At 45.0% G+C, this 72,089-nt stretch overlaps 1 long non-coding RNA gene across 2 annotated transcripts; it reads left to right on the plus strand.

Moving 5' to 3' along the window:
- Positions 1 to 13,157: 13,157 nt before the first annotated feature.
- LOC143836888 (uncharacterized) lies at positions 13,158 to 23,012 on the plus strand. Of its 2 annotated transcripts, none has more exons than XR_013230814.1 (3): positions 13,158 to 13,223; positions 14,358 to 14,518; positions 22,470 to 23,012. It is a non-coding gene; the product is annotated as an uncharacterized LOC143836888 (long non-coding RNA). The 2 variants fall into 2 exon arrangements; XR_013230815.1 differs by lacking the exon at positions 22,470 to 23,012 and adding an exon at positions 17,084 to 17,122.
- The last annotated feature ends 49,077 nt before the right edge of the window (positions 23,013 to 72,089 follow it).

Below are 72,089 nucleotides of genomic sequence, written 5' to 3' on the forward strand. Positions count from 1 at the left end.
AAACCAATGGTGGATGTTGGCCTTTGGGGACCAAAGAGTCTGCTTTAGTGATCAGTATCCAGTGACAACACTGCACTATGTACCAAAAAAAAAAAGGGGGGGGAGAACATATGCAAGTCTTTAATGGTGGAAGTTCAGCAGCTATGCCAGAGCACAAAGACAGGTGGCTGCCAATAACTACCAACTTGAAGAAATATTAGATATAGGAGCCCTGCCACATGTTGTAAAGCAGGGGTAGTCAACCTGTGGTCCTTCAGATGTCCATGGACTACAATCCCCATGAGGGGATCCCACATGGGAATTGTGGTCCATGAACATCTGGAGGACCACAGGTTGATTACCCCTGTTGTAAAGTATAACAGCAAAAGGCAAGAGGAAAACTAATTCCATGGTGGTAGAAAGTGCTGTCAAGTTGCAACTGATTTATGCTGACCCATAGGGACATAGACCAGTCTTGTTAGACCTCAGTAGCTAAGCTGGGTCAGCCAAGGACAGTACTTGGATGTTACCTAAATATTTTCTTGCCAGTTCATTGATGCTATTTTTCTGTTACCCACCCCATTGCATCTGCCATTTTCCCTACCGTGTCACTAGAGATATTTTTGAAGGCCTTAAATCATTAACTGCTATAGCGCTGTAATGATATAGTGCTATAGCGATTCCCATTTTTATACCCACAAACAGCCCCCTAGTGGCAAGGCAAAGGATAAACACCAGGAAATACCAGACATGGGAGAAAAACCCTGTGTGAAAGCTCTGTTGCTAATGCACTTGCCTTTGCATTCACGGGGGCAGCGAAAAGCAAAACAGACAACCCACTCGATCCAGAAGCAGCTTCTGTGTCATGTGTCATTCTCATCATGTCCTCTCCAAGAAGCCATCCCGTCAAATGAATCTTGCGGCGGGCGACAACATGGGAGTCATTCTGCTTGTTTCACTTCATAGTAAGTGCATAGTTTTACTGCAAAGGCTTAAAAATAACGACTCTGATAAGCATGATATATTGTGGTGTTTGTTTTTCATGTGCCTCCATATTGCTTAGGGACCGTATACACTCCATGCTCTGTATGCTGGCTGTCCCTGCAGAAGACACTGAACTTACAGGAGCCCGTGCCTGGAATAGGAAATTATTTCACTTCCCACTTTAGACGTTCTATAGCTGCTTGCCTGCAAATGATCCTTCCAAAAGACTGCTCAAGGGGGATGCATAAAATGCTCCTGAAAGTAGGCAGGTGGAATTCATAATAAGTCATGGCAGACTTCATGAATGACTTTTACAGGTTTTTACTACTCGGGTGACAATTCCGTATTCAGAAGCTAGCTTATAATGGGCTGTTCAGAACGGTGTGTGGCTGTTTCCCTTTCCTCTGGCTGATTGAGTCAAAAGGAGGAGAACAGACTGTCATGAATGGCAAATGTGGCAGGCGGGCTTTTTGGGGGGCCTCCCTAAGACAGGCTTGAATTATCGTTTTCAGGAGAGGATTTCAGTAATACTGATCCATATGGAAGGGAAGGTTTGGCTGACTCACTTCAACTTAGTGTAGAATTGTTTCCTTCTCTCGGATAAGGATTTTGCTTTTTGCACCGGAAAAAAAGCAACCCCTCCCCTCAAAAAATGTAGGAAAGGTATGCCAAAAAGACGAGAACACATGTGAATTTTGAGAATTTTTAAAGAGGGAGCTTCTTATTGATTAAAACAAAGAATAATCTAATCTCAAAGGCTTTTCCACTGTTGAATCATAGAATCATAGAAATAATAACTGTCAGGAACTTCTTCCGGATGTTTAGATGGAATTTCTTTTGAATTAATTTCATCTCATTCGTTCGGGTCTGTCCCTCTGGGGCAAGAGAGAACAATTCTGCTCCATCCTCCATATGGCACCCTTTTAAAAACTTGAAGATGGCTATCACATCCCCTCTCAGTCATCTCCTCTCCAGGCTAAACAGACACAGCTCCTCCAACCTTTCTTCGTATCTCTTGGTCTCCAAAACCCTCACCATCTTTGTTGACCTCCTCTGGACACATTCCAGTTTGTCTTCATCCCTCTTTAACTGGGGTGCCCAAACCTGAACACAGGACTCCAAGTGCGGCTGAACCAGAGCAGAGTACAGTGGTACCATCACCTCCCGTGATCTGGACACAATACTCCATTTGATACAGCTCCTGAAACATACTTCAGGCATCAAGAAACCCCAGAAGTGACTTGGAGTCATTGCATCCATAGCCTTGACATCTCTGTCCACACCTATGGGTAGAGACACTTTTAATGGTGCTAAGCAGCCAGGCACTGTGATATTTCTGGGGTTCGACCATAATAGCCATCTTCTTCTTGGTGGCCTGTGGTGGCTCACAAGAATCCCTATCCTATCGTCTCTTTCTCCCCTTTTCCACCAAATCAGCTTTTTCCTCTTCCTCATTCATCAGCTTCCCCATAGTCCCCTGTGCCCTTCATTGACCTGCCCCCATTTTTCTTCTTGTACATCAATGTCTACAATTCTGACAATTTTCAAAACCCTCTTCAGAAGTCTTTGACTTAACATTGACTTAACCTCCTAGTTCTCATCTTCACCTAAATTACTACATTTCTTCACATTCATACCTTGTGACTCTCTTTTCTATTTTACCTGTGTTGTCCCACCTTCCATTAACGTAAACTGTCAAAATTATGGATTCATCTAGGGATGGTAGTAGGCAAAGTATAGTGTCTGGGTAGCGAAAAGACATGGACGGAGAGGCACCTGGTTGTACTGGATGAGTTCCAATCCCCTGGTCTGGATGGTGTATACCTGAGGGTGCTCAAAGAACTCTGGAGAGTTTGCGGAGCCCCTGTCCATCATCTTTAGGACCTCTTGGAGAAATGGAGGGGTGTCAGAAAAGTAGAGCAAATGTTATCCCTATCTTCTAAAAGGGGATGAGAAATGACACAAGAAACTACAGGACCTCAGTCGCAGGGAAGATAATGGAGCGGATTTTAAAGCAAGCATCTGAAGGACAATATGTTGATCTGGGGAAGTCAGCATGGATTGGTCTCCAACAGATCCTGCCAGACTAATCTGGTTTCCTTCTTTGACCGAGTGACAGGTTTATTAGATTGTGGAAACTCAGTTGATGTTGTTTACCTGGATTTCAGTAAGGCTTTTGACAAGGTTTCCCATGATGTTCTGATGGGTAAACTAGAGGACTGTACGATGGATTTTTCGTTGGTTAGGTGGGTAGAGAATGGGCTACAGAACTGCACCCAAAGAGTAGCTGTCAATGGTATTTCATCAGATTGGCAGGAGGTGAGCAGTGGGATGCCACAGGGCTCAGCACTGGGTCTGTTACATTTCAACATTTTTATCTATGATCTGGATGAGGGGGTGGACAGACTCCTCATTAAATTTGCAGATGACTTCAATTTGGGAGGAATAGCAAACACCCCAGAAGATGAGATAAGAGTTCAATGAGATTTGAACATGATGGAAAAGTGGGCAAATGATAACAAGATGCAATTCAATAATGAGAAGTGCAGAGTTCTACATCTGGGTCACAAAAATGAGAAGCATGCATAGTGGATGGGAGATATGCTTCTGGGTAGCAGAGATCTTGGGGTGCTATGAGCAGACAGCATGATGCGGCGGTAATGAAGGCAAATGCAGTCTTGGGCTGTATCAACAGAGGCATCACATCAAAATCACAAGATGTCATAGTCCCACTGTATACCACATTAGTCAGACCCCATCTGGCGTTTTGTGTGTAGTTCTGGAGGCCTCACTTCAAAAAGGACATGGACAAAATCGAGAGGGTTCAGTTATGAGAATGATCCGGGGCCTGGGGGTCAAGCCTTATGAGGAAAGCCTGAGGGACTTGGGAACATTCAGCCTGGAGAAGAGGAGGTTGAGAGGGGACATGATTGCTGTCTTTAAATATTTGAAAGATGGTGTCAGGAATTTGCCAGGAATTGAGAGGGCCGGATGCCATGATCTTTGTTTTCTTGATGTTGAGTTTCAAGCCCACTTTTGCACTCTCCTCCTTCACCCACACCAAGAGGCTCTTTAGTTCCTCTTTGCTTTCTGCCATTAGAGTGGTATCATCTGCATATCTGAGGTTTAAGATGTATGTTGACAAATACCGACTAGATATTGGGGGGGGGGGGAATTTCACAGTCCAAGTAGTTCAGTAGTGGAATTGGCTACCTGAGGAGGTGGTGAGATATCCTGGATGCCTGAGGCTGATCCTACATTGAGGAGGGGGCTTTATTAGATGGCCTATCTGGCCTCTTCCAACTCTATGGTTCTATGATTCTTTGAGTAGAAAAGAGTGAGGGGACAATAGCACCTTAAAGTAAGGTGACCAGATTCTCCCACTTTTGGAGGGACATCTGGGGGTACCTGGCAAATTGTACTTATGTTGACATTAAAAATATATATATATTACAATACTATTTTTGCATTCTATGCATTCTATGAAACTTTTTGTTGCTCCATATAGACCAAATTTTTAATCAAGAACCCCCCCGGTCAGTGGTGTCCCGCTTTACCAATGTTAAAATCTGGTCACCTTACCTTAAAGACTAACAACATTTGTGGTAGGGTAGGAGCTTATGTGAGTTACTGCTCTCTTCTTTCAGATACACCTAGAATATGAGTCCATCTGTCCTTACATCTTGTGGTGATTTATGCTGCTGAATGACAATCGCACATTGAGTGGGCTTGCTTCCAGACAAGTGCTCTCAGCATTTCACTGCATGATGCACTGTGCAATCACAAACAGTGAGATAACACCCTTCTAAGTGCAATGACTTCAATATGTTTAGAAGGGTTCTAACTCTGCTTAGCAAAGAAGGGAGCAAAGTGAAGGCCTTTTTCATCAGACCTCAGGAGCTAAGGCCATCTTTGATGGGACTTAGTTCTTTGATGGGAGGCCATTTCCAAAGTCCCTGCAGAGGAACTCAGGGAGGAAGAGAAGTCTTAGGTTTTAGACCCAGCTTTTCACTACCCGAAAGAGTCCCAAAGTGGTTAACATTTGCCTTCCATTCCTCTCCCTTTAACAGACACCCTGTGAGGGAGGTGAGTGCCCTGATATTACTGATGAAGAAGAAGTGTTGATTCTTATATGCTGCTTTTCTCTCCCTGAAGGAGTCCCCAAGGTGGTTTACAATCACCTTCCTCTCCCTTCAACAGACACCCTGTGAGGTAGGTGGGGCTGAGGAAGGTCCAAGAGAATTGCTCTGCAAGAACAGATCTAACAGGATTGTGACTGGCCCTAGATAGCCCAGCTGACTGCATGTGGAGGAGCAGGGAATCAAACCCGGCTCTCCAAGGCTAGAGGCCAGCGCTCTTAACCACTACAACAAGCTGGCTCTCACAACAAGCTGGCCGCCAGCTTTCCCCTTGCCTTGAGATCCGTTTGCTGAGGTCACCATGAGTCAGTTTTGTCCGTAACTCAGATCGCAGCATCCCCTCAGCAGCTTTCTTAAAACAACAACCTGATCTGTAGAAATGTGAAATTAATGTTCCCCCTACCCCCATGCAAAAACGACGGCTCGGTTTCTCTGCCTTTCTCGTCAGGACTAAAGCACAGTTGCACCCCAGCACTTGATCTGCCTCCAAAACTTTCGCTGGGAGTAGAATGGGAGGACAACAACAAAATCTGGAGGTAAGATTATTTATTTGCAAGGCGTGCTTGGCTGAGGAGGCAGGCGCCAGCTGTGTCTGCTTGGAGCGAGATCCTTGCCTAATGGTTCCAAACAGCAAGCCACCGGCCCTTTCGCCGAACGAGAAAAGAAAATGAAAAGAGCTATTCCTAATGAGTCCGAAGGCAGGGAATTGCAAGAGACGTTACCCCTCAAATGGGTTTGCTCCAGAATGCTGAAAGTGAACAGAAAGGTTACGCCAGAAATTACAAATAATCTGAAACCGCCAACCCAGGCATAGGGCAGCAGTAAATTCATGAGACAGGCAAGGAAAGGGGTCAGGAATGGGAAAGAGGCAGATGTACAAACAAGGGGTTTTATTGCCAAAGGGGGGGGGGGGAAGAAACTTTGATCAGATCTCCTCAGGAACAGGATATGGCGGTGAGGGAGTTCCAGTGTCAGAAATGTGTATTTTCTCTAAGCTTATTGATATGGGTAATGTTATACACAGGGGGAAAAAAATCTGATTTTGAGAACTAGCTCTGGTATGGCAACCAAGCTTGTCATATTCCTGGGATCAGACCTAATCTCCTCTGTCACAGCAAGAAGAAGAAGAAGAAGAAGAAGAAGAAGAAGAAGAAGAAGAGGAAGAAGAAGAAGAAGAAGAAGAAGAAGAAGAAGAAGAAGAAGAAGAAGAAGAAGAAGAAGAATTGGTTCTTATATGCTGCTTTTTTCTACCCGAAGGGGTCTCAGGTGGCTTACACTGGCCTTCCCTTTCCTCTCCCCAGAGCAGAAACCCACGGGAGTCTTGTGCCTTCCCAGATATATGTCAGAACTTTCTGCTCAAGGCCATGGATGACATGCATGGAGAAATCCCTTTGGCTCCCCTTTAGAGAGCCAGCTGGGTGTAGTGGTTAGGAGTGCGGACTGCTAAACTGGAAATATAGGATTGATTTCCCGCTCTCCCATATACAGCCAGCTGGGTGACCTTGGGCTAGTCACAGCCCTGATGGAGCTGTTCTGACCGAGCAATAATATCAGGGCTCTCTCAGCCTCCCCCACCTCACAGGACGTCTGTTGTGGGGAGAGGAAAGGGAAGGCGAATGTAAGCCACTTTGAGACTCCTTCGGGTGAAGAAAAGCGGCATATAAGAACCAATTCTTCTTCTTCTTAATGTCTTCAAACAGCCCAGTTGGGCAAATGCTGGGAGGACTGGGTTGGCCAACTCCCCAGTGGCAAACAAAAGAAAGCCCCGCAGCATGTAGCAGTGGAGAAAAGAAGCTGACATGTGAGATGACTTCGACTCAGAAAACCTTCTTTATTTTGCAGTTTCCAAAGCCAGAACGAGGTCCAGATAACAACTCAATTTCAAGTCCGCAACTGTTCCTCAATGGCTGAATGTTTTTATTACTGCAGAGAAGCGTTTGATAATGTTCAACGGAAATTTCTACATGCGACTTTGCAAGCAATGGGATGTGGGGAGATGTTTTTGAAATGAATCTAACCAAATATATTCAAAACAGGAAGCCAGAATCTTGGTTAATGGAATGCTTACATGTGATAACAGTCAGATAAGGAAGGGTGCTAGACAAGGTTGCCCACTCTCCCCTCTGTTATTCCGTGTTGTTTTAGAAACAATAGCAGCCAAAATTGGACATATAATGGAACTCTCTGGGCTGCATGTTAAAGAAGAGGAGTTCAAGATGAGAAGCTAAGCCGATGAAGCTGTTTTTATTTTGACTAGTCCTGGAACATCAGTTCCATGATTGTGAAATATCCTGAAAGATTTTGGTCAACATGCAGGTTAGAAAATAAATAGACAAAAAAACCCACAAAATAATGGTGACTGGGACGTCAGAAAAACTCTTGATTTAAAGACAGAAACTGACTGTGAAGTTAATCCAGGAAAAATCAAGTATTTGGGTGTTATTTGAGATAAAGATATTCAAAGCCTATTTGAAAATAATTATACTTTGTTATGGAAAAGGGGCACAGGAAGATCTACAAAGATGGTCTAAAAATGAACTTTTCACAGTCAGCAAGAATGACAACTGTTAAAATGAATATTTTACCCAGACTGAATTTTTTATTCCAAGTGATTCTGCTGGAAATTAAGGAGAAGACACTGCAAATGGCAAAGTATTATCAACAAGTTTATATGGAACAACATATAGAATAGCCTTTAAAGTCCTGTAGACCAGGGATAGTCAACATGTGGTCCTCCAGATGTCCATGGACTACAATTCCCATGAGCCTCTGCCAGCAAACACTGGCAGGGGCTCATGGGAATTGTAGTCCATGGACATCTGGAGGACCATAGGTTGACTACCCCTGCTGTAGAAGAAGAAGAAGAGTTGGTTCTTATATGCCGCTTTTCTCTACCCGAAGGAGGCTCAAAGCAGCTTACAGATGCCTTCCCTTTCCTCTCCCCACAACAGACACCCTGTGGGGTGGGTGAGGCTGAGGGAGCCCTGATATCACTGCTCAGTTAGAACAGTTTTATCAGTGCTGTGGGGAGCCCAAGGTCACCCAGCTGGCTGCATGTGGGGGAGTGCAGAATCGAACCCGGCATGCCAGATTAGAAGTCCACACTCCTAACCACTACACCAAACTGGCTCTCCACTTTGAGACTTTGAGACTGGCTCTCCACAAACTGGCTCTCCACTTTGAGACTTTGAGACGACAAGCAAAGAGGATGACAAAGTGTGCCAAACTTAAAATTGTATCTTCACGTTGCAGTGCTAACATGGTTAACAGACTGGAAAATAGATCCTATTTCAAGAGATTTGGTATTTGAGAAGTTTGGCTTAGAAGAAGGTCTACATAGCCTTTTATGGTCCACACAAGGCTAAGGGAAATCCTGACCTTAATTACTGGGCTAGGAATATAATGGACACTTGGAAAAAATATAACTCATCTTTGTTGAAATCTCCAGTAGAGGCTTATTTTTACAAAGCGCAACAGAAAAGAATGGGTCTTGTAAGGTACAAGGATTTATTAATGACCTCTGGATAAGTGAAAAGCTAGAGCCACCAGAGTGAAGAAAGGTTGGGGGAGCTTGGTCCATTTAGCCTGGAGAGGAGATGACTGAGAGGGGATCTGATAACCATCTTCAAGTATTTAAAAGCCTGCCATATGGAGGATGGAGCAGAGTTGTTCTCTCTTGCCCCAGAGGGACGGACAAGAACCAATGGGATGAGATTAATGCAAAAGAAATTCCGTCTAAACATCTGGAAGAAGCTCCTGACAGAGCAGTTCCTCAGTGGAACAGGCTTCCTTGGGAGGTGGTGGGTTCTCCATCTTTGGAAATTTTTAAACAGAGCCTGGATAGTCATCTGATGGAGAGGCTGATTCTGTGAAGGTTCAAGGGGGTGGCAGGTGACAGTGGATGAGCAATAGGGTTATGAATGTCCTGCATAGTGCAGGGGGTTGGACTAGATGACCCAGGATACCCCTTCCAACTCAATTATTCTATGATTTTATGAGAGTATGTCCTCTCCCATTTCCCATTCCCATATCCTATTGGTCGTGTTTTGAAGCATAGAAGAATGCCATTTCTTGGCTCTAGAAATTCCATAATTACTGCTTGCTGAAGCAGAAGTGGTGGGGGTGGGGGGAGTCATTTGGCAAAATGGCCCCTCTGGATTTCCTTGGTCCTATATCATTTTAAAAACTTCCAAGGCCTGTTTGCTAAGCTTTCTAGACAAACACATTGTTTACTCTTTGCCAGGTCAGATGTTTGTTTAACTCAGCAACTTCTGCTTATTTCCCTCAGTTCGGAAAAGACAGAGCTGTTTGCTGCAGCATCTTTCGATGTTTACACAGCTCCATAACCACGAGCAAAGGGCAACTGGGGAGACAGGGATGCTATTTTGAGACTGACAGTGGTGGCATGTCCCTTGTCCCTGGGATTCAGAAGACATGACCAGCTCTGCTTTCTGGACAGTTCGCACACTGGAGTATCCTCATACACAGTTAAATGGCGTACTTATTAAGCCATGTGAGGCAAAAAAAACAAAAAAACAAAACCACAATATTGCTCAAAGTATTAGCAACAAGCTTCTTTACTTAGTAACTGAATATATTTTCTTAAGCATTTTCTTCAAATGGAACAATTGTTCTTCACAAAATACTTTCTCCTTAATGATGACAATTGTTTAAGAAATGAACTTCACAGAATGCACACAAAAGTGCATGGTACTTGATAAGACAATTGCTTCCCTTGAAAAAAAGTGAGCATTTGAATAGGTGTTTTCAATTCTTTCATCAGAAGTGCATTATTTACTACACCACAGAGCAGAATATGATAGGAAAAGGTTTTTTCGTTTCTTTCCACAAGAGGCTGGCAAATCTACTGTCTGCCCCTCTTCACAACAGTCCTCTGAGGAACAAGTGACTTGGCCAAAATCACTCAGAAGGCTTCCACAGCAGAGTGAGGATTTGAACCTGGGTCTCTCAGATCCTCCTCTAACAGTCTAACTACTAGTCTTCAGCAGCACACGTAAATACAAGGTGTATACCATTAAACCAGCCAGGTGCTTAATTAATCTATATAAAGCCTCTTGTAGCGCAGAGGGGTAAGGCAGCAGACATGCTGTTTGAAGCTTTGTCCATGAGGCTGGGAGTTCGATCCCAGCAGCTGGCTCAAGGTCGGCTCAGCCTTCCATCCTTCTGAGGTCGGTCAAATGAGTACCCAGCTTGCTGGGGGGTAAACGGTAATGACTGGGGAAGGCACTGGCAAACCACCTCGTATTGAGTCTGCCATGAAAACGCTAGAGGGCGTCACCCCAAGGGTCAGACATGACCCGGTGCTTGCACAGGGGATACCTTTACCTTTACCTCTCAGATCCTTGTCTAACAGTCTAACTACTAGTCTTCAGCAGCACACGTTAATACAAGGTGTATATCATTAAACCAGCCAGGTGCTTAATTAATCTATATACAATAAAATGTACAGGGTACGTCTATCAATGGTACCTCTGATTGGCCCGGCCCCCCCCCCAAAGGCCACTCAGAGAAGCTGGTGCACCATCAGTCACCACCGTGGGGCCTCTGATTGGCCCTCTCTGTGAAGGGGACCTCCCCCACTGAAGACCAATCAAATGCTAGCCCTTTGGGAAGCCACTAGTTCTCACTGCCTCCACCATGGCCCACTGCCCGCCCATCTGCCCACCCTCATAACAGACCGAGCAGCAGTATGAGCCACTGGCAGACCTCCTGGGAGGCACTGCCCCCCAATCCCGGCACCACCTGGTAGCATGTGACATGTGGGGGGGACGGGATAGAGGACAGTGTGGCCCCACTCCTTCTTGCTCTCTCCATGCTCCTGCCACGACCGCTGGCTGAGATGGGACAGATGGTGGCTCCTAGGAGCAGGCAGCTGACCCCCTGCCAGTACTCAGCAAGCAAGTGTGGGGACAGTGGCATGCAGGATCCTGCGTTGAGCAGGGGGTTGGACTAGATGGCCTGTATGGCCCCTTCCAACTCTATGATTCTATGATTCTATGACTCTATGACTCTATGATTCTATGATTCTATGACTCTATGATTCTATGAATCTAGGATGTGGCATCAAGCCTCACTTTACAAGTGGTCTTGAGTGAGCTTCAACATGGTGCCCTCCACCCCTTCTCCCCACACTCCCATGGGGAGCACTAGTGGTGGGGAAGGCAGCTGCCAGCTCCTAGCTCTGCTGCCCTCTGCCCTGGGCTCCCGGCACAACCTTTGGCGGGGGTGGGGGCATGCCTGTTTCTATCCTGCTTTTAAAATGGGCTTTGCCCCCTAGTTCTAATACAAACCCTGTAAGTGTTAAAAGGCAGCTGACATTATGTAAATGTGTATCACAAAATCAACGACATATAAAGTACAGAAAGCAAAAAAATATTAAAGTTAATAACCACCTAACACCGTTTGACCAAATAGTTCTCTTTAGGAGCTTCCTGGTTGCACTGCTCTTTAAAATTGCTTTTATCACTGCAAAGCCCTCTTTGAAGAAGACCGGGTTAATAGTATAATAGATTCCCTTCATATTGGCAATGGCTATGTAAAAAGACATATCTCTGTAAGAATGACTTTAACAACCTACAGTTAAGCCTCATGGGACAGAAGCTCTCAATATCTGTTCTGGTACCATGTACACCTTCAGGCAACATCCTTCTAGCCCGGCAACAGAATAATTTTACTCACTGGACAACACACACATACACACACACACACTGATTCTACAGAAATCCTTCCATTTATCAACTATTTTTTCTGCATCTTGGCTTGATGTGAACTCAGCTGCCTTCAATTCCTTCCCCACTTCTCATTTTAGCTAATAATAGAACATTTTGTCTATCATTCCAGCCACTACAATGGCAAATTCGCTATATTAGAATGACTGCATTGCAGTGTTGGAGTGAGCGACATTATACATTGCAATAAAGGGAAAAGCCAACACATGGTCATAAACAGAACATGTGGAAGGCTTAGATCTCTCTGTTCATAGCATGGTTAGATTGACATTACTGTCTAGGGGCAAGTTACCATCCTGATATTGGGAAATACCTGGGGAGGGTGGGATTTGGGGAGGAGAGAGGTATCCGCAGAATACAAAGCCATTGAGGAGAAAATGTTGCCTCTCTAGCCATGATGAGGACTGGGCTTGAGGATCGTAATTCTGGGAACGTGATTGGCCAATATGTGATCACATCCTGCCTGTTGGATCCAGTCAGTTTCAAACTGAAACTGACCATTATCATACACTTGTTCTGCATTTGTAAATAAACTGGGGTTTTCATGGGGTTTCCCTGCTTCAGTTTTGCCTCTTGGACCATCATGCCAGGGTCACAATAAAGAGCTGAAATGAACTCCCAGAGTCCTGGGCCTATTTTGTACACAATAGATAATTGTGTGCACTTTAGAAGTAGATTATCCTGTTCTGCACAGGAAAATCCAGCTGCAAAAGAAGAAGAAGAAGAAGAAGAAGAAGAAGAAGAAGAAGAAGAAGAAGAAGAAGAAGAAGAAGAAGAAGAAGAATAGTTGGTTCTTATATGCCGCTTTTCTCTACCTGAATGAGCCTCAAAGCACCTTACAATCATCTTCCCTTTCCTCTCCCCACAACAGACACCCTGTGGGGTAGGTGAGGCCGAGAGAGCGCTGATATCACTGCCCGGTCAGAACAGTTTTATCAGTGCCGTGGCGAGCCCAAAGTCACCCAGCTGGCTGCATGTGGGGGAGTGCAGAATCAAACCCAGCATGCCAGATTAGAAGTTCACACTCCTAACCACTACACCAAACTGGCTTTCTGAAAGAGTCTCAAAGCACCTTACAATTGCTTTGCCTTTCTCTCCCCACAACAGACACCCTGTGAGGTCGCTGGGGGGTGAGGAAGCCCTGACAGAACTGCTCGGAAAGAACAGCTCTAACAGGACTGTGACTGATCTGCTGCCTTCCTGGCTCAACCATTCTCCAGGTGTGTTAGCCCCCACCAGCTTCACCTTGAACTTACCATTTCTGAGCAGGCGTCTCAGAGCTGCTGATGTATCTTTTTGCTTCCAGCAGCGCCTCAGGACTTCTGGCTTCTGGGAAGCTGATTCCGTTTCTAGCCTGTCCCCGTCACAGAAGGTAGGTTCAGGTTCATTTATTTACAGTCATTTAGACCTGCATCAGATTAGTATCACAGTGCAGAGAAAGTCATAAAAGCTAACTCTAGTTTGGCTTCAGATGCTCATATAAAGATCTCAGGAGCTGTTTTTCCTCCGTGTATTATTTTCCTCTGACAATTATTGTGTGTTTGGTTGTCACTGATGTCTGTACTAAGTGACCGGCAAACTCATCCACCAGTGATCTGGTTCATGTCCTTCCATAGTCAACAGGCACATGTGTCTTTTATGGAGCTGAAGAAATTTGTTAACTGTCAAAACGTGCATAACTCTTTCCTCCAAATACTGCACATGCTAATCAGTTCTGTAACCCTCAGCCATAATTGACAATAATTCAGCTAGCACTTCCTTTGACTTTAATGACTACAATAGCTTCTGTAATTATTTTGCGGGTATGCTCCGGTGAGTAAAATTTATTGTATGCAGGGAGCTCTGTCTATGTGGGGTTTTTTTGTTTTTTGTTTGTGTGTGGGGGAACTTTGCCTCCAGATGGGTAGGAAAAATGGATTTTGTTGTGAATTACTTTGCTGAAATTGGTCCCAGACTGTTTCTGCACTAGCGCTGTCATTCAGATTTGCATTTTTAAAGGGTCGACTATTTTGTCCGTTTCGGCACTAAAATTTGTTTCTTCAGGTACAGATCCGAATTGCCCCCTCACTAGTCCCACAGCAAAGGAATCCCCAGAAAACCGGATTTCATATTTTCAAACGGGGTCTAACGGGGTCTAATTTGGGGCTGCACAATGTGGAAATAAATGCAATAGGGTTTCCCCCCATGCCTGCCATTTTGAGTTATTTGGGAACTTTCCTTTCCTTGTCACCATACTCCTTCCCCCCTCCCTTCTTCTCCCCCTCCCTCCATCCTGAAAAATCTGCCTTTTTTTCAAATAAAGGGCTGATCGCGTTACAAGGCTGTTTCTAATTTTTTAAAAACAGTCTTGCAGTCTTACACAGCAGCATTATAATGTTATAACTTTATAACTTTATAACTCGAGTTTGGCAGAAGGGGGAGGCGATCAATGGTGCAGAATGGTGGGATTAAGGGGCACAATGAAAACAAAGGAGCAAGCAGACACACAGTTTTGTTTTTTTTTAAGGGGAAGAGAGCAAAGCATGATGGAAGGCTGTCTTCATCAGACTCAGTGCAGAAAGCATGTTGTGAATTTCAGCCCAGGGAAAAGGGAAGGAGACCCAAATGTGGAAACGCTACAGTCGACTCGCAGCATCCAAAGGAAACCCAAAGTGAGGCTAAAACAAGGTATGTCTCCTAATGCAGAAATGGCGCAAAAGGGAGAATGACTGCAGCCCATGTCTTACTGAACATTCAGCCAAGAAATGATAATTGGGTGTTGTCTAAGATCATCTTAGAAGTTCTTTATTTTGAATGTATTTATATACCACCCCTACAACACTTAGGGATTGTGGCTCATTATAAGAATCTGCTGTGGACCCAAGATCAGTCCCCAGCATCTCTAGTTAAAGGGGTCAGATACAAAAAACCTTCTACCTGGGTCCCTGGAGAGCTGTGCCAGTCATGGTAGGCAATCCTGACCTTGATAGCCAAGGGTTTGACTCAGGAGAAGTTACTTTCATGTGTTCATGTCTTCATTGTGGACAAGGCAGTTCATAATGCGGTAAACAAACAGCTGGGCAGGGAGAAGAAGAAAATGCCAGCCAAGAAATAACACTAACATATCACCATAGGATTAAGTTTATATTCTTCTGATACATATTCGTAATTGATATGAATTCATTTAAAGAGGATTTATTAATAAAATATTAACAGTATCACATATCACTGATGAAGATACCGAAAACGAAGAATACCTAGGAGTTTGTTTTGATTTGAAAAGTTTTAGAAATTGTTTTACAGTGGAAAATACAGTTATTTGCCATCGCCAGCCTGAAAATAATTTATTTTGCTTGCTTGCTTATCCCTTTTTCTTATAACCCTTTATCAGACAAGCCGTGTTGGAAAGAGGAATCAAGGTGTTGATTTCCCTTACAAATGAGTAATTTTACAGTTTTTTTTTTTTCAAATGTTAAGATTACTTTTAAACTGAGAGGTTTTGCAACTGTGTTTGTCTATAAACCATGTCTGTTTTTCTTTCTTTTATCTTTTTATCTGTTGAGTTTTCCTGAACTTCCCTGGCTTCTAGAAAGAAGAAGAAGAAGAGTTGGTTCTTGTATGCTGCTTTTCCCTACCCAAAGGAGGCTCAAAGCGGCTTATAGTCGCCTTCCCTTTCCTCTCCCCACAACAGACACCCTGGCTGCATGTGGGGGAGTGCAGAATCGAACCTGGCATGCCAGATTAGAAGTCTGTACTCCTAACCACTACACCAAACTGGCTCTGCATGTGGAGGAGTGGGGAAAGTGGGCACACTTTCCTATTACCTTCAGTTCCCCTTCCTAGAAGAACCAGTATACCACTTACTGAAGAGTCTGAAGTACTTTCACACATTCACTAGTATGACAAACAAAGTTTGAGTCCAGTGGCACCTTTATGACCAACTAAGTCTTGTTCAAAGTTAAACCTTCATGCTATCTACCTGAAACTAGTCTGATGAAATACACACCCCATATTTCCCCCTTTCTAACTGTCCATGGATCCTCCTTCGCTCTTTAGAAGAATTCTCCTTCAAATTTGGCCCAGATTGGGAGTTTACACCTCACTGCCCAAATTCCCACTGTCAAATATCTTCCCCAGTTGTTCAGCCACTGTGTGGATTAGCTGTCAGTAGAAAACTCAGTTCTCTAACTAGAGTTTCTCCTCAGGGCACTAAGCACAGGCTCACAGGTCCCATCAAATTAAACTGAAACTCTTTCATTTCACAGCTAGAATATATTAACTCCCTCTCAGCTGTTTTTGGAGGATCAGAGAACTTGGAGCAGATTGTGCCTCCTAGACCGTTTATGCACTAGAGGTTTCATGCTGGGCTCCAGGCTGGAGTTTTAGTCGTGGCAGGTTGCTCCACCTCTTCCTGCACTCACATGAGGGAGCATTTGACCTGGTGCACCTCATCAGCCCCCAATCTGTGCTCCTGATAAGGGGGTGGGGCAGTGAAGTTCCCAGTGCATAAACGGTCCTAGTGAGGACTGCTGCCTAGTGAGGATTTTTAACCCTTCACTTACTGTTGTTACTTCAGTGCCTGTTGTTCAAAGTACTGTCCATAACAGCTGTCATTTTCTCTACTCATTGTTGCATCCTGAAACCCTATACTTTTTGCAGAACATTACTACTGTTTCTAGGGCTTGTGCAAGTGTTTCTTTTTTTCCAAGCAGACTTTTCAGCTCCCTCACAATAACAGCAATGCTTTACACATTGGTCCTCCCCCTGAGAACTTAGAATATTTATGCATATTCCATAACACCACTGAAATCCTGTCAGTAACTGAATGCAGTAACTGCTGAGCCCATAGGCAGGCAACAGGTGGCAACCAATTTTTAGGCTATTTATATATAAGATGAGGTCCGGGCAAGCATGAAAACAAAGTGAGAATTTCATTTTGGCCTTGAAATAGCGTTATTAAACTTGGGAATCTTTCAAAGGGGCCTTTTGACAGAACCCGACCAAATACCTGAACTTGTGGTGCAAAAACATTTGTTCAGTTAAATGACATTTTGAAGTAGAAAGTCAAATTTGCATACTAATTAAATTTTTCCTTTAAAAACATCTAGACTTTTGGCCTTTTCGCTAACCCAAAGTTAGCAAAGATTTTTTTTGTAAAAGAAAATTGAAGACGGTTATGGTCTGTCAAATACAGGACATTTTGGTCTAGAAGTGAAGTCTCTATTAAAAAAGAAAATCCTTTCACATGCATAGGAAAACGATGAACAGCTTGTGTTTCAACATGGTTTCTGACCTCAGAAGAAATCCGTTTTGGAAAAAAGGACATTTGAGCAGGCTGCTGCTGGTCCCTCTCTTACTAAATGAAACCTCCATGTTCAGAGGCACTATGCCTTGGGATGAATCACTGTCATCATCTTCTTTCTTTAAGCCTCCCAAAGGTTTATGGTTGGCCACTACTACAAAATGGGTGAACCATCAATCAGTTTCTACAAGGTTTCACTTGTACTATCTATTGTTTAGCCAACCACAGAAACTGAAATGCCATCTGCCTAAAGTCCGAGGATTCCCAGGTCTATGAGAACTGAAGATAGAGTTGCGACCAACTCTGGCTAGGGAACAACCTGGGAAATAAGGTTTGGGGCAGGAAGAGACCTCAGCAAAGTTGTGATGTTTTTCTAGGACTTCTGTTTTCCCTAAATCCCATGCTAAACAGAGTCTGCCTTTCAAATCTGTCATTTTCTCCAGAGGAATTGATTTCTGTAGTTCCCGTATCAATTGCAATTCTGAGAGAGCTCCAGCTGATAGGAAATGCTAGCTGACTGATGACATGTTCCTTAACTCTCTTAATTGCATTACTCAAAGGATATGATCGGTAATAGATTTGGAAATTTGAGTAAATAAACATACATTTTCATTTATGTACCACAATGTTTAACACAATACAAAACAAATAGTGAACTCATACAGCAATAAAATAACAGTTTCTTTATAGCCTCGCCTCCTATTATTCATCTCCTGTGGAGATTAACTAGCGTTAACTAGAGTTTCCTTTTTCCACTGACCAAAGTATAATTGCTTTCTCCGCTGAGTTGGATCACATGCTATGGCCAAAGTAAATGAGCCAGAGTTTCGTGATTTTGCCTACCCATGATATATCAGACTTTATGCGCTGTAATATTTCCTTGTCTGTGACTTTTGCTGTCCATGGACCCACAGAAGGCTTCTCCAACACCAGAGTTCAAATGAATTGATTATTCTCTTGTCTGATTTTTTCATCGTCCATAAGTGGCTATCGGAAACATAGAATCATAGAATCATAGAATCATAGAGTTGGAAGGGGCCATACAGGCCATCTAGTCCAACCAGGATCAGCCCTAAGCATCCAAGAAAAGTGTGTATCCAGCCTTTGCTTGAAGACTGCCAGTGAGGGGGAGCTCACCACCTCCTTAGGCAGCCTATTCCACTGTTGAACTACTCTGACTGTGAAAAATTTCTTCCTGATATCTAGCCTATATCGTTGTACTTGAAGTTTAAACCCATTACTGCACGTCCTCTCCTCTGCAGCCAACAGAAACAGCATCCTGCCCTCTTCCAAATGACAACCTTTCAAATACTTAAAGAGGGCTATCATGTCCCCTCTCAACCTCCTTTTCTCCAGGCTGAACATTCCCAAGTCCCTCAACCTATCTTCATAGGGCTTGGTCCCTTGGCCCCAGATCATCTTCGTCGCTCTCCTCTGTACCCTTTCAATTTTATCTACGTCCTTCTTGAAGTGAGGCCTCCAGAACTGCACACAGTACTCCAGGTGTGGTCTGACACCTGAAAGGAAACATGATAGATCGAACTAATCTACATTTGGTAATCAGGCTTATGTCCTTGTTTTTTCATGTACAATTCAAGATTATCTTTGCTGAGTGACCCAGAGCAATTTGACGTTTTAGTTCCATACTGCAATTGCCACTCACATGAATTTGTGATCCAAGAAAAATGAATTTGTGAACACATTCTTCACAAACTCCACACTTGCCAGCCATACCCCCCAAATCTCTCAACATTTTCCTGAGCAATGTTTGGGTGCCTTATTCTCTGGTCATGACTAAGGGAGGAGGAGGAGGAGAAGAAGAAGAAGAAGAAGAAGAAGAAGAAGAAGAAGAAGAATAGTTGGTTCTTATATGCCACTTTTCTCTACCCAAAGGAGTCTCAAAGTGGCTTACATTTGCCTTCCCTTTCCTCTCCCCAGAACAGACACCCTGTGAGGGAGATGAGGCTGAGAGAGCCCTGATATTCCTGCTCAGTCAGAACAGTTTTATCAGTGCCGTGATGAGCCTAAGGTCACCCAGCTGGCTGCATGTGGGGGAGTGCAGAATCGAAACCAGCTTGCCAGATTAGAAGTCCACACTCCTAACCACTACACCAAACTGGCTCTCAAATGGTGGTGCCCATTCAGATTGTTTTTGTTTTTGAAAGCACAGGCATTGTCTTTGGGTGATATCATTTCACGATCAGTCATTTCTCTGCACGGGGACTTGAGCTGCTGGGAGGAAAGAAAGACTCAAACTGCAATGGGATTGCCAAAAACACATGAATGAATGTAAAAACTTCCGTTCTATAAAACCCACCAAACGTCATATATGTATGTGTACATCTCCAAAAACAGTCATTTTAAAGCCATTTGGACTCTGGTTAGCCGCCTTCCAATTTCAGGGCATTCTTCCTCCTTGACAGAACCCTGTTATTTCATGGTGGATTCAATTTCAGGTAGAATTTATAGCAGCCTTGTAGAAAATAATATACTTTTTTCCCCACAGTCATTTTCATCTCTTTTACTTACCTGACAGCATTAAACATTTTCATTTAACTATTTTCGGCACAGATCTTTTGGGGCCTGTCTTGCGCTGCAGGGAAATGCAACAGCTCTGTTTAATTTAAATCCTGAGGAGGAAAAAAAATATATCATGATTCCCCCCCCCCCCCACAGGAAGCGTTAACATGTACTTGGCTTCTGAGTGACCCTGCGTGTCCTAAGCAAGATAGTGGAAAACTATTTCCCACCCATATTGAAAGAAAGAAAGGCATTTTGCCTTTCTGATGAAGGAGACCCCCTCCCCCCCCCCAAAAAAAAATCATTCAGTTGCCAGTTAATACACTGGCACATTATTTCAACTTAACGGGTACATTTGCAATCTTCCCAGGGGACTCCAATGCTACGAACTTTACATCAAAGAATGTCAGTGGAGAAAAGGCATGCCTGGTCCTCCAACCTTAATTCCATCTGCAGCTGTTTACAGGTTATAATAATTGATGTTAATTTGCTGACTGACAGTACACTTTCTGCCCCAAAGTCATTCGTTTAGCATATTCATCTATTGATACCCAGACCGACAGTTTTGATTAGACGGGTCATCATATTAAAGGAGATCTTTCGCTTTTGCTTCATTTCATCACTCTGTCATACTGAATTATGCATGAGGCCAGGGGTAGTCAAACTATGGCCCTCCAGATGTCCATAGACTACAATTCCCATGAGCCCCTGCCAGCGTTTGCTGGGCATGGGCATGCGCCATGCGGTAGACCAGTGGTCCCCAACCTTTTTATCACCGGGGACCGGTCAACACTTGGAGGTAACATATAAGAGTCCACAATGTAAACCAGGACGAAAGAATTTAAGATTAGCTTTTGAATTTGCCTTGCCATTGATGAAACCGCTGTTGAACTGGTGCAAGTTTTAGCAAGTCTTCTCTGTGAATTCTGCAACTGAAAAAGAAAAGCATTGATTAACGGAATTATGTAGTTAACAATTGGTGTAGCTAAGAGTTCGCTACCTGGAGGCAGTCATCCCTACACTAGAGTAGTCTTGTTGTTGTTAATTGTGAAGTCGTGTCCGACCCATCGCAACCCCATGGGCAATGATCCTCCAGGCCTTGCTGTCTGCTTTGAGACTCCTTCAGTGAAAAGCAGGGTACAAAACCCAACTCTTCTCCTCCTCCTCCTCCTCCTCCTCCTCCTCCTCCATTTCTTCTTGTAATTCCAACTTTTCTTCCTCAGTCCCTACAGAAAGAAGGGGCCATAAGAAAGTATTCTTTTTTAAAAAAGGGGGGGGGAAGAAAATTAAATTAAAACTGCTTTGCCCTCATCCTCGGTTACAGCTCTGCCTTTAAAGGGATCTATATAAATTCACAGTGCTTCATAATAATTAATTAGTTTCCCAAACCCACAACGATAATGGGAAGATGACAGCTTTTGCTCTTCATGTGCCCTTAAAGGCAGTTTGGGTTCAGGCTGCCCCAAAGGCCCTTAAATTGAGAAACTGTTTTAAGTGCAGATTCCCTGACTAGTAAAAGCAACAAAAGCAGGTTGTAAAAAAAAAGGGCACTTCTTGTTAAAAATTATATTCGGTCAAGTGTCCTTCTCTTTAAAATACTGCATAGTCATAAAAAATGTGTCTGAGAATTATGTGAGTGGTCTTCACGCCCGAGCTGGCCACTGCTCTTCTTGGCAAGAAGATCTTTGCGGATGACAGCTCCCCAGGGGAGGGTGAAAAGGACGCTGGTCAAGGGAAGCATTTTTTTGACCATACACAGATGGGCCTTGTGCAAAACCGTGCTTTAGTCAAACTAGCAGAGCTAATAAAATCAGAGTCCAATAGCACTTTTCCAACCGAGATTTATTCAAGGCGTGAGCTTTCGAGTGCATGTACTCGAAAGCTCACACCTTGAATCAATCTTGGTTGTTCTTAAAGGTACTATTGGACTCGGATTTTGTCGTGCTACTTCAGAACAACATGGCTACCCACTTGAATCTAGCATAGATAATAGTCCAAGTGTAGATTCAAATGGGTATCCGTGTTGGTCTGAAGTAGCACAGTAAAATCAGAGTCCAGTAGCACCTTTAAGACCAACAAAGATTTATTCAGGGTGTGAGCTTTCAAGTGCAGTGCTTGCACTTGAAAGCTCACAACCTGAATAAATCTTTGTTGGTCTTAAAGATGCTACTGGACTCTGATTTTATAGTCCAAGTGTAAGACATTCTACCAAGTATGGTTACTTAAATGTTAGGCAAAGAACTGAAACTTTGTTGTTGTTAGTTGCGAAGTCATGTCTGACCCATCATAGCATTGTGATCGGCCACCTCATTCTCTGTCGTCCCCTTCTTCTTTTGCCCTCAATCGCTCCCAGCATTAGGCTCTTCTCCAGGGAGTCCTTCCTTCTCATGAGGTGGCCAAAGTATTTGAGTTTCATCTTCAGGATCTGGCCTTCAAAGGAGCAGTCAGGGCTGATCTCCTCTAGGACTGACCGGTTTGTTCGCCTTGCAGTCCAAGGGACTCACAAGAGTTCTCCAGCACCAGAGTTCAAAAGCCTCAATTCTTTGACGCTCGGCCTTCCTTATGGTCCAACTTTCTGCAAGTGGATTGGATTCCAGCATCAACAATGCGTTCTGTTTGTAGGAAGCTTTGCTGAGAAGTTCTCCTTCTTTATGATTAAGTGATCCAAGAGAGAAAGAGGAATCATCTTCACCTTTTTCTTTCTAATTAAAAATTGGTAATGAGATTTAATCTCATGCAAGGCAACAAGTCATCCCCCCCCTTCAGTCAATTAATACTCTGCTGTTATTTATTAACTTGCTATGTGTATTTATACAGGTCTTCCCATTATGCTGTCTCCTGAACTCTTTCTGGGGTCTCATTTCCTGAGAAGGTTAAGGAAGAAGGCAACGCAAAGAAGTTGATGGGAGGCTGATGAGTTTTGCTTATTAACTGGCTTAATTATATGATGCCATTTTAAAAAGCTCATGGATACCGTTTTCAAAGGGAATCAGTGTTGTATAAAAGGTAATGGCAAACCACCTCTGAATATTTCTTGCCCTGAAAACTTTATGGGGTCACCATGAATCGGAATCATAGAATAATGGAGTTGGAAGGAACCTCAAGGGTCGTCGAGTCCAAATACTTGACGAACGCAGGAAATTCACAACAAATCGACTGCACCTCCCTCCCCCCCACAAACACACTATTTTCATAGACATTGAAACCACAACCAGTACGAGAGCCAGTGAGGTGTCGAGGTTTTTACAGATTGCAATAAACAACTTTAAGACATGCACAGGTATCTATGGATTGCAGAACTTAAACTTCCTTTCTATCTAGATAAGCCTGTTCCACTGAGAAACCGCTTTGTCTGAAAAAATAAAATAATAAAATACAATATGGGGCTTCATTTGTGGTCCTTAGCTATGCACATTGTCAAAGTGAATCCTGCGGATGCCTAGCATCTCATGGAACTGTCCTTCGCTTGGTCAGTTTTCCTATAATAATAGCATAAGCCTCTTCAAAAGTAGATCTCTTGATGTTCAATGGGATGTCTTCCCAGATAAGTGATCATAGGATTGCAGACAATGGAAAAAGTGGGCCTGAGTAAATATGTTTAGTCTACGGAAGTGATGCTGCATTTGCACCTTCTTACTGAAAAGATAGTAATATTGCTTTGTAGTATAATTATAGAATAGATATGCAGGAACAGATGTTGTGTGCTACAACAGGTAAACTTCGATTAGCATAATCTATTAGCATGCACGATGATCTAATTTTCTTGTTTGAATAAGGTATTTTATTTCATTAGTGATTTCCATTTGGGCTAACGGGCTATTAAGGAATCAATAACATCTCTGGAGCCAAGCAAAGAAATGGGGTTTTCAAGATTCATGAGCTTCACATACATCTTGTAGGCTTATGATTATTGAAGTTTTTATATTATGTTTACATATAAACTCTGGTGCTGGAGAAGACTCTTGCGAGTCCCTTGGACTGCAAGGCGAACAAACCGGTCAGTCCTAGAGGAGATCATCCCTGACTGCTCCTTAGAAGGCCAGATCCTGAAGATGAAACTCAAATACTTTGGCCACCTCATGAGAAGGAAGGACTCCCTGGAGAAGAGCCTAATGCTGGGAGCAATCGAGGGCAAAAGAAGAAGGGAACGACAGAGAATGAGGTGGCTGGATGGAGTCACTGAAGCAGTCGGTGAGAACTTAAATGGACTCTGGGGAATGGTAGAGGACAGGAAGGCCTGGCGGATCATTGTCCATGGAGTTGCGATGGGTCGGACACGACTTCGCACCTAACAACAACATACTAAAAAGCAGTGTGATATAATGGTTGATTTATCAGATGAAGAGACCCAGGTTCAGAAAACAGTCCCTTCCCCCATAGACTGAATGAGGTATGGAAGGAAAAAGGGGGACAAGTGAGATGCATCTGTGTCACAATGTCACTTCCACATTTCACCCAGAAGTGACATCCCGACAATCTAGGAAGTCCCAGAAACTCTATGGTTTTACCCAGAAGTGGTGTCACAACTCCAATAAATGCTTCCCCTCCCTCTGTTCTACTTTGAAAAGCTCCTGGGGTTGAGGATTGGATGAAGCCTGTTTACCCCAAGAGCCAGCTTGGTATAGTGATTAAGACCGCAGACTTTTAATCTGGCTCGCCACAGCACTGATAAAGCTGTTCTGACCGAGCAGAAATATCATGGCTCTCTCAGCCTCACCTCCCTCACAAGGGTGTCTGTTGTGGGGAGAGGAAAGGGAAGGCGAATGTAAGCTGCTTTGAGACTCCTTCAGCTTATAGAAAAGTGGTATTTAAGAACCAACTCTTCTTCTTCTTCTACCCTGGTTGCCTCTAGGAACTCAGAGTTTTTCAGACCTGTGAGTCAACTTCTTTTGAACATTTCCTGAGGTTGTTGAGGAGAAAGGATTCAGCAGTAGTACATTGTACTCTTTAGGATTTAACATGGGCTGCTAGGATTTAACATGGGTTACGCACACAAAGGAGCTACACTTGGTGTGACTAGTTATATGAATAGTCATGTCAGTGGAATATAGGCCATCTCCACACAGGTAATTTGTGCTAGGTTCCGTGCTGTTTGAAAGGTGGGGCTTCCCCTACTTCTCCTCAGAATCATGTACCTCCGGGAGTTTCTCTTCCTTTCCATTTTTTCCCCAACCTACTTTGTTGCAAATTTATGGAAAAGATTATAATGTTGCTTTATATTAAAGGAAACGGTGTCCTAATGCACTCAACATTTTTTTTTTAAAGCAGAGGTCTCCAGGGCAGGTTTGGAGGAGGTTGGTGGGTGATAGGTGGGGAGAACACAAAAAAAATTGTGACACCACAGGAAAATAGATTTGAATTCACAAATTAGAATCATAGAGATGGAAGGGGCCATCCAGGCCATCTAGTCCAACCCCCTGCTCAATGCAGGATCAGCCTCAAGCATTCAGGATAAGGATCTGTCCAGCTGCTGCTTGAAGACCACCTTGAAGAGCTCACCACCTCATTAAGCAGCCGACTCCATTGCTGAACTTCTCTTGAATATAAAAAAAAATCCTTGATATCTAGCTGGTACCGTTCTATATGGAGTTTAAACCCATTACTGTGGGTCCTCTCTATCATGTCATAGAATCATAGAATCATAGAGTTGGAAGGGTCCATATAGGCCATCTAGTCCAACCCCCTGCTCAACGCAGGATCAGCCCTAAGCATCCTAAAGCATCCCTCTCAGCTTCTCCAGGCTGAAGTAACTGCAAGTGAAAACATGACTCTCCTCTGACACCACATTTCAAATGAATCTACATTCTTCCCTCTAGTTTTCCTAATTTTCCAACTGCTACACCCATACATGTAAATGGGGAATGAATTATTTTGATCTTGGTCACCTTATACTTAAGTATCTTTTCTAGTTCATTTATGGTGGCCCATCCCAGTCTCATTCTCCTTGTGTCCTCTTGGTATTGAAGTGAATGACTCAGCATGCCTGGACATCAAGGGATGCTATATCACTCTAAGCATATATAGGTGTTATCCCCACAAATGGGATGCCTCTCTGTGTCTTAACCTGGTTCTCTGACCCCTTCTCTCTCTCTTATTTTGTCCTCTCATGGCCTTTCTTGGAGATATATGTCTCTGCAGATCTCTCCTGTAAATTCAATGCCCTCATGATGCTGGATAAATTCACCATTTGTGATAAAGTATTCTTTAAATTAGGCTTCTTTCTCTTCTTTTAACTAGGTTTCTTTCTCTTCTTTTGACTAGGTTTCTTTCTCTTCTTTTGACTAACCTGACCTGGATCTATTTGAATAAATGTGAATTTAACTCTTTTTTTTGCCGTATACGTCTTGGGAGATTTATTTACTGCACTTAGTATCACTCTTCTATGACTGACTAAAACTTGGCTACATTCACCAAATATCCTGATACTTGGTTGTAGTTTCCCTTTTGGCTGATGACTGAGTGAAAGTATTCAAAATCTGTGACAAATATAAATTTCTTAATGGTCAGCTTTAAAATTGGATGATTCCCCAGTAGTCATGGCTACCTTTGTCTTCATGGTGTTCAGCTGTAATCCTGCTCTGACACTTTCTTCTTTAACCTTCATCAGTAAAAATTTCAAGTCTTAACGATTTTCTTCCAGCAATGTGGTATCACCTGCATGATTCAAATTGTTAATGTTTCTTCAACACATTTTCACTCCACCTTCTAATCCAGCTTTCCTTATGATATGTTCTACATACTGATTGAACAGATACGGAGATACACCCTTGTCTGATACCTTTGCCAGTTGGAAGCCATTTTGTTTCTCCGTATTCTGTAGCCTCTTGTCTTTAATATGGGTTGCATGTTAAAGCCATCAGATGTTGTGGCACACCCATTTCTTTTCAAACCAACTTTTACTTATCTTTTTGGGAAAACAATGTATCTCCAGTGAGAAGGACCTGTTTGGAAAGTATGGTCGGTATTTGGAAGCAGAACTGTAGCGATCCAACATTCTTTGAATATTATCCTTCTGCATTTTTCTTGGTTGCTCAAGGGCTTGGGAAAAAATGGCCTGTCTGAAACACACTGAGTACCTTTCCACCATATACTCCTTTCTTGAATTATGGACAGTGCGTGCACTCTAAAAGGTGGATCGGAGTGATTTTTCAGTGTTTGACAAAGTGCATACCTATGAGACACTGTATATTAAATCCATGTGCAAGACTATAGAGTGTATGCACAGGGTTTTTAAATATATACCCAGTTAACTTGCCATATGGATGTGTTGTTTTGGAAAAAAATATTTATAAAATGGTTTTTCCAAATGTTTAATCTACAGCAGATGCGTCTTGCATTCATCTGTTTGGGTTGGCATTCACTGCAGGAGATTTGATTAATCATACAGACCTCCTGTAGCAGAGGAAACAAAGGCTATTATAGGATTCATCTGTTTATGACTAAACAGTAAAAAAAAATGAAATCCCAACTTGGTGAAATAAGCAGACTCTCTCTGAAAGCTTTGTGAAAATGGAGAGGCCATGTGTCATTTTTCATCTCCTGGTTCTGGAAGCTTGCCCTTCATTCTTCTGTTGAAACTCAGGAGCAAACGGCTGCATTTATCATGCACAAAATGTTTAAAAAGTGATGGAGCTGCTTTTCAGTCTATCAGGTTTAATTGCATGGGTGTCACTTAACTCTCACTCAGAGCTGGCTCCATAGGGAGGTGAAGTGGGAAGGAGAGCCAGTGTGGTATGGTAGTCAGAGTGTCAGACGAAAATCAGGGAGATCCAGGTTCAAATCCCCATACATTTGCAAAAGGAAATATACACCATCTCCAACACATCTCCAACACATACTTATCAACTAAAAATATTCAAAACTGGCCAGCGTTGCATTGAATTACTTGAAGAACTGCCATGTTCTACTGACAAAAACCAAGCCTATTCTGGTCACCTACCATAGCCACTAAGGGCATCAATTTCTCCATGCTACAGGCACTCGCTTGATCATGTTGGGGTTTTATAACCCCGTGTCTCATTTTGCTTCTTTAGATTTCAGATTTTTCTGAAAACCTGGGGCACATTTCAGGGTTATTTGAAGATCCACCTTGATCCTTTATGGATCTAATCTTTAGATTTAAGAATCCACAAATTTTGATTATAGCCCTGCCTCTTTTTTTTTTTTAGATTTCAGATTTTTCTGCAAACCTGGGATGCTTTTCAGCTTTGTTAAAAGATCTGTCTGGGAATCAAGTTATCGCTGGACTCATTCCTACCAACTTCTTCATTTATGGCTCCATTGCCTGGTTCAGACTCAGAGTCTGGGGTGATCAGAGAGCCAACCCCACACTCATCCCCATCAATGGCAGCCTTCACACCACTGCCAGAAAGCAACTCCTAGCACCTGGCTAAGGCCTTGCCTCTCTTGAAGGGCTCAGAGGCAAACAATGAGACTGGGAAGGCTGGAGGGTTATGGTTGGTCAGGGGGAACAAAGGGGTGGAGCCTGGATGGTGGGAGGAGTATAAATGAGGGCCTCCAACAACCGGCCAAGGAGAAGGAGTAAGCAGATGATCTAGCAGGAGGTCTGCATGATTAGCAGAAGTCTTCCTGTTCCTCAGAAAGAAGTGGATGTCAAGGTCCCATTCACTTCACCTCCCACCCTCTTGTTTAAGGCTGATGGAGAGTCTAAGGGCCCTGCACATGGGTGGGAGACCCAGGATGGCAGCAGAAAGTGCTCATCGTAGCCCTTCATGGGTCCAGTCTCCAGATTTAAGTGATTTGGCCAAGTTGACTATTAAAATATAGGTAATATAATATATACAGGCCACTTTAACATTTCTGACTTTGGCTTTCTCAGTCCCAGTATGAGCAGATCAAGCCCGACTCTTTAAAGGAACCCCATATTCTGCAACACACTTGGTATAGTCAGTAATTTATTACAGTCCTCAACCAATACCAAAACAATACACAATAACAATTGTGGGACTCGGAACAAAGAAAAGGCCCAAAATATAAAGAGGCCAGTAGCTGGACAATCAACTGGAATCCCTCTCCAAAAAGTCAACTCATGGCAGTTGTCCTTATTTCTATTAGAACCTCAGTACACTCCCAGTTGAATTTATAGCTCAGTAAGTATTTGTGATGGATCATCCACTCCATGACTGTTCTTGCACTTTCCTCCAAGAGGACAGACCGTGAGACAATTCAGCAATATCCATCTTTGCATCCAGCCAATCTTGCAACCATTCCTACACGTTGGCAGAATACAAATATGCAAAGACAGGTGTGTTACGCATGGCAGGATCCCTGCCTTATGCCTTGGCACACTGTCTTCTATAACCAATGGCACCCCACAATAGTCTAGGCTTAAGCTAAAGCCATGACACTGCTAGGGTCAGCCAAGCCAGGCCAGACTCCATCTTAGAAATCTTGCTCTCTGCCTCAGGTTTGGAAATCCAGGTGCCTCCATGCCCTACTCTCGACCCCCCCCCCCCCATTGTATTTCTAAGTGAGTGGACTGGCTTCTTCCTGTTTGCCTAAGGGCTCCTAGGAAAATCCTTTGTCTTGCAACATTTTTCACACTTGGCCCCTCTGCCAGGGGATATTTCCTCCCCACACCCTGCCAGCTAGACCTGATGGCTCTCTTCCTCAGAGCCATTAATACCTTTATCCAAATCCATTTACGGCCATCACCCCCCCCCCCACTTGGCCAGGTATTGTCCTAATCTCTGGGGACCCTGGAAACTTCCAGCACATGCTTACCTGAGCCTTGTCACATAGCCCCCTTCCCAAAACCCCATAAAAACTGTGGCTTCACACAGCCACTCTGAGTGTCTTCCAACCCGGGACCTCCCACGCTGGTTCGTGCTCCTTCCTCTGACCCACCACTCCTAGGACAGGTAACTATCAAGCCTTCCACTCTTCCTCCTCCTTCTCTATATGACTGCTTGTATGTGTGTGTTAGCTATTTGTGTGTACTTTTGTTATTTTCCTTTCAATAAAAGCTTATATTAACATTTTACCATTTAAATCTGTGTTTGCCTTGAGTTCCTACAGGTGGAATAACCCTCGTATACAAAGGTAACGATCCGATAACGCTAAGTTACCCCCCTCTCGCAGCATTTGAGCTAATATTCCCCACAAGCTCAAAGATACGTGTTTTAGGACACGTGTCCAGCAATTTGGGTAACAGATTATGGTGGATCTCGCGGGCAATTGCCCCAGGCTTACTCGGGAGTAAAGTGGACGCACGGCACTCTCCAGTAACCCGGACGTAAGGGGAAAAGCCCGTTTGAACTCTTGGCATAAGTGTGTGAATGTGCTCTTGGAAGTGTGCTTTCTAAAAGGGTTGGCCTCTCTCTCTCTTTTCTACCCTTTTGCTACTGTTTTGCTCCTGCTGGAGATTAGTTTCCTTTAAGGCTAGGAACACCGAAGCAAGGTTTTCTTAGGCTTAGACGGGCGGGTGGACGACACGCACCCAACAACTAGGGATTAGCCAAGCATAGGAAGGCGTTAGGCAAAATTCCTCTTAGCTGTAGGAAGGACCAGGAAAATCCCCCTACTGCTAAAATCTGTGCAAAGCAGAGTCGCTCTCTGTAGCACCAAATTGCCCTGCGGCCGCAGGAGTTGGAGTTTCGAGTGTCGGGAGTGGCACGAGAACTCAAGCGGGCTTTGCGAAGCTCAGATGATCCAGGTTTTGGTAATTTTTCCCGTGTTCAGGAAAGCCAGGGCGATCCTAACCAAATAAATTAGCCGGTACCCTCAGGTTTTCTTGGTAGTTTTGTCCCTGAATCGAGAGAGCCCCGGCCATCTCGGTATAAAATAAGAAAACTAGCCAAACCCCGTAAGGACGTGCCTTGACGGGAGCCCTTCCCCCTTTACCCCTTGCCGCTTTGAAGGATATAGAAGCCGCAAGAAAATCCCCCAGTGATCTCTTCCCTAAAAATACCTTCAGGTTTTCGGTGGTTTTCCCGAGGATCAAGTGCGCTCCGGCAACCTTGATTGGAAAAATCAGCCATCCTCTTGGTTTTTCGGTAGTTTTTGCCCTGAACTGAGAAGAGCCCCGGCCATTCTCAGCCAAAAACAAACTAGCCACACCCGTGAGAGGTTAAACTCCACGGGATCCTTTTCCCTCTCTCCCCTGCTGTTCAAGAGACGAGCAGCGGCTGTCCCTAAACTCATCCCCTCTGTGCTTGCTTGCCCAGCGACAAGAAGCCAGAAAACCAAGCCCCGTCCCCTTTAAGATCTTGGAAATTAATAGGAAGAAATGGCATCCAGATTCAATTTGACTAGCCTGATTACCCGTAAGGAACCGGCAGACAGATTGACACTCTGGGTGACCAAGAAGGGCGGCCGGAACCCCTGGCGCCCGGGAGCTTTTAAAAGCTCTAACCCCCTGGAAACCCTTACCGAGGCTTTCCAAGAATGGTGTAACACCAGGAAGCTCGGGGGTGGCAGTAAGGACTCTTATGCCACTTGGGGTATGTTTGTTGCCCTTCAGGACAGTGTAGCCCAGATTGCTGAGCTGCAACATGCCTTAGAGGAGAAGGATGCCCTGCTGAAGGAGCAGGTAGCTCAGATCGAACAGCGTGAGGCTCATATCATCCACCTCTCCGATGAGATGGAGGACATGAGAACTGAGCGCTTGAGTGCACGGGTGGAGAAGGCTCATCAGCTTCAGGCCATCCAGGAACTAGAAAGTCAGCTCCAAGCCACAAGGCAAAGAGCTGAGGTAGCAGAGGCTCGCATTCTCGAGCTAGAAGCAGAGCTAGTTAAGATCAAGGGAGCTGCACAGTTCCTAGTGGAGAACAATGTGGCCAAGCATGCTCAAGTAAGCCATGAGGCATGCCATAGAAAAATGCAGCAACTTGAAAAGCAGTTAGAGCTCCAAAGGGCTCTAGTTGCCACAATTCATACAGAGACTCTTCCCCTTCTACCTTCTGAGCCTCTGCCAGAAGAAATAACCCCCAAAATGTTCATAGAACCCCAAGGGGAAAATTCAGCTCCCTTCCACCCAGTTCTAGTTACAACCCCTGCAGATAGAACTGAGAGGCAGGAAATCCAGAAACAGCTCCCCATTGCAGGCCATCTTAGAGAATCGGGTACTCTTGAATTTCCCACTAACCAGGACTCCAAAAATTTAAACATTCAGGCAAACAGTGGTCTCTACTCTCAGTACAGGATCAAGAGGGAGAACCGCTTTAATCAGAATCACCCCAATTCTAATAGGAATAGAGACAATCGCTCCCTGCAGCCACCTAATGGCTGGAGCAAACAAAAGCCAGGAGAAAGGAGTAAGCCACAAAATGGTTTCCCTCCAAATAATTTCCCCCAAAATACTCTCAAACCTAAATACTTCCAGAATAGAAATTCTGCCCATCAGCAGCGCAATAAAAGAATCAGTAACAGGACTTTTCTATGGCGGGAACTTAGAAATACTGGAGCAGACATGTCCCAGTATCATGACCAACCAACATCTGTACTCATGTTTGGTTTTGTAAAGGCCATTAGAAAGAAAAGGAACAGAGACATACTTAGATGTGAGCTACAGAAAACTAGCCCCATAGAAATTTCTTCTCAATCCCCTAAGGACTGGCAGAAGGAAATAGAGAAATTTAAAACTCTTACCCAGAAACAAGATTTAGAAATTAAGGATCTTAATGAGAAAAACAAGGAATTCCAGGGTGAACTTTTTAAAGTGAAAACACATTTGCAAAATGTACTGGATTTCCAAAGCCACACAGATAATAAATTGAAAAGAAAATACAGTAGACCCAGTAACCCAGCTTCACCTCTTGTCTTTAAAGAAGAGGAAATGTCCTCAGTTCCCCCATCACAGAGTCAGGAAGTAAATCTTGCCTCTGAACCTGTACAGAGTTCCAAAATCCAAGTTGACAACAATTGTTTTAACAGGGAAGAATTTGTTGCAAGGCTCTTAGCTTCCCTAAAGTTAACAGATTTCCAATTATTTTCTCAACTTCCACAAATAGTTCCAGTGCCACTGAGTTAATTTAACATGTGTGCTTCCATTTTTACTTTTAAACCTCCAAATTTTAAATTTGGCTGCAATTAGTAGAGCCTCCAGCTATAGTTGCAGTCACACTGAAACAGCCACTATTTTGCAATCTTAAAACAGACTCTCTTTGTCTAACTGCCTTCCTAGGCACTCAGCCCCATGACTCATGCCTTGCTCTCCCCCATCTAGGCAATTAATCCACATAACAAAGGACTGAAAGTATTCTTTCTTCCCAAGGGAAGAGGTTTTGTTTCTTTAAAGACTGACCCCTACCTCAGAGAGAATCTAAGGGGGGGGGGGGAGTACAGTAAAATAGTTCTGTTCTAAAATATGTTTTGTTTTAGTTTTTATTTTAAGACAATTTTGGCTGCTTTTAATATTTGAAATATTTTCTCTTTGAGAAAAAGCATTCCCTCCATAGCTTTTCCCTCTGACATTTTTACTTCCTATTTCAAATTTTAATTGGCAGTTAACACTTTTTTTTCTTTTTTCATAAGACCATTTTGTTTAAAAATCTGTTTTTGCAATTTTGCTTTTGTTTTGAATATGTTTAGAAAACTTCATACAGACCTTTCATTTGGGTACTCAGGCTTCCACTCAGCCTGACTCCTATGAAAAGGCACTCTGTGTATGTACAGAGGAACAGTCTTTCCTCCTTAAAAACACAATTCTTTTGACACACTATTGTGTAATGGGACTCTTCATGTTCTCCTCATTCATTCTTTCCCACTCATATTCTTAGCAGTACTCCAATGTAACTTTTAAAAGAAGCAATTGACATCTAATCAGCCTGGCCTACCAGCAGGCAGATCTCAATCTGAAAAACAAGTTTCTAGAAACCTTTGCTTTTAGATTTGTGCTTATGTGCTCTAACTTTTTAGATTGTTTATGTCAATCCACAATATTTTGCAAATTCTTTTGCCATGTTTTTGAGTCCTCTTTTAATTAGGAGTCCTCTCTTGTGCTCTTTATAGCAAGATCTTTATAGATCACAATCCAAGTTTTGTTTTTGAAGCTTTCTTTTTGTGTTTTGATTTATCTTATGTTCCTTATAGAGAAAAATCTGTAGTATGTTTTCTGCTTATGCTTTTAATCTATTGCATATCAGAGCTTCTATTTCTTTTTGTGCTTATTAACTTGGGAAGCAATTGACCAGATTCTATCTAGCAATTCTTCTTTTCTTCCCCCTCATATATATATTTGTATTTGAGCTGCTAATCTATTCATTCATAGACCATTTGCAACATGTTTGCAGGAACCTTTAACTTTGGCTCTTTGATTCTTTTTCTGAATGCTTCTTTTTACACAACAGTGCAGAAGGCCAGTAGATCTAGCCTCCAAAAGCTATCTGTTTACAGGACTTGAATGACTTTCTCTCCTCTTGTGTATTTCTACAAAGCATCTTGCTTCAGTCACCCATAGTAATCTATCAGTTTTCTCTCAAATTCCCAAACTCACCAGGAGTTTGGCAATCTCCTTCCCTTGTTTTATGATTGCACTCTAATCTCCCTCTCCCTCCCTGGAGATGGCATCTTGTTGTTGTTATGTGCGAAGTCGTGTCCGACCCATCGCGACCCCATGGACAATGATCCTCCAGGCCTTCCTGTCCTCTACCATTCCCCGGAGTCCATTTAAGTTTGCACCTACTGCTTCAGTGACTCCATCCATCCACCTCATTCTCTGTCGTCCCCTTCTTCTTTTGCCCTCGATCGCTCCCAGCATTAGGCTCTTCTCCAGGGAGTCCTTCCTTCTCATGAGGTGGCCAAAATATTTGAGTTTCATCTTCAGGATCTGGCCTTCTAAAGAGCAGTCAGGGCTGATCTCCTCTAGGACTGACTGGTTTGTTCGCCTTACAGTCCAAGGGACTCGCAAGAGTCTTCTCCAGCACCAGAGTTCAAAAGCCTCAATTCTTTGACGCTCGGCCTTCCTTATGGTCCAACTTTCGCAGCCATACATTGCAACTGGGAAGACCATAGCCTTGACTAAACGCACTTTTGTTGGCAGGGTGATGTCTCTGCTTTTTAGGATGCTGTCTAGATTTGCCATAGCTTTCCTCCCCAGGAGCAAGCGTCTTTTAATTTCTTTGCTGCAGTCCCCATCTGCAGTGATCTTGGAGCCCAGGAAAATAAAATCTGTCACTAAGATGGCATCTAGCTCCTCTTAAATTCTATTTTCAGTCTCTGTAAGGTCATGGTGGGCAACCACCACAGTGGATCTTTTTGACAGTCACTTATGGGGGCACACCTCTGCTCCAATCTTTCATTTGAGTTCATTGTCTTCAAAACTCTAAATTTATGAGTATTTTCCTAATCTGTATATCCATCAGGCTGGGTGCCTACTTGAGCCCAGCCTCAACAGACTTTGCAGCATCACTCTTTGCAGCTGCACACACTTCTCCAGTGAACTTTTGTCAATCTTTGTCCCTCTCTCAATTGGGTGTCTCCCCCTTGAGCTCTTCAGCTCCATTGTGCTGTTGATGCCCTGGGCCGCTCAAATATTCTTGCAACCCACGTCTGCCAAGTCTGCCCTAAGGAGGCTCCAGGCTTGTGCATCACAACCAATTCCTGATGGTCCTGCCTGCATGCTGTTCCTGCTCGCCAACCTCCAGACCTGACCTGGTCAAAGATGACAGCAATCCTCTGCCTGCGTTTGCTATGGATGTGTCCTGTGGTCGTGACCTGCTGTTCTGCGCTTTCTGCCCCAGCCTACTTGCTGGTGAACTACTGATGCTTGCTGTTTACCCCAGCTCCTGGTCTATGAAGCCTCACTGCCCAGCCTGCCTGCTTCTTCTTCTGTATGCTACCTCTGACCCTGCATACCCTCTGACGCCCTGGATTAGTGCCTTCACCGCCTCTTCCCCTGCCATTTCAGTCACAAGGGGGGGGGAAGAAAGATCAACTGGTATGCTGAACACATCTCCAGCTATTGGCTTGTTTCCACAACCACTTTTTTTTACCCCCATGGAGGAACCCCCTTTACCATTCTATGTGTTTGCAAACATCACCCAGCAATGTCTTATATATATATGCATATATATATCAACATCTTCAACTGCTGAACCAGTTGCTCATCTTCATCAATCCTCATGTTCAACTATTCAAGGAATCTCCAGCTTCACTCCCACCTTTACCAATGGGACAAGGGGGGGAGGAAGTTTTTCAAACTGTATTGTCTGTATTCCAAATTGTATTGTGCCCTATATTTCAACTCACTGTCTATTGCATTGTGCCTGTATCATCAGTTTTAAATAGTTTGCTAGTTTATGTATATAAGTTCTGCTAAATTGCTTAGCTTTACTTTGTTCTTATTGCATTGCTTATTAGAAGCCATTGCTTAGTTAATTGTCTAACTTTTTAGTTTCTACCACTTTCTGCTTGCTTCATAGTAATTGCTTGAGATTCATTGCCAGCATTTTTAGGATTGCCTAGTGTTTGCATTCTAAAATATTGCTCAGGTACTGCCTACAGTTTCCTGCCTGCATAGAATTTGGTTTTCACTGCATTTGCTTTTTGTCTATTTGCTAGATTGTCTTGATTCATATGGTGGAGACCTCACGCTAAGCTAGTTCATAGTTCATGTATGTTACATTTAGTTTTGAGTGGTTGTGGTAAAGAGGAACAGCAACTTCACAGCTTTCCTTAAGTCACCCAAACCCCTCCTAAATGTGTTTTGTTTTTAATTTGGCTTAAGTTTGTGTAGTTTTTGTAGTGGCAGAAGATGGCCCCACTTTTCTCTCTGAATTTCTAGTCTGAATTTCAATCTTTGCCGCCACTAACGCATTATACATTGGTCTGTAGTGAATAAATTGGACATATAATTCACTACAGAAGGGGGGGAATGTTACGCATGGCAGGATCCCTGCCTTATGCCTTGGCACACTGTCTTCTATAACCAATGGCACCCCACAATAGTCTAGGCTTAAGCTAAAGCCATGACACTGCTAGGGTCAGCCAAGCCAGGCCAGACTCCATCTTAGAAATCTTGCTCTCTGCCTCAGGTTTGGAAATCCAGGTGCCTCCATGCCCTACTCTCGACCCCCCCCCCATTGTATTTCTAAGTGAGTGGACTGGCTTCTTCCTGTTTGCCTAAGGGCTCCTAGGAAAATCCTTTGTCTTGCAACATTTTTCACACTTGGCCCCTCTGCCAGGGGATATTTCCTCCCCACACCCTGCCAGCTAGACCTGATGGCTCTCTTCCTCAGAGCCATTAATACCTTTATCCAAATCCATTTACGGCCATCACCCCCCCCCCACTTGGCCAGGTATTGTCCTAATCTCTGGGGACCCTGGAAACTTCCAGCACATGCTTACCTGAGCCTTGTCACATAGCCCCCTTCCCAAAACCCCATAAAAACTGTGGCTTCACACAGCCACTCTGAGTGTCTTCCAACCCGGGACCTCCCACGCTGGTTCGTGCTCCTTCCTCTGACCCACCACTCCTAGGACAGGTAACTATCAAGCCTTCCACTCTTCCTCCTCCTTCTCTATATGACTGCTTGTATGTGTGTGTTAGCTATTTGTGTGTACTTTTGTTATTTTCCTTTCAATAAAAGCTTATATTAACATTTTACCATTTAAATCTGTGTTTGCCTTGAGTTCCTACAGGTGGAATAACCCTCGTATACAAAGGTAACGATCCGATAACGCTAAGTTACCCCCCTCTCGCAGCATTTGAGCTAATATTCCCCACAAGCTCAAAGATACGTGTTTTAGGACACGTGTCCAGCAATTTGGGTAACAGGTGCAAGCACCAGTATGCTTGAAATAATAAAATAGTTTTATTTAGAAGAGAAAGAACTTTGTATTGAAATGGAGAGACCAAATTATCTACCTGTTCTGTTGTCTTTGTTCAGTCTTTTCTGTTGGCCAGAGATGAAGGGTGCTCCAAGGAACAGGACATCTCCAGTGAACCAATCAGAACATCGGAAGAGACAACTTGAAAAATATCAGGAAGTTCCTAATCTAACTACGCTAAGTGCACATCTCTTCTGATGCCCCCTGCAGGATATTCTTCATATCCTTTTGAATCATGCACATCAGAGGCCTATTATGCACGGCCGCTGAAACAGCGGCATGGAGAATGCAGAGGAGGTAGAAGCGAAGCAAACTGCTTACGCATGGGACAGAACGCAACGGCAGCAAAACCCAGAGTATCCAATTATGCACACGGCTACTCCGGAGCCACTTCTGGTTGCGCCCTGGTCCCGGGAAGCTCCACTTTCTTCCGTATCTCGCTAATGCGGCTTTTTGGGCGGCATACGTTGACTCTGTCCCCGGTTGCCGCCTGCAGCGTGCATAATTGGTGATTTTAGCTGCCACCATTCCACTCCGAATGCGGAACTTCCACTCTGTGCATAATGGGCCACAGTCTTGCATATTCCAATACTACAACTCTGAATTTCCAGTGTTTTTCTTTAATTTACATTGTGGCTTTCAGGTTGGAATAGCTTTTGATTCTGCTTTGATGAGCCATAAGTCACACACACTGTTACATCTGTCTCTTGACATTCACTGTGAAAGAGTCTGGCAGGAACCTAAAAATGGGATTCAAATAGTTCTCATTCAACAAGTGCCTTGAAATCTGCTTCTGCTAGGGTTGCCAGATTTCCTGTTATGGTGGAAGAGCTCTTGCTGCCAATCCCTGCTTCCCACCTTCACTCCATTGGCTGACAAGAGAAAAATTAATTCAATCAGTATGAAGTCACTTCCGGGTCCCATAGCATTTCCAGCAATTCCTAGAGTGGCATGATATCACTTCCACGTTTTCCTCAGAAGTCACATCATGCCATTATTGCAACAGTGACCCTCTCCATGTCCCTATAACCCCTAACTATTGGCTGGCAACCATAACTTCCACTGTATCAAAGATAGCCATCTGACAGAAATGCTGATTCTGTGAACTTGTGAGATTGTGAGTGGGTGGGCAGAAGGGATTGTGTTGGTGCTTGGCTCTTGTGGTCCTTTCTTGCATACACAGGTAAATGCTGATAGCCACTTTGGGATCAGGAGGCGAATTCTGGCGGGGTGGGGCATCATCTGGGCATGGAATTGGGGTCACTGTAGTTGATCAGGCAGTTGTGCATTTTCTGCATTCTGCAGGGGGCTGGACTGGATGACCCCAGATGTCCCTTCCAACCGCTAATGACTGCCCTTCTTCTTCTTCTTCTTCTTCTTCTTCTTCTTCTCCTCCTCCTCCTCCTCCTCCTCCTCCTCCTCCTCCATGCAAAGCCTGCCTGATTCATATGGCCTTACATACAGAGTGCCCTTTAGCATTCCCATAACTAGAGACTGACCCATAACACATATCCTGTTTAGAGATATCTGCAGGGCTGCCGGTGTGGAATGTTTCTATTTCACATGTGAATTCCTTGCTGTTGGATAGTGGTGCCAACTTTATTATTGGTTCCAGAAATACAAAGGCAGGCTGAGCTGAGAGCATGCAATGTGTGTGTGTAGGGGGGGGGGATGATTGGTAAGCAAGATGCCAGACGTCTGCCAATGTACTCTCAAGGGGTTAAATAGTTGCATTTCCCTTACTGCTCACTTATAATGAAATTCTAAGCTGAGTTACACACTCCGAAGACTGCCACCATCTATAGCAGGGGTAGTCAAACTGCGGCCCTCCAGATGTCCATGCTGGCAGGGGCTCATGGGAATTGTAGTCCATGGACATCTGGAGGGCCACAGTTTGACTACCCCTGATCTATAGACTTCAAAGGGTGAGACTGCGCTCTGAGGTACACGTGTGTAGGTGGGTAGGATTCCCCCCTGACTCTCCCCACTGCTATTTTACAATGCCTTGTGGTTGTGTCAGTAGACCTGCTGAGGACCAAGCTTGAGGTATGAGGCAGAACCATTAGCCTGCAATGTAACTGACCAATGTGTGGCAGGATCCCACCTGCTGGATCCAGTCAGTTTAAAGTGAAACTGACTAATAGCACACACTGGCGGGAAGATCTGTTGTATGACTTGTGTATATAAGAAGAAGAGTTGGTTCTTATATGCCGCTTTTCTGTACCCAGAGTCTCAAAGTGGCTTCCAATCGTTTTCCCTTTCCTCTCCCCACAACAGACACCCTGTGAGGGAGGTGAGGCAGAGAGAGACCTGATATTACTGAAGAAGACGAGTTGGTTCCTATATGCTGCTTTTCTCTACCCGAAGGAGTCTCAAAGCGGCTTACATTTGCCTTCCCTTTCCTCTCCCCACAACAGACACCCTGTGAGGGAGGGGAGGCTGAGAAAGCCCTGATATTACTGAAGAAGAGTTGGTTCTTATATGCTGCTTTTCTATACCCGAGGGAGGCTCAAAGCGTTTTATATTTGCCATCCCTTTCATCTCTCCACAACAGACACCCTGTGAGGTAGGCTGAGAGAGCCCTGATATTACTACTTGGTCAGAACAGCTTTATCAGTGGCGTGGGGAGCCCAAGGTCACCAAGCTGGCTGCATGTGGGGAATGCAGAATTGAATCCATCGCACAAGAAGTCCGCACTCCTAACCACTACACCACACTGGCTCTCGGGTTTGGGTTGGTTGTGGGTTTCTCTGTTCAGTTTTGGCTTAGAATGGGGTCACAATAAAGAGCTGAAATGAACTCCCAGTATCCTGGTCTATGAATCCATGGATCTAATATTTGTGCCACTAACATCTTTAGGTGGTGATGGTTGTTTGGTTTTTCCCCGAGCCCTGCACTCACTGGTACCGTTTTCTTCCTTTCTAAGTCCATTTTGTTTTCCTGAGGATAATAATGTTGTATAGTTCTGATGCTCAAGTATTGGAGGAGGCTTGGAGAGACCCAGTTCCAAATCTCTGCTCATTATGAGAAGAAGAGTTGTTTTTATACCTATCTTTTCACTACCCGAAGGAGTCTCAGACTGCTCTGACAGGACTGTGACCAGCCCATGGTCATACTGCTGGCTGCATGAGGAGGAGCAAGGAATCCAACCGGGCTTGTCAGATTACAGGCTGCCATTCTTAATCACAACACCAAGCCAGCTGTCAGTGGAAAACTCCCAGACAGTAATTCTCTCTCTCCAAGTCAATCAAACCTACTTCAAAGGGTTGGCGTTTGGAGCAGAAACTGATAACTGTGCACACTGCCCTGAGTTATTTGGAGAAGGGACGGTTTTTTTTAAAATGCACTGAATAAATAGCAGCCATTTAGACTGGGCTTCATGATGACATCCCTGAGGTCAAACTGAGTTACAGCGTGTCTGAAATACCAACCATAGTGGAATTCATAAACATCAGGAGGAGGGCACTGGGCACTTTGGCCCGCACTGAAAAACCCCTTTCATGCTGCAAGAAAAAAGTTTGCAAATGAACTTGCTGTGCCTCCTCATACAAAGGCTGCTGCAAAAACCTGAAACAGGTCAGAAGTGAATAAGGGTACGAAAAACACTGGGAAACTGGCAGCCCACAGATGTAATGGTGGTCACTAAAACAAGGGGTTTTAAAAAGAGGTCAGCCAGATTCATGGAGGAAAGAATCGGCAATGGCTTCTAGCCCTAGTGCCTAAGGGGAGCAGTCATATTCAGAGGCAGTAAAACTCTGAATATGTATTTAATATGTACCGTACCTCCGTGCCCAGAGAGGACTCAAAGCTTACTCTGTTCTCCTCTCCTCCCTTTTATTCTCACAACAATCTTGGGGGGTAGCTTAGAAGAAGAAGAAGAAGAAGAAGAAGAAGAAGAAGAAGAAGAAGAAGAAGAAGAAGAAGAAGAAGAAGAAGAAGAAGAAGAAGAAGAAGAAGAAGAAGAAGAAGAGTTGGTTCTTATATGCCGCTTTTCCCTACCCTAAGGAGGCTCAAAGCAGCTTACAATTGCCTTCCCTTTCCACTCCCCACAACAGACACCCTGTGGGGTGGGTGAGGCTGAGAGAGCCCTGATATCACTGCCTGGTCAGAACAGTTTTATCAGTGCTGTGGCGAGCCCAAGGTCACCCAGCTGGCTGCATGTGGGGGAGTGCAGAATCAAACCCGGCATGCCAGATTAGAAGTCCGCACTCCTAACCACTACACCAAACTGGCTTAAACAGATGTGTATGACTGGCCTAAAGTCATCCAGCAAACTTAGGTGGGAGAGTGGGGATTCAAACCTGGATCTCCCAGATGCCAATCCAAAACTCAAATCACTACACTATGCTGGTTCTCTGTACCAGTGCTAGGAAGCATAGGAAGGCCTTGGCCTCTCCACCTCATTTGTCGACCCTCCAGAACAACTTGGTGAAACAGGATGCTGGGCAAGACATTCTGTCTAACTAAAGCCCAAAGATTAGCCATGTTGATCTGGTATAGCAAAGTAAAACAGAAATCCAGCGGCAGCTTTAAGACTAAGTTTATTCCAGTGTAACCATTCGTGACTCAGACGGCTCTCCTTCGGAAACAATCAAGATACCTTATGCTTGGATAAATTTGGTTATTCTGAGAGGCACCACTTGATTTCTCTTTTATTTTGCTCTTAAATCAAGCTGCTCTCCTTGAACGCGGAAGCAAGCTATTCCTACTCCAGCAGAATAAGTCAGACAAACCTGAGAACAAAGAGCGCGTTCGCTAGGGCGATTCGGGCTAGCGGAGGCTGCTTCTGTGGGCTTCTCCCACACTCTCCCGCTCCCCTGAAGAGCCCTCTAGAACTGCAAAGAAGAATTAGGGTGTCAAATGTGCTTGCCTGATGCTGGTAATTTGCTGTATATGGATATTGACAAGGAGATGTCAGTTGGGGGAACTCATGTATTTCAAAGCACATCTATCTCAGATTCACATCAGAGCGCATTGTCACAGCCTTCCATCCGTGGGAGTGGAACTTCTAATGAGGACCAAGGAAGAGGAATCAACTGAGTGAAATTGCCATCAGCTGTCACTTCATCTGAGGATAACCTATACAGTAGCCAAGTCCCACCTGGCTACCCACAAGAGATGGTGAGGAAGATCCAGATTGGGAAACTCCTGAAAATTCAGGGATGGAGCCTGGGGAGGGCAGGGTCCTCAATGGGGTACCATGCCATAGACTGGAGTTTACCTTCCATTGCCTGCCTCCGTGTTGTGACTCTGAACTTCATTACTGGTTGCCCATCCAAGTGCTTACCGGGCCTATTCTGCACACAATAGATAATGCACTTTCAATGCACTTTAGAAGTAGATTTTCCTGTTCTGCACAGGAAAATCCAGCTGCCAAAGCACGTTGAAAGTGCATTATCCTGTGTGTGCAGAATGGGCCTAGGGCAATCTATTACTAAAATCTGTCTCTATTCCCAAGGACTGGAAGGCAAGTAATATAACTTCTACCTTTAAAAAGGGTTGCAGAGGAGATCTGTGATATCAGAGGCAGTCAGTCTAACATCGATACTGGGTAAGTTGGCGAAAATAAAGATAGAACTTGTAAGCACATAGATGAACAAAATGATATGGTGGAAGAATGAGCATGGATTCAGTAAGGGAAGAACTAACCGCTAGTATCGTAATCATCATATCTACTGAATGTGATATCTTTCTTCTAGGAACTTTAGACCAAACTCTTACACTTTCGAAAGACTCCCAAGGTCCTTTCTTAAGCTCAGTCCTCCCTGCACAAAGAGCGCTTATGGGTTTCCTCCAGATACATAAAGCTTGTTGTTTATTGTTAATATTCCCCCCTCCCCAAAAAAAGATTAATTAGTCACTGCAACAAAATTACCTTTTGCAATTAAGGCCATAATTTGCTCGGAATGATGGAAGTGCTAGCAGAAAATTCATCATTAAGCCGCTTAGAGCTTCAAACTAAGATCCAACTGATTAAAACAACAATCAAAAGTTAATGCCGAATGACTCACATTTGTCCTTTGGCACCGGGGATGACGAGGATGGGTCATTCGCTCCATTGCTAATGGTGCTGGTTGCCTGGTAGGCAGCCACTGAAAGCAGACTTTTCGATTCAGAGACTGAAAGGGCAACAGGCAAAAAACCGGGATTAGTCAACCTGTCACACCTCCAAAGGCCGTTAAATATGGTACCTTAAAAGTTGCTTCTTTTTTGTGGAAATGCCAACGGAACCGGCGCTCGCAAATATAATTGTTTAGTTATCCATCAAATTACTCCTGACTCCATGTGTGTAAATTTCAGAGCGCAGCCCTGCTGACAGATCCGGACCTTTTGCAGCTGAGCAAGCCAATGATTTGCACCCCGCCGGGAATTATGGGGTTGGAAGGAGTTCATTGGAGTGACCCTGACAGGTCAATTCTCTGCCAGTGCCAACGACTCATCTTCATCATCTTCCTCCCAACTTCAGATCTACTAACAATCCATTCCGGTAATGAAGGCATTTTTCACCCTGTCAGTAGTCGCGAGGAGAGGGGGAAAAAAAATGATTGACAGAGTTATCTGGATTGTAGTAATTAAATCAGGGCAGACAAATCCCAACCCTCATTATATCTCAGACATGTCTGCACCAGGAAAAACAGAGCTGAAAAAATGATGGGCTGCTTTGTGCAGTTTAAAAGCACTATAAACACATGCGCGCGCGCACACACACATCCAACACTTATTAAATGTTGATTATCCTGTATGAATGCCGACAATCCCTGTGGAATTTTGTGAATTCCCTAGAGAACTATCCTTAGCGGACATGGGCCGGTATAAGCCCATAGACTTCAACAGTCCTGGAAGGGGGTAACTCTGCTCAGGATTGCCAATATTGTAATATTTCCCTTGTACACACTTTTTAGACATAACACAAATGAATGCTGATGTTCCCATTTAGAGGACTGTCAGCTTTCACTGGTGCGGCTCAGACAGAAGCATAGTAGCCAAGGATCAATCCACATGTTCAAGATGTTGTAGTCCCACTGGCCAGACAGCACCTGGAGTCCTGTGTGCAGTTCTGGAGGCCTCACTTCAAAAAGGGGATGGACAAAATTGAGAGGATGATCCGGGGCTTGAGAGCTCAGAGGAAAGCGAGGAGAATGATCTGGGCCCTGGGGACCAAGCCCTGTGAGGAAAGGCTGAAGGACTTGGGAATGTTCAGCCTGGAGAACATGAGGTTGAGAGGGGACATGATAGCCCTCTTTAAGTAGCTGGAAGGTGTCACTTGGAGGAGGGCAGGGAGCAGTTCCTGCTGGCAGCAGAGGAAAGGACACGCAGTCATGGGTTTAACTGTGTGTAGAATTGTACAGCCTAGATATCGGGGGGGGGGGTGAAATTCACAGTCAGAGTAATTCAGCAGTGGAATCAACCACTTAAAGAGGTGGTAAATCTCCCCCTTACTGGCAGTCTTCAAAGAGGTGCTGGATAGATACTGATCATGGAAGCTTTAGGTCAGCGGTTTCCCACCCCTGGTCCGGGGACCGGGACCGGTCCATGGATCAATCGGTACCAGGCTGCAGCTCCTCCTCGTCCTCCTCCCCGGCTGCTGCCTTAGGGGCTGCCCTGCCACTCTGCCACCGGCTCACCTTTGGTGCTCTCCAGTGGCCACCATGGCTGGGGCTCCCCCTCAGCATGTCACTGCACAGCTGCTGGGGCGCCGTTGGGAAAGCAAGTGGAGCAGGGGCTCAGATGGCAGCAGCAATGTCCCTTGGCAAAAGACTACTCCCCCCCCCGGGCTTCAGTAAAATTGTCAAGCATTGACCGGTTCCCAGTGATAAAAAGGTTGGGGACCACTGCTTTAGGTTGATCCTGCATTGGAATAGATGGCTTGTATGGCCCCTTCCAACCCTATGATTGTATGATCCCATCTAGTCAAGCATTCTATCTCCCTCGGCATCCACCCAGCAAGTCTTCAGATAGAGGCCCTGAAAGGCATGCAAGCAGAGGAAGAAGAAGAAGCAGCTTACAGTCGTCTTCCCTTTCCTGTTTGGTGTAGTGGTTAGGAGTGCGGACTTCTAATCTGGTGAGCCAGGTTCGATTCTGTGTTCACCCACATGCAACCAACTTGGGTTCACCACGGCCCTGATAAAACTGTTCTGACCGAGCAGTGATATCAGGGCTCTCTCAGCCTTACCTCCCTCACAGGGTGTCTGTTGTGGGGAGAGGAAGGGAAGGCAACTGTAAGCCGCTTTGAGCCTCCTTCGGGTAGAGAAAAGTGGAATATAAGAACCAACTCTTCTTCTTCTCTTCTCCTCTCCCCACAACAGACACCCTGTGGGGTGGGTGAGGCTGAGAGAGCCCTGATATTACTGCTTGGTCAGAACAGTTTTTATCAGTGCTGTGGCGAGCCCAAGGTCACCCAGCTGGCTGCATGTGGGGGAGGAGTGGGGAATAAAACCCAGCTCGCCAGATTAGAAGTCCGCACTCCTAACCACCACACCAAACTGGCACCGGAGCCAAGGCCCCCCCTAGTCGTTGTCCCCTCCCAGCAGACGTCATTTAGAGATACACTGCTTCTGAACACCCAGGTTCTATTTAGCCGTTTATGAGCCTGTCTTAGATGCATATATTTTAAATTTGTCTCAAGAGGGTCAAGCTACAAAAAACACAAGAATAAAATATTTATTATATAGCATGCACATATAAAATTAAAAACATTAGGGGGTTGAATGTCAGACTGTATAATCTGCAAACATGCCTGGTAGATTAATATGTCCTCTGAACCACTTAAAACCAGACACATTTTGGCTTCTATAGCTTTCCTCAGTGGATACAAATACATTAAATATACATAACACACATTCAGAGAGTATTGTATATTTTTCACAACCAAGTGTGGTTTTCTGAACTGTAAGGAGAAGGAAAGAAACCAAATTATTACAGTTGAAATTGACCATATTGTGCTAAAGTTTTATTGAATATGTAACTTTTTATAGGAATTAGGATTTTATTGGAATTTAGAATTATTTTAGCTCCTAGGCTGTGTGGTTAGGCCAAGAATTCTTTTTTACATATAAGGCTATGAGCTCTTCCTCATGACGTCTGTACTCACCCACAATTTCAGTCTAAAAATATATCATCTAATTATTCTTAGGATGCTAACATCAAAATCTGGTCACCTTAGGATGCAAGAAGAAACCTGATATGGAATTTCCAGTAGCTCTGGATGTGTGTAACATCAACCAGAAGATAGCTCAGTTGGCAAGCCTTGGTTAGGCACTTATTTGTTTAAAGGTAAAGGTATCCCCTGTGCAAGCACTAGGTCATGTCTGACCCTTGGGGTGACGCCCTCTAGCGTTTTCATGGCAGACTCAATACGGGGTGGTTTGCCAGTGCCTTCCCCAGACATTACGGTTTACCCCCCAATAAACAAAGCTCAAGGATGGTTTACATTTTTCACCCCTCCCTTGAATTCTTCAACTGTGCAAGGTAGGTCAGGCTGAGAAAGACTGGCCCAAGGACATCTAGCCAAGTTTCATGGCAGAGTGAGAATTTGAACCTGCACCTCCCAGATCCTAAGAGAGCCAGCTTGGTATAGTGGTTGGGAGCGTGGACTTCTAATTTGGTGATCCAGGTTTGATTCCGTGCTCCCCCACATGCAACCAGCTGGGTGACCTTGGGCTCACCACAGCACTGGTAAAGCTGTTCTGACCAAGCAGTGATATCAGGGCTCTCTCAGCCTCACCTCCCTCACAGGGTGTCTGTTTTGGGGAGAGGAAAGGGAAGGTGAATGTAAGCTATTTTGAGACTCCTTCGGGTAGAGAAAAATGGCATAGAAGAACCATAGAAGAACTCTTCTTCTTCTTCTTCTTCTTCTTCTTCTTCTTCTTCTTCTTCTTCTTCTTCTTCTTCTTCTTCTTCTTCTTCTTTTTCTTCTTCTTCTTCTTCTTCTTCTTCTAATCTGAGTAACCCAGCCTTTCTCAACTGCTTCACCCTTGAGAAACCCCTGAAATATTTTTTAGGCTTTGAGAACCCCCAGAAGTGGTGCGATCCTCTAAAATATGGTTGGGAAGCATAGCTGTGTACACACCCGCTTGGGGGCCCTCCCCTTCCCACTCCCTCTAGGCCCATCATTGGCCATTTTGGGAGGGGGTGGCTAGGTCAACATGACCATATATGGTCATATCACCCAATAAATGTTTAACAAATTTCTAAAATATATTAAAAATTAACTCCCACCCATTCCGGAAGCCGTTCCAAGGCTGTTAAGAAACCCCTGGTTGACAAAGCCTTCTATAACCACTACCCAGGGCTGGCTTTCTTCCTTAGTTATGCAGAGGCACATCACTGTTTTTCTGGGGGAGCAGGTCTCAGTGGCAGAATATCTACTTTTCCTGCAGAAGGTCCCAGGTTCAATGTCAGATGGCTCTCCAGCCTCTGTTTTAAAATTTCCAAAGATGGAGAACCCACCACCTCCCGAGGAAGCCTGTTCCACTGAGGAACCACTCTAACTGTCAGGAACGTCTTCTGGATATTTAGACGGAATTTCTTTTGAATTAATTTCATCCCATTGGTTCTGGCTCGTCCCTCTGGGGCAAGAGAGAACAACTCTGCTCCATCCTCTGTAAGGCAGCCCTGAAGGCTATGAGATCCCCTCTCAGCCATCTCCTCTCCAGGCTAAACTTACCTAGCTCCCCCAACCTTTCCTCATACATCTTGGCCTCCAAACCCCTCACCATCTTTGTTGCCCTCCTCTGGACATGCTCCAGTTTGTCTACATCCCTCTTCAACTGGGGTTCCCAAAACTGAACACAATACTCCAAGTGAGGCCAAACCAGAGCAGAGAAAGTGGATGCTTTGGAGGGTAGACTATGGCAGGGATTCCCAGCTAGGGTTCTGGGGAACCTGGGGTTGTACAAAAGCTCCCCAGAGGTGATACAGCCTTTCCCAGAAGTTCAGACGGCCGCTGACTTTGATAGACATCACTGGAGTCCACTTCCCCTGTTGCTTTACGGCCAAGTCTCTTGCTTCACAAGGGAAATGGTAAATGATCGATCAATTGATTGGCTGGCTCCCACATCTTACTTCCATGCCCACTTCTTCGAAGGGGCATGTCAGTCACCGCTTCCAGGGTTCTGTGAAACCCATAATACATTGCAGGGGTTCCTCCATGGTCAAAAGTTTGGAAAAGGCTGCCCTATGGCATTGTACTCTGCTGAGGTCCCTGTCCTCCCTGGTCTCCACCTCCAAATCTCCAGGAGCCAACTGGAAGCTCCCTATTTGGGTGGCTGCTTTACTTAATAAATGCATTGTCGTGGTGTTTTGTTTGGCTGCAGTTTTGTTTTCCTTATTCGGCTCCCGAGAAGAGAAGCTGTCGCTCAGACCCAGTGGGTGGCAGTGACTGAGAGGGAGTTGATTCATTGCTGCAGTGGGGTTGGCCGCGACGGATTGTTAAATGCTTCGTTATGAATCAGCCGCGCACAGGATGTAGGCCGTCATCTCGGCAAGCCGGAGGACTCGTCGGGTCTCCCGCTGCCGCTTACAAATCTCAGAAGCATTTTTCCCCCATCCTTGATGATGCGTCTGTTTGTCACTACAAAGAAAGTCTGCTTCTTTGCTCAGTTGCCCTATCAAAGAATTCAGCAACTAGCAGAGATGTGTTTTCCAGGATAATGGAATCCCCCAACAGTTCTGCTTTGCATTGCACGTGGGTGACTCACATTGATCCCAGGTAGACGTGACAGCCAATCTGCAGACGAGGGCTGATTCTGCACTTACTTTGGTTATTCCATAGTCAATCCTGTTGAATTCAGATCGATTTGAACTCGGGTCTTCCTCTTCCCCCCCCCCCGAAACAGAAAAGTGTTCTGCACATGGTTAGGGTAGTTCAGAACAGGGGGGGGGAGCCAAGCACAGCCTCTTTCTTTCTTTTCTTGAAGGGGGGGGGAGGAACCAAGCAGAGTGGGAGCCTCTTTCTTTTCTTGTAGGGGGGGGGAGACGATCAAAGAAGGCAGAGGAGGGAGAAAAAAATCCAAGACCGACAGAAGTTAAGAGAAATTAGGGGCTTCTCCTTTAAGACAAGCTTGTCACATGGGCAGCTGTGGCCAGTCAGGGAATCTCTACCACAGAGCAGAGCCCAGATTCAAAACAGTCTGTTTTCTCAATCCGATTCTTAACATATTGAGGGTTAAAAGCACTCTAAGATATCCCATGATAAAGGTAGGGTCACTCTGGATCAATCATGCTTGTTGCAGAAGGAAAATTTAAATCACCCAAAATCAAAGTGGAAATCGCATTCTGTGTAGACGGCAGGGACTGAATCAACCTGGGATTGGAATAAAAGCTCCATGCAGGCTACACCTAGGCTTCCCAACCATCAGGTGAGGCCTGGAGTTCTCCTAGAATTACACCTGATTTGCAGAGATCAGTTCTAAGGTTGTCAGGCCAGGCAACGTGCAGGAGGTTTGGGGGCAGGGACATTGGTGGGTTGTGAAGTCACATGTGTCATTATTTCACTTCCAGTGAAAACCTGGAAGTGACATAGGGCAACTCTGGGATTGTCAGAAACTTTATAGCAAAACCATAGAGTTCCTGGCAATACCTAGAGATGCTCTCCATTAGCAATGGGCACAAACCACCTATTTGCAGTTTGGTTTGTGGTTCGTGATTGAACCGCGAGCCCATATGAACTGAGAGGTTTGTGCATCGATCTGGTTCATATCAGTTCATGAGCCATTTAACATTTAAACCCTGCTTTCTGCTCCCCATGGCTGTTCACAGAGATCAGTAAGCAGTGGCATCAATGGCTCCCATTTTTGTTATCCTTTCCAGTGCTGTAATGTCTGTTTTGAAGTGTGGCAACCAGAACTGTACACATGATTTCAAATGAGTCTGCATGAAGCTGCCTTATACTCAATCAGACCACTGGTGCATCAAAGTCAGTATTATCTCTACTGGGAGTGCCTCTCCAAGGTCCCAGCAGAGGTCTTTCACATCATCAGCTGCTTGGATCTTTCAACTGGAGATGTCAGGGATTGAACCTGGGACCTTCTGCATGTGAAGCAGGTGCTCTGCCACTGAGCCATGAAATGTATGTTTAAGGTACGATCATGTTTCCTAGCACAGAGCATCTATTCTAAGGTTACTAACTTAAAGAGTCAGTCTACTTCCCCAGGAATCTAATTTTAATCACTTGGAATGATTTGCCAGTTGAGTGGAAGGGGTTGCAACTGGAAAACAAAAAGGAAGGGGAAAGAGCCCAGATTTGATGGGAAGAAGCAGACTGTCTGGGAAACAAAATATGAAGAGTTGGTTTTTATACCCTGCTTTTCACTACCCAAAGCAGTCTCAAAGTAGCTTACAATCACCTTCCCTTCCTCACCCCACAACAGACACCCTGTGGGGTGGGTGAGGCTGAGAGAGCCCTGATATTACTGAAGAAGAAGAAGAGTTGGTTCTTATATGCCGTAGGTGAGGTGGGGAGAGCTCTGAGAGAACAGTTCTGAGACTATAGCTCTAGAAGGACTGTGACTAGCTCAAAGTCAACAAGGAAGGAAGGAAGGAAGGAAGGAAGGAAGGAAGGAAGGAAGGAAGGAAGGAAGGAAGGAAGGAAGGAAGGAAGGAAGGAAAGAAGCCAGCCGACCAACCAACCAATGAACCAACAAATGAAATTTAAAAACTGTCTCTTATGTTAAGGTCATAGCTTTTTGACCCCACTGATAGCCTGACACTAAGTTAGGATTCTTGGACCCTGCCTTTTATCCCTCCCAAGTGCAGTAGCTCAAAGCAAACTCTAATTAACATGCATTGCTTTACTTGCTGATTCTGGACCATTTTGTAGGACCACAGTTGTGAATGTTCAATTTTTTTTTTGAGGGGGGGAGGGGAAGCAGGTGGGGATAAACAAATGCCTTCATCCTGATTGCTGAAGGGACTGGCTTATAAAACTTGCAAATTGAATGAAGAGAATTACTCTGGCTAGACACACACGTCATTAAGAATTATGGGCACAGGAGCTTCACCAACACTGAATGCTCCAACAAGAGATTTTTCAAGCTTAAAGGAGACAAATTGAAAAGCTTTCGAAATCAACTAAATGGCTTTACTTGGCAATCCCGTGTGCAAAGGGAGCTTAATATGGACACAGTAAAAGGTATATAATTGAAACTGACTTTCTAAAAGCATTTCGGTTTTGTGGCTTGCTCGTGTTTCCAAGAAAACACTTAATAATATAAAGAAGAAAAAAATGAAGAGCACTCCGCTGGCATTTCATTTTGACCAAGAGCTCACCTTCTTAGAAAGGGTGAACCTCAAAGATGACTGTCTAAATTTTGCCTGAGCAATCCAGCAAAATCACCGCCATGTCGGAAAGGAGGTGTGCACAAGGTGAACTGTAACCAGTCGGGTGTCTCTTTTGGGCTGCCTGGGAGGGATTGAGAGCCAGTTTGGTACAGTGGCTAAGAGTGGAGGCCTCTAATCTGGAGATTCCCCACATCTCTTCTTCTACATGCAGTCAGATGGGTGACCTTGGGCCAGTCCCAGTTCTCTCAGGGCTCTCTGAGCTACCTCACAGGGTGTCTGTTGTGGGGAGAGGCAGAGTAGGATATTGTAAGCTGCTTTGAGGCTCCTTTGGTCAGTGAAAAGAGGGGCACAAATAAGCAGCTCTTTTTCTTCTCTACTAGTCACCAAGGCTCTAACCACACACTACAAAGTTCTTAGATGGTGTCCCATCCCTATGTATGTTTCCTATCAGATGTACCTTGCAAGCAGGCATACCATTTGCCCACCCTCCCGCCCTAGCAAAGGGGGAGGGTGGGAGGGTGGATGTTCTCCAGTGGCACCCGGGGAAAAGGGGACGGACTAGCGTACCTGATGCCTTTTATAGCCTGCACCTCACCTTCCTCCCCAGTGATATGTGGCAATGAGCCACACTGCCCCTGCACACCACCCGGTACACACAGCCAGGTGTGTCCTCGTTGTGCCCCAGCTCCCCAGCCCCATCAACCAGTGGCCTTGGTAAATCAGAGCCTCAGTTGTGGGGAGAGTAAGGGAAGGCGATTGTAAGCCGCTTTGAGACTCCTTCTGGTAGAGAAAAGTGACATATAAGAACCAACTCTTCTTCTTCATCAGTAATATCAGGGCTCTCTCAGCCTCACCCCCCACAGGGTGTCTGTTGTGGGGAGAGGAAAGGGAAGGCGAACGTAAGCTGCTTTGAGACTCCTTCGGGTAGAGAAAAGTGACATATAAGAACCAACTTTTCTTCTTCAGTATTATCAGGGCTCTCTCAGCCTCACCTCCCTCACAGGGTGTCTGTTGTGGGGAGAGGAAAGGGAAGGCGAATTTAAGCCGCTTTGAGACTCCTTCGGGTAGAGAAAAGCAGCATGTAAGAACCAACTCTTCTTCTTCATTATCAGGTGTGTGGAACAGAAAATATTTCTCCCCAACGTTTCATTAAAATTTTAAAGACATTTTCTGTATATTACTATAATCCTTACTTCAAACATTTTAAATTTCAAATTTCATAACTGATGTATTTTACAACTGTATTATTAATTTAATCATTACTACATATTCCATGCTACATATTTCATCTTTTCCACATACCAGCCACAGCTTTTAACATATTCAAGTTTAAAAGAAAATCTATTACAAATCTCACAATGAAAAATAGAGAATTTTGATAGGTACCTTCGTATTTTGGATTTTTTTCTAACTTACTTTGGCATGGAAATGCCTAAATAATTTTTTTAAATTTCAGTTACAATATTCAATGTAGTGGTTAAGAGCACTAATCTGGGGAATCAGGTTTGATTCCTTACTCCTCCTCCAAATGCAGTCTGCTGGGTGACCTTGGGCCAGTCACAGTTCTGTCAGAGCTCTCTCAGTCCCACCTGTCCCACAGAGTGTCTCTTGTAGGAAAAGGAAGAGAAGGAGATTGTAACCTGCTTTGAGACACATGAAGCCTGCTGGGTGGCCTTGGATCAGCACAACTCTCTCAGACCTCTCTCAGCCTCATCTCCCTCACAGAGTGTTTGTTGTGAAGAGAGGATGGGAAGAAGAAGAAGAAGAGTTGGTTCTTATATGCCGCTTTTGTCTACCCAAAGGAGGCTCAGAGTGGCTTACAGTTGCCTTCCCTTTCCTCTCCACACAACAGACACCCTGTGAGGTGGGTGAGGCTGAGAGAGCCCTGATATCACTGCTTGGTCAGAACAGTTTTATCAGTGCCATGGCGAGCCCAGGGTCACCCAACTGGCTGCATATGGGGGAGTGCAGAATCGAACCCGGCTCACCAGATTAGAAGTCCTCACCCCTAACCACTACTCCAACCTGGAAGGACAGTGTAAGCTGCTTTGAGACCCAAGAGGCTTGCTGGGTGACTTTGGGTTATCACAGTTCTCTCTCAGTCTCACTTACCTCACAGGGTGTCCGTTGCAGGGAGAGGAAGGGAAGGTGATTGGAAGCCACTTTGACACTCCATTTGATAGTGAAAAGAGAGGTTCAAAAAAAACACTTCTTCTGCGTCCTGATCCCTTTTCACAGTCCTGTATTGAACCATGGGTAGATTGACTCTTTAACTTACAGGGGAAATTCCTAGCTGCATTGGTAGTCCTGCTGAGCCATTCAGCTTGAATCCAGCCAGCAACAATGATGGTTATGGGCATGCCCATTACCCAACTTTCCTTCTGTCGGCCAGGTCTGATGCCAGCGGAACCGATCTTGCTGCTGGCATGAATAGGGCCACTCAACTGAGCTTGCTTGTGGACTGCCTCAGCATCCCACTTTCTGCCTCCCACCCCAGCCTTCACTTTCCGGTATTACAGGAGACTAAAAAAGCCATTGTCAGAAGGATGTGACCTCTACTTTCGACTCAGTCCTCTATTCCTCCTTCCTGTCAAGCATCTTCCGTCATCATCAGTCATGAAACACGCCTGCCAGCTTTGCTAAACTCCTTTTAGGGGATAAAATATACTCTGTCAAAACCGCTCAGGACAAAATGCCTTTTTGTCAAACGCCGTGATCGGCTCAATACAGAATATTAATCCTGCCAAGCATCTTAAACAATTCTGCTGACAAAACCCTATCTCTCCCTACGCCATAAACCATTTGCGTCACGGGGACGGGGCTGAGAAACCTGAGATGGAATTAAATTATAGTTCTGGACCGCAGAACATGGGTTCTCGAACACCTGCTTGTCCGGCTCACTTCCTGCTTGCCGGCTACAAGCAGAGGGCAAATAGTTTGATGGGCAGTTCAAATGGCTAATGAGCTGCTCCAGCCAGTTCACCGGATTGCTTCTTGTCCACATCTGCACAGTCATTTACACTGCACATTAAGCAGTAGCCCCATTGGCCTCCCCTCACCGTGTCCTGCCACCAATTCTTGAATGGAAACAGAAGAAACAAAAACAATCATAGAATCATAGAGCTGGGAGGGACCTCCAGGGTCATCCAGTCCAACCCCCTGCACTATGCAGGAACTCACAAGTACCTGCCCACCCACGGTGACCCCAATTTCATGCCCAAGTGATCCCACATCCACTAAAAATCTCCAGAATCCAGGCTGGCCTGGAGGAAATTCACCTGCCATTCCATGGTGGCAATCAACAATTCCCTGGGCATGCAAAGAAGGGCCACATGAGACAAGAACTGGCACATCCCTTCCTGCCCACCCACTCACAATCTGCCTAAGTTTATAAAATTAGCATTTCTGTCAGATGACTATCTAGCCTCTGCTTAAAAACTTCCCGAGAAGGAAAACCCACCACCTCCCAAAGAAGCCTGTTAACTTAAATACTGTGTAATTTTTCTTGAAGTCTTACTGTTTGATGTTTGCCTATGTCTGTCTGATCGATGTTTACAGCTGCCTATCAGTCTGGATCAGTAGCAGTTTGCATGCACGTGTGTTCTTGCAGAGCCCCACAGGAGCCACAGATTTTCCACCCTTCCTGACATCATTTAATTATCGGACCCAGCCTTTCCCAACTATTTACCATTGAGAAACTCCTGAAACATTCTTCAGGCTTCAAGAACCCCCCCAGAAGCGGTGCAATCATGAATCTTATAGTTGAGAAGCATAGCTGTTGATTACCAGAGGCCTTTCCCCTCCCTATCCCTTCCAGACCCATCATTGGACATTTTGGAGGGATGGGTGGGTCAACGTGGCTGTATATGGTTGTATCACCCGATAAAGGTTTAACAAATTTTAAAAGTATCATAAAATTATTTCGCTCCAGAGATCCTATGGACCCCCCGGAGTGCACGGACCTCTGGTTGGGAATCTCTGGTGTACAGGTTAATTCCATTCAATATAGTCCATAGAGATGTTTGGGTTTTGTGTCCAGGTGTGTCAAGGCTATTATGCACATGATGCATATGCACTGTTGTGGGGGTGTCTGTTGTGGGGAGAAGAAAGGGAAAGTCATTGTAAGCTGCTTTGAGACTCTTTCGAGTAGAGAAAAGCGGCATATAAGAACCAACTCTTCTTCTTCAGTAATATCAGGGCTCTCTCAGCCTCACCTCCCTCACAGGGTGTCTGTTGTGGGGAGAGGAAAGGGAAGGTGAATGTAAGTCGCTTTGAGACTTCATTGAGTAGAAAAAAGCAGCATATATGGTAAAGGTAAAGGTATCCCCTGTGCAAGCACCGAGTCATGTCTGACCCTTGGGGTGATGCCCTCTGCCGTTTTCTTGGCAGACTCAATACGGGGTGGTTTGCCAGTGCCTTCCCCAGTCATTACCGTTTACCCCCCAGCAAGCTGGGTACTCATTTTACCGACCTCAGAAGGATGGAAGGCTGAGTCAACCTGGAGCCGGCTGCTGGGATTGAACTCCCAACCTCATGGGCAGAGCTTCAGACAGCATGTTGGCTGCCTTACCACCCTGCACCACAAGAGACTCTTTCTATATCAGTAGCCCCCCAACTAATTTAGGTGGAGTGGGGGTCATATCTTTAGAGGTCAGATCTCCTCTCAGTTTTCAGTAGTGCTTCGGAGGTGTTTACTTGCAGAAAGAAAATGGTGCAGTGGTCTCTCAGAGGTTGCGTTTCTGGGCACCCCATACAGTATCTGATTTAACAATGCTCTTCCAAGCCTAAACCTCTGAACCAAGGAATCAAAACAAGCTTGTCATAGTGGAAATATTTCACATGCTCAACATGATTGCAAAGTGTAATCTCAGGACTTTCTCGTCAGAGCGTTTTTATTAGTTCCTCCCCTCCTAGCCAGCTGAAATAACAAGGCCAGAACCACCCTGTTAGTCCTTTCCTGTTCCTCACTCCCTAGCTAAAACAACCAAGCAAGGTACAGCATGGAAAAGAAGGGGTGGCCGTGATTCTAAGAAATGGTTATATTAGGCACCTCCTGGCTGGCAATGACATCCTCTCTGCTTTGCTGGACGGGGATGGCTTCACTTGACTACAGTCCACCCAAGTTTCTCTGTGGACATAGGAAACAGTGATCAGAAATATGGCAGAGAGAGAAGCCGATTCCGCACGGGCAGAAAAGGCTGAGAGGGCGCTCATATGGAAGCAGAGCTAATCCCCACTTCCACATGACACAGCCACTGAGCAGCCCTCCTCTCAGGCCTGCCATGAATCAGGCCCTCATTTGCCCCAGGCTAAGGGAACACAGGAGAATCTGTGTTCCCCTAGCCCACTGCGGGGGCCAGTGGGGCTTTTCCAGCAGCAGGCCCATGTAGAGAGAGAAGTGGCATCCTAAAGTGCCACTGTGTGTCCTGGGCGGGGGGGGGGGACACATTTCAGTGGGGCACCAGGTGTCCCACTAAAATGTCTCCCCACGGGGACACAGAAAGCTGCGGAGCATAAAGCTCCAAAGCACCACGCCAGCGGTGGCCTGGTGCAGCCTCCGCCATGCATAATCAGCCCGAGAGAGAGATTTCTATAACCCAGACTTTCTCAACCAGGATTTTGTGAAACCCTGGGGGTCTCTTGATGGCCTTTGAAGGGTTTCCTTGAATGGGTGGGAGTTAACTAATGTTTAATACATGTTTTCAATTTGCTAAAATATTTATCAGGTGATATGACCACTTATGGTCTTATCCACCCACCCCTCCCACAATGGCCAATGATGGGCCTGGAGGGGGGTGGGAAGAGGAGGGACGCTGGGTGGGTGTGTACACAACTATGCTTCCCAGCCATATGATGAATAAATCATAGAATAATAGAATCATAGAGTTGGAAGGGGCCATACAGGCCATCTAGTCCAACCCCCTGTTCAACGCAGGATTAGCCCTAAGCATCCAACCTTTGCTTGAAGACTTCCAGTGAGGGGGAGCTCACCACCTCCTTAGGCAGCCTATTCCACTGCTGAACTACTCTGACTGTGAAAAACTTTTTTCCTGATATCTAGCCTATATCGTTGTACTTGTAGTTTAAACCCATTACTGCGTGTCCTCTCCTCTGCAGCCAACAGAAACAGCATCCTGCCCTCCTCCAAGTGACAACCTTTCAAATACTTAAAGAGGGCTATCATGTCCCCTCTCAACCTCCTTTTCTCCAGGCTGAACATTCCCAAGTCCCTCAACCTATCTTCATGGGGCTTGGTCCCTTGGCCCCAGATCATCTTCGTCGTTCTCCTCTCTACCCTTTCAATTTTATCTACGTCCTTCTTGAAGTGAGGCCTCCAGAACTGCATACAGTACTCCAGGTGTGGTCTGACCAGTGCCGGATACAATGGGACTATGACATCTTGTGATTTTGATGTGATGCCCCTGTTGATACAGCCCAAAATGGCATATGCCTTTTCTTGGCCTATGATAGGTGTTCCCAAAGTGGGCAGTACGCCCCCCACTGGGTGTGTGTGGAAGGATCCAGGGGAGCAGTGATGAACTTTGGGGGCAGTGGGGGGAAGGGACTCTTCCTGCTGCAACTACGTTTTCCTAGCAAGAGATGTTCCACAGGTGGGTTGCTATTACCTGCCTCTGGGTAGTAGTAACCACGGACCTCCTCGGTGGTCTCCCATCCCAGTGTTGGCCAGGATCAACCCTGCTTAGCTTCCTGAACAAACTGACAGCTCCAGAAGGTAGTCTGGATGGGATCCTGTTCCTGCTGTTCCTTCCCCTCCTCAGACTCTGTCCTTCCCAAGCTCCACCCCAGATCTCCAGGGATTACTTAACCTAGGGTTGGCCACCTTTCCCCAAATGTCTCCGTCTTTGGGAGCTGTGAAACAGCCTTCTCCTGCTTGCTCCTAGTCATGCGATTTTCCACTGCTTGCCCCACCCCCTCCCAAGGAGGACACAGAATGGCTTTTCAAAATTCCTTTTACAAAGAACTTATATATTTTTCCAGACTAAAATGTGGCTGCTGCACAACCACCAAAGAAGTGTAGGTAAGATAGTGTGTTTTGAACTTGCACTAGACCTAACACCAGCAAAGAGGTGTGTGTTCAAAAGGGGGTGGGGGTACTAGGGATGCCACCTGGGAGACAGAGGGGCCACAGCCTGAAAAAAATTAGGAATCACAAGTCTATAGCAACTATTTGCATTAGGATTTTCTGATTCACAAGATCCAGCTGAGAAAAATTGCGGTAGCATAACGATGATGAAATTGAAAAGTGTGTATGCCTAATTGTGTGTGTGATGCCTATACCAATATATACCCGCTTCCTGACCGCTTATGTGAAGCCTATACATATTTGTGCTTCTGTGTGTGCACACATATGCACGTCTGTGTCAAATAATAGGAGAAATGAATGGAATTTTGCCTCTCTGTATATACATAGACCAGGGGTAGTCAAACTGCGGCCCTCCAGATGTCCATGGACCACAATTTCCAGAAGCCCCTGCCAGCGAATGCTGGCAGGGGCTTCTGGGAATTGTAGTCCATGGACATCTGGAGGGCCGCAGTTTGACTACCCCTGACATAGACTGTACATATCTTTGGATGCTGCAAAAGGGCTGATGGATTAATGCATGGATATTTGCTCCCGGGCATCCCTGTGGCATAGTTCCCATATAATACCAAAACGTGGCTTAGTAATTGGTGAATAAGGCCTTTTTCATTCTGTTCTTTAAGCCTGATTTGGAGAGGAAGCATAAACCACAGTTTAATACCCAAACTACAGTTCGATCTGCAACAAAAGTCATTGACGCTAAGCCAACATATAAATCATTGTTATGCAACTAATTTAATGGTGTTACAGTACATTGGAAACAGAACAAGTATTTCTGTCACAGAGCTTAATTTTTTCTTTCTTTTTTTTTTTTGCATGAATTAATAGAACCAGAAAGCCTGCCTCTGTCAACCAATTACATTTATCAGGTGTTACTGCACCTCTTTGATGCGACAAATTGTGAAGTTTTGGGTGTATGACTGGTTCCTTCCTATGGAAGGAGCTGATGGTCCAGGTGGCCCTTCGAGTACCATTGCCCCAATCCATTTAGGGCCTTAAGGGTAAGAACTTGCACATTCATCAGGATATTTGATTATGAATGGTTACAGGTCCAATATGTTTGCACCCCTGTCCACCTGTGTGCACATTGCCCTGTATCCCAAATATATAGGGTTATTCTAGCCTCTACTGTGTTTAGTTTGGGGTACCACCGTTTAAGAAGGATATTGATAAGTTAGAACATGCCCAGAGGAGAGCAACAAAGAGGGGTAAGGGGTCTGGGGACCAGGTTTTATGAGGAAAGGTTGAAGGAGTTGGGTATGTTTAGCCTGCAGAGGAGACAACAAAGAGATAATACGATAGCCATCTTCAAGTTTTTGTAGGGCTGTCCTATAAAGGCTGTAGTGGAATTGCTTTCTGTGGCCCCAGAAGGTTGGACCAGATGAGAACTGACAAGCTAAACATTAGGAAGGACTTCCGGACAATGGAACAGTCTTCCTTGGGAGGCAGTGGGCTCTGCTTTGGAGGTTTTTAAGCAGAGGCTAGTTGGCCAACAGATAATAATACTGATTCTATGACTCACTGAATTTAGGCATATTGCGAGAGGGAAGGGAGGAAGTGACAACTCAACTCTTGTGGTCCTTTCTTACATACCCAGGGTGAAGCCAATCTCCATTTTAGGGTAAGGAAGGAATTTTCCTCTGGGCCTGATTGGCCTAAGGATCCTGGAGGGAAAACATTGAGAAAGGCTAGGCTAGACCTGTGACATCCCTTCCAGCTCTATGATTTTGTGTATCACAACTTATCTCCAAACCTCTAGTTTTAAATTCTAACATTCAGACACACTTTAAAAAAATAAGCAGAAGAATAAACATTTTTCGCTTGGAGGACGTATGCAAGTGTTTGTTTTAGACACTCAGGCATAACCCCCAATATATGACTCTATATCACTTCATCCCAAAGGTACCCACTCCAGGTAATCTTCTGTTCCTTCTTCCATTAGCCCTTCTAAGTAACTGCTGTCCTTCACCCTTTTCCACATGTTTTATTGACTCTTGTAATCTGGTTCAGGGATTCATCTCTCATCTACCAGATCTGTAAATGAAATATTAGACTTGACCTCCGTTATTGTCTCTAAAAAGTCAACCGCAGAGTGTTCGTGCCCATATGTTCTTGTTCCTCAAACATCAGTACATGATTTTTGCAGCATCCTCCCACTCAGGGACTATGTGACTTTCCACTGGGATTTCTATAACTGCCCAGGACATCAAAGCCAATGGCAGTCAAGATCATGGGATTCTGGTACTCAGTAAGGAAGCCATGGTAACTGTTTCCCTGGGTGATTGAAGGTATGTTTGAAGGTAACAAGCCTAATTTATTACATATTTATGAAGGATGCCCCATGATATGTATTAATTTACTTTGCAGTAGCCACGCTTCCATTGGTATTTTGGTAAACTGACCAAAAAGAATTACCTATTTTTTTAAAAAAAATTAATACTATATTATTTTACAAGAGATTGGATTGGACATTGTAGAAGAGTTCAGACTCCAACATATTGAGAAAGATTTATTATCTAGAGAGGCAATTATGGAGAGCCTGGAAGGAAGGCAATCAAGTGCAGGTATCTTACCTGGCAACAATGTGAACTTGGTTTTCTTCCACTCTAATTTTTAAAAGGGCATCCCCAACATATCCTCCAAAGGAATCACTGGGTCAGAGGAGGAACAGGTATTTATCAGAGACCACAACAGAGATTGTCCTTGGTAAACAAAGGGCGCTGAAGTGACTGGTGAGGGGGTGAACCACCCAAACTGACTGCTGACATCGGTCCCCAAATTAAAAGTGTAGCAGAGGACACTAACCTCACACGTATATTGCGAAGACATCAGGGACAGAAAGAGAATTAAAAGGAAGACAACACTGTTCAGACGGAATCAGATCATTGGTCAATCAAGAGCAGTGTTTCCAGTTTAGACTGGCAGCAGTTCTCCGGGAAGTGACCTCACTGGGAAGTGACTTTATGGGCAAAAAGTACTACAGAGTGCTTCAAGCGGGGTAACTGTGTTGCTTTGCAATGATGAAGCACGATTCAAATCCAGGAGCACTTTAGTGATCAACAAGATACAGTGTGTGTATCTCCCGCTGAGAGGTGTATCTAGGGGGGCAATTGGGGTACATCCCCTAGGTGCCACATGGGGGGCAGGGGAGGGATCGACTGGTGCCCTGCCTGCTGCTGTTGGGGACTTGCTGTGTGTGGGAGGCCCGCCAGTGGCCAAGGACAGCCCCCCCCCCCATCAATGTCCACCCCTGCAGGCAGAGGATGGTGGCACTCACTCTGGGGATGGAGAGCAGCAGCACACAATGCTCATCTGTATGGTGATGATGTGCTACTGCAGGGGACCTGCTGCCCTTGGTGCCCCCTTTCTGCACCCCTGATGTCTGCCCCTGTGAGTTGGCATGCCCACTCCCCTGGCTGGGCCTTTTCAGGGTAGAGGGATAGAGCACTGGCTGGGACTCCATTCCTTCTCCCCCTCCTTGAAAAGGCCTGCTAAGGCCTGTTCAGGCCTGGGTAGTCCTTTCCGGGCTGGGCGGAGTGTTGGTGGGGACTCCATTCCTCCCTCCTCTGCCCTGGGCCTGGCAAGGCCACGGCCAGAGGTGTTCCGGGCAGCGGGAGTGCTGGTGGGGACTGGCTCACCTTCTCCCCCGCCCCAGCAGTGCCGCCAACACCTGGTGAAGCCACAGCCAGAGCTGATTGGGGTGGAGACAAGGGCTAGTGGGGGCTCCCTCCCTCCTTCCCCCACCCCCACCAGGCCTGCAGTCCCAGGCCCTCTGCCATCCTTCCCAGCTCCTGCTTACCAGGCTGGTACTTCTTCCAGATGGAAGAGGTTGGAGCTGGTTGACCTCGGGCTCATCACAGCCTTGATAGTGCTGTTCTCACAGAGTAGTCCTGTCAGAGCTCTCTCAGCCTCACCTGCCTCACAGGGTGCCTATTGTGGGGAGAGGAAGGGAAAGCAATTATAAGCCACTTTGAGACTCCTTCAGGCAGTGAAAAGAGGGATACGAAAAACCCAACTCTTCTTCTAAACCATCCTCCACCCCTGTGGAGTCTTGATACCCCAGTAAATCTAAACCCCAGCAAGTATTAATCTCTACAAGACTGGAGAATTATGGATTACCTTCGGTAGGAGATAAACTGGGGAAGGACGGTCCTTTTAGTTCTCTTGTACCATCAGTATCTTCCACTAAGGTATCCTTCTTGGCCACCTCTGGGGTCAAAAGAGAGGACAACGTATTCTGGTGGTTCTTCTTGTCAAATCAGTTTCCCAAGGTGATGCTAACAGATTGCTGTTACACAGGAAAGTACTTACCAGATGGATTGTGATTAATTAGGGATTAAATGAAGGACACATGAAAGTAAATGTAAAAGTTTATTGCTGAACAAACAGTATTTTCTTAATCTCCTAAATACTCTCATACTGCCTGCAGCTCTAGCATGCAGAAGTCCTCTGAGGTTGTGAAATGCACAGAGAAGGAACTTCAGCTTCTCCCATCTCCCCGTAATATATTTGCAACCCAGAATAGTCCTGCTCATCAGGTAGGTAGGACTGGGTGCATTTCTTGTTAAGTGCATTCCCAGGCTACATCCACACCTCTCTGGATATTGAGCTATTGTTGGTCTCGTAGCAATCATTCAGTACAAGATTGTTTGGGCTACAGAAGACAACCCAGTTATGAATGATTGCTACAGATTAGAGCAGACTTTCTTGGTCAGGGTTTTGTGAAATCTGGGGTTTCTTGATGGCCCTAGAAGAGTTTCCCAAATGGGTGGGAAATAGTTAATTTTTAATAGAATTTTAAAAATTGTTAAACATTTATCGGGTGATAAGGCCATACTTGGTCATGTCAACTCACCCGCCCCTCCCAAACTGGCCAATGATGGGTCTGGAGGGGGTGGGAAGGGGAGGAGCCCTGGGTGGACATTTCCACAGCTATGCTTCCCAAGCATATTCTGCATGATCATACCTCTTTTGGGGGTTTTCTCGAAGCTTGAAAAATGTTTCAGGGGTTTCTCTTTACTACCTGAAGGAGATTCAATGTGGCTTATAATCACCTTCCTTTCCTCTCCCTACAACGGACACCCTGTGAGGGAGGTGAGGCTGAGAGAGCCCTGATATTACTGCTCAGTCAGAATAGCTTTATCAGTGCTCTGGGGAGCCCAAGGTCACCCAGCTGGCTGCATGTGGGGGAGCGCAGAATCAAACCCAGCTCACCAGATTAGAAGTCCACATTCCTAACCACTACACCAAAGAAGAAGAAGAAGAAGAAGAAGAAGAAGAAGAAGAAGAAGAAGAAGAAGAAGAAGAGTTGGTTCTTATATGCCGCTTTTCTCTACCCGAAGGAGTCTCAAAGTGGCTTACAGTCGCCTTCCCTTTCCTCCCTGCACTACAGACACCCTGTAAGGTCCTCATCAAAGGCTCATAAATCAATTCATAGTATAAGAGGACAAGTCAGAAGCTCAACTTGGGCTGATTGAGGGAACTTGGAAGATAGAGGGAGGGGAAGGATGAAGAGCATATGGAACGGCTGAGTGCTAGGACACTTTTTCTATAATAGGGGGAGGATGGGCGGGGAAGGGAGGATGGCAATGAGGGAAGGGGTGTGCCAAAACTCTCAAAATGGTGGACGTTGCAAAAACCCAATTGAGAACATTATGGCTTCCCGCCCCAATGTGGAAAACAAATGGCGGATTGTGGCCTGGACAACAAGGGAGGGGAAAGCCCAAGTGCGGAAAACAGAAATGGTCTGGGGAGCGATCCCAATAAAAAAAAACCCAGAGTCGTGGTAAAATGACGGCTAGGTGAGTCCTCAGCATGGAAACGGCCTCGATTTACTCAGTGCTCATTAAAAATATATATATATCGAGCATTTATTTTTTCATTATGTTGCATCTGTATGAAAAACAGACTGCTCTTTTAGAAAAGAAAGACAATGGCGCCGTGATTGAAAGAGACATGGCTCGTCTTTGTCTCCCAAGTGCACCGCAAATGTTAAAAATATCAATTAAACCACATGAATCGTGATGAATGAACCTGAAACAATAGCTTGAATAACAAACATCTAGCAAAGCACCTCCAGCATTGTTCCTCACAACAGGAATCTGAACAATCAGTTTCTGGATACAATTCGAGGCTGATGTGTTCAGGGACCCCAGTATCAAGTGCTGTGGCAGTCTAATGCACGCTATCTAGTTCCTTTGGTTCCTTCCTGAAAGGATTCATGCTCACATCCTTAGAGGAATAAGCTTTCAGGGTGAAAGAGGATTTACTCCAGTTCCCTAGGTTACAGGTTAATAGAGAAAGAGTCTGTGGGTTAACGTAGACCAGGAGGTGGCTGGCTCTTGGTAACTGTAGAACATGGACATCTTCAGTTTTGCTCCAGTTTTGCCACTCCTCGCATAGACCAGCTTCACGTCTGTTTCTGTTCTTGGAGTTTTTTCCCCCCCAATTACGATTTCACTTGTATGCTGCCTTTCTCAGACTAGCCGGGTTGGGGCCATGTAGAGCAGACTGGAATTCCAAAATTACAGTCAACCATAAATGATAAATAGAATAATCCTTGACACTATTTCGCTCCCTTATATATTTGGGAAACAGCCACCTGGGAGGAGACTGTCCAGGGCCCTGTCCGTGCAGGTCCACCCTGATTGGCCCTCCCACTCCAGCTCCCGCCCTCCCTCCTTGCCTGCTACAAGCCTTGTGGCTGCGGCCTACATTGTCTCCAGCAAGGAGAGAGGCAGTGGCAGGGCTTTGCGGCCCACAGGTACGCTCCTGCTGGGAGGAAGCGGGAGGGGGGGAGTTTCTAGCCTGCTTGCCGCCCCTTTCAAAGCCCCTTTTTAAAATGGGCTTTGATAGTTAAAATAATAAAACAGTATAACATTATTTAAAATGTAAATAAAATGCCAATTCTCAGCACCGATAGTAGTTGGTTGGCGACAAGGAAGGTGATGGTGGGGGGGGGGATCCAGGGGGGAAAGGGAGGGAGGCCCGATTAGTTGTTTTGGTATGCTTCCTGACTGGCAACAGAAGGCTTAAAATCCTTTAGTCACACCAAAGCTTTACATTGCTGTAACAGACCTGGTTTGGAAAATGGACTTTTCCGCATTCTTCCTTCATCACTTGTTTCTTTTCCTTGGGGGAGGGGGGGGGGTTCTCCCTCTAGTGGTCAATTAAATATTACACAGCTTTGTGACTGGCGAAACCCACTGGTAGACATAAACTGGTGTAATATAATATTGACCATTCGAGGATCAAAACATTTGTGGGACAGAAGAAAAAGACCAAAGGCACAAAAACTAAGAAGGAGAAAGAATGAGGAAAATCCCACAGGGTCTCATCTATCTAGTATGCTTGGAACTCACATGTTAAAGTATTCTGAAGACTCAGCATCCCACTACTTACAATTTTTAGGACATTCAGGACTTCTTGTAGTCAGAAGCCTCCAATGACTGTAGTAGGTATGGTTCTTCTCTGTTGCTGCCAACACAAACCAGCCACTTTCAGACGGGCAATGAGTAGGTGGGCACTGGAGCTAAGGAGAAACCAGAAAATTACTCTCCATAGTTGGCTACAGAAAGAGGCAGGGGCAAAGATTGCCATTTGAAAAAGGCATGCATGTTTCCTGGGAGCTTGAATCCACTCATTTTGAACCGGGCTTCTAACAGGGGAGTCGAGACTGGAATTAATGCAAGAGGCAAAGAAGGGAAAGTGCGTGTCTGTTGGCTTGAGGATGTGTGGTTCCAGAGCTGTTTGAGGTTTTGTCAGTCTGGGAATTTTCTAGCTTTGCAGAGTGCTCTAGAACAGGGGTAGTCAACCTGTGGTCCTCCAGATGTTCATGGACAACAATTCCCATGAGCCCCTGCCAGCGTTTGCTGGCAGGGGCTCATGGGAATTGTAGTCCATGAACATCTGGAGGACCACAGGTTGACTACCCCTGCTTTAGAAGCATGTGGTCCTGCTAGATGGGGCTTCTGCTGAGTGGAGTGAGTCAGCTGTCTGTTATGGTCTAACTCAGGGATTCCAGGGTACCCTGGGGTTATGCAAGAGCTCCCCTGGGGTTACGGGGGCCTACCCCATAAGTTCAGACGGCCACTGTTGTAATTCCCTTTGGTTCCCTTCTGTATTTGACCTCAGTCCAGTTGAGCTGGCATTTGCCACAGTGGCACTGGGTTGTGCTGCTGGGCAGTATTGCACTGGTTCTGATGTCCTTGAAAACCCCTCCTGGCAGGAAAACCCCTCCTGGCATTTGGATTGTAATTCTGTGTGACAAAGAATCATAGAATCATAAAATCATGGAGTTGGAAGGGGCCATGCAGGCCATCTAGTCCAACCCCCTGCACAATGCATAGAATCATAGAATCATAGAGTTGGAAGGGGCCACACAGGCCATCTAGTCCAACCCCCTGCTCTACGCAGGATCAGCCCTAAGCATCCTAAAGCATCCAAGAAAAGTGTGTATCCAACCTTTGCTTGAAGACTGCCAGGGAGGGGGAGCTCACCACCTCCTTAGGCAGCCTATTCCAGTTCTTCTGAGCTGTCATTTGCCACAATGGCACTTGATTCTGCAGCTGTGCACTAGTAAGTGGGCTGTCCCTATTGAATGAGCACTACTTGCTTTTAGATTTCCTTTGCCCTTCCTGGGATAGCCGCCTCAGCCAGCCAGAAACCGTGGAGGCATTTTTAACCCTGCCCTATTTTCATAGGAATATAATTAGATGCATAGAAATGGCAATCCGAATCCATTTGTTAAAGTGGCCAACGAAGAGCGTGCTTTTATGGAACACGTTCCTCAATTTTGTATCTGACAGGAGTCTGCGAGTCATTATTCCCCGGACGGAGTATTTGAGCTGTTTTCTGAAGGGCTTTGCATCCGTATGTGTGCAAATAAGAAAAACATTTCAGAAAAATCAGGTCCGTCCCCCAAAGGAAAGCTGACATAAATAACTGACTCAACATATTTTATCTATTAGAAACATCCTGTGCTTTCAAGACATGCCAAGAAGAGGGGGGGGGGGACCCAATTAAATCACTCACAGGAACAGACGATTTGAGAAAAGTTGTACTTCTTAAGAACTCAGCAAAGAGCTTTCTGGGAATTCCTTATGCTTCAGAAGTTCACAATGCATCTGGAATGGAATGGAGAGAAAGATTGTTCACGTTGGCTGAGGTTTGGAATGCATGGATCAAGCTGAAATTCAAGTACAGGAAAATGTTCCAATGGCAAGAACAGGTCTATTTGAGGGCTGAAATCTTTAGTTGGCTAGTGAGTGAGTTGTCATTAATCTCAGATTTAAAATCAGGTTTTTATCCCCTCCCACTGAACGAATACTTTATATAGCTAGATATTCACTGTAGTTTCAGGTGGATGTCTCAGAATCTCATGATTTATATATCTAACTCTGAATCTTGCCCCTAGGTTTTGCAGGAAAATCTCAACACATTTTTTTTTTTAATTGGGGCATTTAAAACCCATGCTAACCAAAAATACCAGTTTTGATCTTGGGAAATTTTGAGATTAAAGTGTTGACGTTGGCGTTGCATAACTGACCATGTAGAAGAGAAAGAAGAGGAGAAGAAGGAGGAGGAAGAGGAGGAGGAGGAGGAGGAGAAGGAGAAGAAGAAGAAGAAGAAGAAGAAGAAGAAGAAGAAGAAGAAGAAGAAGAAGAAGAAGAAGAAGAAGAAGAAGAAGAAGAAGAAGAAGAAGAAGAAGAAGAAGAAGAAGAAGAACTGGTTGGCCACTGTGTGTGAGACAGGATGTTGGACTAGATGGACTATTGGTCTGATCCATCAGGACTCCTCTCATGTTTTTAACATCCACATTCAGAGGCACTAAACCTCTGGATCCCAGGGCCAGGAGGCAACATCGGGGATGACCTTAGCCTGTGTGCTCAGTTGTTGAAGAAAAGAAAAAGAGCTGTTTTTCTGTACTCTGCTGTTTATTACCCAAAAACCCCTCAAAGTGGCTTACAATCACCTGTCCTTCCTCCCCATAACAGACACCCTGTGAGGGAGGTGAGGTTGAGAATGTTCTGAGAGAACTATGACTAGCCTGAGGTCATCCAAATGGCTGCACATGTCCCAAAGTAGCTTACAATACCCTAACCTTCCTCTCCCCGCAACAGACACCCTGTGAGGTAAGTGGTGCTGAAAGAGCTCTGAGAGAACTGTGACTGGCCCAAGTTCACCCAGCTGGCTGCATGTGGAGGAAAAGTGGGGAAAAGTTAGGAGGAGGAGAGTTTGGTTTTATACCCCGCTTTTCACAATAGGAAGGATGTAAATGAAGAACTTAACAATCAATAGTATAACTAAAATTTTACTATAATTTTTCCTCCTTTCTTTTTTTAAATACAAAAATATTATATTTATTTTAATTTATTAGTTGCCCCTTTCATCCAAGTCCTAGGAAGGAAGGAAGGAAGGAAGGAAGGAAGGAAGGAAGGAAGGAAGGAAGGAAGGAAGGAAGGAAGGAAGGAAGGAAGGAAGGAAAGTCTGTGATACATACTGGAGACACTGAGCACCTGTCTGTCCTACACAATCTGTGATCAGGATACCTGAAGAACCATCATCTCCAGTATGAACCTGCTTACCAGTTGGCAACATCAGCAGCAGATCTGTTCTCTGAGATCCACCATCTGAGACACAGTGGATGGGTCCTAAAGACAAGGCCTTGTCTATTATGGTACCAGAACTTTGGCCCCCAGTCCTAGCTGAGGATCACCAGTTTTTTATTCTTCCAAGCCTCCAAAATAAGATTTTTCTGGAGATTTCCAACTCTATTCCCTTCATGTCTCCTGCCTGATTTTATTGAACATCTATTTTGCGCCTTGATTTTTTTTTTTAATCCCATTTTATCTTCACTATTGTTCATTTTATTGTGTTTTTAAGGGTCCTTTAAAAATATTTTCTGATTATTGCTCCTTTACATGGATTTTATTGGTTCTGGTTTTCTTTTTTAAAAAATGCTGCTTTTTACTTATGTTTTATGGATATTGTTTTTAATTTGAAGTTGTAAGGCACCTCAGGCACAGCTTTGTGGAGAGAGGGTAGAATAGAAATGTTCTTAATGAATAAAAGAATGCGGCTGCTTACTGCTGCATACCACTCCAGCGAATAGCGTAGTGGTTAAAATGTCAGATCTGGATCAGGGAAAGGACCAAGGTTCGAATCCTCCACTCTGCCAAGGAAGCTTGCTGGGTGATCCAGGGTCAGTCATAGATCCTCCTCCTAGTCTACATCCCATGATTATAGCTCTGTAGAAAAAATAAAGAAGAGAATGAGAAAAGCAAGTATAAAATGGAGCCAATAACTACAAGAAGGAGTGTTGGGGGTTTTTGTACTCTTCAGAAGGAGTAGTAGTAATAGTAGTAGTAGTAGTAGTAGTAGTAGTAGTAGTAGTAGTAGTAGCAGTAGCAGTAGCAGTAGTAGTAGTAGAAGAAGAAGAAGAAGAAGAAGAGTTGTTTTTTATACCCTGCTTTTCACTGCCCAAAGAGTCTCAAAGCAGCTTACAATTGCCTTCCTTTCTTTCCCCACAACAGGCACCCTGTTAAGTAAGGTTAGGCTGAGATATCTCCCTGACAGAACTGCTTTATGGGAATAGAACTATCATTGCTGTGGTGAGCCCAAGGTCGCCCAGCTAGCTGCATGTGGAGGAGCAGGGAATCAAACCCGGCTCACCAGATTAGAAGCCACCGCTTTTAACCACTACACCACACTGGCTTTACTTCCCGAAAAAATCTCAAAGTGGCTTACAATTGAGCTTCCTTCCTTCCCTCCCAACAGACACTCTGCGAGGTAGGTGAGGCGCTTGGAGGAGAGCAAGGAAGACTAGGCCCTGGATTGCTAATGCCATCAGAAGGTGGTTTGTAGGAACCAGCCGAAGGTTGAATTGACACCTTGAATTCACTCTGAGAGAACTAGGACTGGCGCAAGGTCGCCCAGATGGCTGCATGTGGAGGAGGAGCAGGGAATCAAACCTGGTTCTCTGGATGAGAGGCTGCCGCTCTTAACCACCACAGCAAGCTGTAAATAAATAAATAAAGCCTTGGGAACCTAAGCCGATTTTGTTAGATGCATGAAGGGCCATCCTGCGTTGGCAGAGACGTCTACAGTCAGGGCTACACAGCACAGGCGGGCAGGGAGGGAGGGAGGCGGGAGCGACGGTATCATCGTCCATGTTGATTTTGATCAGTGCTGACAGGCAGGCCTCCAAATAAAGCTTCATAACGAAGCCAAACACGGAGTTCACCTGTGACCAACGGTCTCGGGGATCTTCTGGGACAACAAAAATAAGCAGACACTGTCCTTTCACCAACTGTCACAGTCGCTGAGAGCTTTTGATTCTACAAACAAGCCATCCCCAGGGCCCCCAAATCATTGTCTTATCTTACATAAATGCTTCACGACATCCTCTCTGACCGCTAGAGACTCATATTTAGCCCAGTGTCTTTTCCAGGACTCTTCCCGCTCCCTCTTTCAACCTGCTTTTCATCCCTATTTACTTGGGGACCGCTTGCACATAAGACATCTGGCGGAAAGAACGGCCAAGTTTCGAGCGGCAAAAAAGTCTTCCCTCGCCCTGCTCACGGCTGCTGTCCAGACGTTATCGAGACAGGGTTGGCCCGCCATGTGCCGTTGTGAATGGGTGGTTGACATTCCCCCCAATTAATTAGACTCAGGGTGTAATCAAATGCAAAGTGACATCAGAACAAAAGGAGCAGACAGTTGCATTCCAGATTTCTGAGGCAAATTAGGGTGGCCCGAAGCCCACCGAATTATCCTCTGCCACGCATCACCGGATATTTTTAACCACTGCCTCTTCCTGGGGTCAGCTGGTGCTTTGAGTTCTCACAAGTCCCTCAACCTTGGGAATAAACTTTCCCAGGATCAGAAAGGGATGCTTGGTGGAGAGCAAGGAAGTCTAGGCCCTGGATTGCTAATGCCATCAGAAGGTGGTTTGTAGGAACCAGCCCAAGGTTGAATTCACACCTTGAATGCACGGAGACATGAAGTCGCCTCATACCTCAAGGTAAGCATTGTCTCCTCAGACCGGTTGGGTGTCTTTCACTTCACCTTTTCTTTAACTCTTTTAACTGGAAATGCTGGAGATCGGCATACCCAGCAGATGTTCTAACACTGAGCACCAGCCTTGGTCAGAGATATTTGCTGACTGCTATTGAAAACAATTGTTTATCCAACATCTCAAATGGAGCATGGATGTTGCAGGCCAAATTAATTCTTATAGAATCATAGAGTCCAACCCCCTGCTC

This window comes from Paroedura picta, chromosome 4 (assembly GCF_049243985.1).
Source record: "Paroedura picta isolate Pp20150507F chromosome 4, Ppicta_v3.0, whole genome shotgun sequence".
Taxonomy (NCBI): Eukaryota; Metazoa; Chordata; class Lepidosauria; order Squamata; family Gekkonidae; genus Paroedura; species Paroedura picta.